The following is a 72,089-nucleotide window of genomic DNA, read 5'->3' on the forward strand; positions in this document are numbered from 1 at the left end:
TTGGCAGATTACTGAAATAGCTGTCGGACGCACAAAAGGACCATATCGGACGGCCGACAACCATTGAGTATCTTCGGAAGCATGAAGAACTCACACTCGGCGTCCGAAGATAATAAAGCCATCACTGACCTCGATCGGACATACAATACCTTAGTACCGGACGTCCGAAAAACGTTGCAATACTTCGGACACAAAACACTGGAGCATCGGACGTCCGAAAGAAATGAAGAAGGATTTACGAGTTCACTTTCGGACGTTTACTGTGGAAGGACCGGACGTCCTACGAATCTCAAGAAATTGTCTTGAACTCACTGTCTTCGTTCGGACGCAGAAAATCAAAGTACCGGACGTCCGACACTACCAACGGCTAGTTGACTCTCCAACTGCCTTCTATCCGTTGACAGCATTTATTGAAGAATTTTTTGGTCTCCTATAAATAGAGATTAGTCAACTCTTCGAAAAATACTTTTACACAATAAGGCTACATCAGATCTTGAGTGTTTCGAGTGTAAGAATACTCCAAAAAGAAAATTTGTACTCATAGTTGTGTAGTCGTCTTTTAGCTTCTCAAGTGTGACTCAATTTCTTCAATAGTGTAGGTTTGTGAGGGTTATCCCAGTGATTGTAAAACTTCCTTGCTTGATCGAGTGAGACTTGAGGTAAGGAGGAAGTAATCCTTTCTTTGTACACAAGAGATTGGTTGAAAGTTGATCAACTTGAAGAAGTTTGATATATAAAGTGATATTCAAACTTAGTCAAGTTTGAAACTCAGTCTGCCATTCCATCCCTTTATTTATTGTCTTGCTATACATATATTGCTTGCTTCTTTTACTCACAAATTACTTGTGCTAGTCCATCAATTGTTTCTCTGTGAGGTCCTTTAGAAAAAGAAAGTAAGTTGAATAAGGTGACTCATATTTTGGCTAGTTTTTAAATTACCTAATTCACCCCCCCTCTTAGGTTGTTTTCGATCCTAACACATGACTTGTACATCAAGCTCCAAAACTTGTCATAAGGGACTAAAAACGTTGAGGACTACTACAAAGAAATGGAGGTAGCAATGCTCAAGGCTGATATTATGGAGGACCGTGAGGCTACTATGGCTTGGTTTCTAAGTGGCCTAAGACAAGAAGTAGATGATCAAGTCGAGATGCACCACTATGTGGAGCTCAATGTCATGCTTGAGAAAACTATCAAGGTTGAGATAAGACTTAAGAGGAGGGGTCAACCCCAGGCAACCTCTACTTACTCTTCTTCTTTTCCATGAACCAACATGCCTAGGAGAGAGGAAGGGACCACGGCCAACTCCATACCAAATAGACCGAATTCCAACATCCCAAAGCAAGGAGACCCGAAGCAACATATGGCTAAGGGAACTGAAAAGCCAAGTCAATCATCTTCAAGTGTCGCCATTAGACCTCGCAACAGGGACTATAGGTGTTTCCGGTGTCATGGAGAAGGGCACATTGCTAGCTAGTGTTCTAACCAAAGGGCAATGATCCTTTTATCCAATGGCAATGTAGTCACTGATAACGAGGACAAGTATAAGGATATGCCACCTTTGGTTGAAAAAGAAGGAGAAGCCGGGGAGGATGACGAGGTTCCAACCAGTGATCAAGTTGGCTTGGGACTTGTAGCAAGACGAGCATTGGCTGCGCATGTGAAGGAGGATGACATTCAACGGGAAAACATCTTCTATACTAGATGTCACATCAAGGATAAGGTGTGTAGCATGGTGACTGACCCAGGGAGTTGTGCCAATCTTGCTAGTTCATTGATGGTGGAGACTCTTGACTTGCCAACTCGAGATCACCCAAGGCCATACAAACTTCAATGGCTAAACAATAGTGGTGGAATTCGGGTATCACACCAAGTACTTGTGCCATTCAAAGTTGGTAAGTACGAGGATGAAGTACTGTGTGACATAGTATGTGACGCCCCCACTTCTCTCTAGGGCGAACCCTAGGGTATCCGCGGAACGCCTGCCCGACTCTCGCCGGAGCTCACTACAATCCATAATTCAAAAATTAGAAATACTTCAAATATTTTTAATATACATTTAAAGTACTCCAAAACATTTCATACTTACAATTAGTTAACTTTCAAGCTTAAATACAATCCAAAAGAATATGTACTACAGCCATCAGCTATAATACAACTTAAAGTCTCCAAAGAAAACAATTTAGTACTATTCGCGAGCACTTTCGGTCTTGAACCTTGTTAAAGAAAACAAAAGCGTGCAATGAGCTAAACTGCCCAGTGAGGTTCCAAAACACATAAGCAGTTCTAATAAATTAAGTAAATTAAGCATAACACATATATGGTTCAAGATTTCACATTGGCACATTAAAATGAGACATTTATCATTTTACAGAAATAAACACACATTAAAAGGATACGGTGTTCACGAGAAACTGTTTCGGTCAGTTTCACCTTATAACTCCAATACTTCCCTGGTTTGTCTGGTCATCGCCTTATTCCTCCAGTGGTAATACTCGAGTATACTGAAACGGTAGTCCATGGTTCCTGTGACGGCCCCACCTCCCCCTAAGGCGAACCAAAGGGTTTAGCGGACCGCCTGCCCAACTCTCGCCGGGACTCACTCACTACTACATTCCTCAAGTAAATTACAAGGTACAACTCGAATAATACATCCAATTCTCCAAAAATTACATATCATAAGCGAAGCGGAAACTAGGTCTAAGCGTCGAATGTAGATATACATCTGATCCAATTCCAAATATTTATACAGGTCCAAAAGTACCTAAACCAAAACCAAATCTAAACTATACAAGATGTACGCCATCCAGCCACACAAAGATCCAAATACAAGTTCTTCCTTTACTTCGATCCCTGTGGGGAGAAGAAGATAATAGGGGGTGAGCTAGAAGCTCAGTGAGAGACCAGTAAAATCGACAGCCAAGTATATTTCACAATAAAGCATTGATATGATGTCATGATGCAGTAATCAAATGTTCATTAATTGCTCATGTGAGCCAGTGAAGTTCTTGTGCTTAAATATCCAACGCTCGTTTAGATCAGGTAACCGGGAAGCAGAAGTAAGGAGCCATCGTGCTCCAAAGAATGTGTAAACAGTAGTGGAGACATTGGTTCTAAGCACAAGACTTTTCAGGATCTCATTGGAGCCAAATTATGTCATGGCACACACCCAAACCCGAATGATATGCAATGGAGTAATAAATGCAAGAATTAGTTCAAAAGTAACTTTGGAAATAGTCGAGGGATCACTCACCAACCACGACTCACGAACCTCATCCATCATTTATTATTGTCTTGCTCAAGTCCAAGCCCTGGATCACAAATGGAAATAAAGACTAAAATGATCAAAGCGGAAAAACAGTAAAGGAATGCATCGGGCGTGCGCGGAAATGAAAATGGTACAAAACTGTTTACACGATTTTGCCCATAACTGGAGCTGTGATTATCAGATCAAAATGTACTAGGCAATATCTCGAAGCTTAGACAAAGAGTTACAACTTTCATGAAGACACCTCAACCAAGTTTTCAGTATATCCAAGTCAAATTTGCCAAATATAGAACTAGAACTCCAAAGGCTAGTTTATCTTTTTCGTGAAAATTTGGCAGCATGCCCCTTGTGTTTATCTAATTTTCCAGCCATTTATGGCCTCATTATTTTTCCTCAGCCAATCCCAAAGTCATACATATCATAGATTCAAGTAAATAGCCGTTCCATAGGCTCATAACAACATAAGAACAAAATTCAAAGTGATAACAAGTGTGGAAATGTAACCTAGCAAAAGACAGATTTGACGTGTGGTTGCGGAAAGAACACATCCGAGGCTACGCTTATCGGATTGAGGTGTAACTTGTACCGTTTCGAAGCTAAGACACAGGGCTAAAATTTTCATGAAGATCACTTAGTCCAGTTTCCAATGCAACCTAGTCAAATTCCCAATTTACAGAACCAAAATCCAACTAGTCGGCTAATTAACCGCACTGTACTGGAATGGACATATCTCAGGTTACCAAGGTCTGATTAAGGTGTTCTTGGAGGCGTTTAAAAGCTAAGATAGAATACTAAAACTTTCATGTTTTGTAAAAAGGCTAAACTCTAACGGATTATAGTGAAGAAACACAACCAAATAGACTAAACTGTCCACGCGGAACTCTGGAATGTACCCTAGAACAGCGAGGGTATTTTCATATTTTCACAAGCTACATAGCTCCGATTGAGCTGAAATTTTGTAGGCACCAATAAAATACCATTCTCTACAACTTTCATGTTTTATGCCAAGCCTAATTTGGCATCTAAATATGAGTACCAAAACCGGGCAGAACTGAATTAGGAAATTTCCAGAAATCTGGAATTTTTGAAATCTCAAGTCAATCCTTCCATTTTCTTCCTTCCAACACTACCAAAGCCCTTTATATAATCTTATATACAATATATACTAACTATACAACAAGTTTAGGCAGAAATTTATTAAACTCTAACTTGCATATATCATCCAAAATCATCACCCCAACTTGCATATCTTGTAATCAAGCCAAAACATGAACTAGATAACATCTTAAACCAAAATTTAAAAGAACAAGAACCATGATCAGATCTTATACCTCAAAGACAAAGCTTGGAAGAGTGATACTTCACCCCCTTGGAAATTTCTTAGTTCCTCAAGCTTCCCAACTCACAACCCACACTTTAATCGGTTTAGAATTGGATTTTCTCACTTGGTTGAAGCAAATCAAGAAGGAAATTTGTTTCTCTTGCTCTTCTTTTCTCTCTCTCTTGTCTCGGCCCTAAGCAAGAAAAAATGAGGGAGAAAGAGCTTAGTTTGTCTTATAAGAAGGTAAGAGGATTAGGACTAATTGTAACCACAAGTTGGGCCAACACTTGGCTTAATTACAACCACAAAAATTTCTCTTTCTTCTCCTTGCATTTTGGCCACATATTTTGGTCAAGAGATAACCATGAGAGGGAAGATATTTTGCTCAATTAGTAATGAGCTTGTATGGTAAGAAAGTAGTGGTCAAGTGGTGCGTTCAATCGCTAGTGCGCGGTACCCGCCGGTTCGCGCCGTTTTTCTTAAAAACACACGTACTAGGGTTTTCACTTCTTATTCACTAATCTTGTATCATTGCTTCTAATCACATATTATTTCTCACTTAAAAGTCCTTTTTTTTTTAATCACCAAATTTGATCTTTGCTTCGTACCGAAAATTCATCCGGCGAAAATCGCGAAAAGCCTAATTTTGCTCCAATCTTGAAACCAAAAGTGAAACCCTACTTTCTAAGTTCATTAGCACTTATTGTGGGGTGATTGAGTAGTAGGGCCATTATAAAGTGATATTTGTCAAAGAAAAGGGAATTTTTAAGAAAAATATAAGGAATTTGCACGGCTTCTGGCCGGATTCTCCACAAAACTCTATTCACCAGAAATGTTTCCCTTTTCTTCTGCCGCGGGGCGTCACAGTTCCAACCTACCCGACCGAGCCCAATCCTGGCTCGAGTAGGTTAGCAATCAAGAGCAGGGCCCAGTTCAGCTAAGATCTTACAATATGCGCAAATTATTAGTAGTTTGAGTATTTTGTATATGTTCATGTGCGTGTAGTGTCTACGTATAGATTATACAAAAGTTTGACTCTATTGGTACACATAATTGCGTAATTATCTCTGAGTTTGGCTTAGGTCAGTATCTGTATATATACTTGAACAAAAACATGATGGATTTGAATAGAGACGACAGCGGGTTGGATATTTTCAAAAATTGCTCTTATCAAATCCTAATCCACGTATCTAAATTTTTTGTCAAATCCTATCAGGTATTCCAGCGGATTTTAAGTCTCATTACTAAACTCTCTCGTTTGGATTATAACTCTCATTACCAAACTCTCTCGTTTCAAGTTTGGATTACCCATCAAATACCCTTTACTCGCTAATATGAATAATTCAATAAATCAAACTAAAATCAATATACATCATGTTAAATTAACACACTATGTTGAATTTTAAACTTGCAAAGAGCCATACAAAAATTCAACATTTTATGAAAGATAAATTTAACTGTCATTCAAAAGAAGATTCAAAATAATGAGGAGTCATATACAAAGCATAATAAATAACAGTCTACAAGACAAACATGTATGCCCACTGAATACAAACTAAAAAAAAAATAATCATGTTTTATGGAGGTCCTAATTCCTTCACACACACACACACACACACACACTTTTGTCTTTGTGTGTGTTATATCTGTGTATGTGTGTGTCACGTATTGAATATCGAATGTTAAGGATTGGTTTATCAAATCTTATTGGGTTATCCATCAGTAACCTCTCGTCAATGTCAAATCCTAACAAATTAGTCATTGATCATCTAATCGAATTAACTATCGGGTCGAGTATCCTTGGGAATCGGGTGATGCAAACATGAAGAACTGCTTCCTTTCCAAATCCATAAAAGATTTCATTTACTTAATCTTCAAAACTGGTCATGCTCAACAAGCTTTAAATCATGTCCAATCTGTCCAATTCACATTGGTGAAAATATGCGGACCATTGATGGCTTTCAACTTGAAGAACTTCCATGTGTTACTTTGCTCCAGCTTCTTGTCTCAAATAAAGAGTAGTTTAGTAATTTTCTTAGCTATTGAAGTCGTTTGTTTATGGTTATTAAGCATGGGTTTATTTGTCATTTACCTTGCTGTTTTAGTTGTTAATTTTCAGTGCAATAATTCGGCCAACATTGTCTTTGTGTTAACTGAATTCTAGTCATTAGTTATAGGTCAATAAGTGAGTCCAAATCATATTAGGGTTTTAAGTCATTGTAAGACTATAAATAGCCTATCTTTCCAATGTTTTAGGATTATTTAGAATTTCCAGCAAATAACGTGAGTTTTATCACTTTCTCTTGTTCAAGAGAACCTATCTTGAATACTTGAAAGTTTCTTGAGGGTATTCAATCGAACTTATCAATCAAGTATACACTTTAGTTGTGGCATTCTTCTACAAATAACTTTGGTACGCTAAATTATTAAGTTGTGGGTTGAGAAACTTTCTTAGTTCATAACTTCGTGGTTTAGAAAGATCAAGAGTTTCGCAAATCAACTTGATTTTTCGTCTAGGTTCAGGACTTCGTAAGATATGAGTTCATACCTTCGGGCAGGTTCCTATCATCGGATTTTACCCTACCTGCTATGTTTGAGTTGAATTTTGACAAATCTTGTCCTATTGACTTGCAACACTTTGTTGTCTTCCAATCTCTAAGTTTCAGTTGGGTCTAGATTCTAAAATTAGAGTCACGAAATTATGACTGGTCTGAGTTAATTTCGGCAAGTCTCGTGCTACTGAGTATTGACATGCACAAATATAGACATAAACATAGATCTTCAAAAATGCCTGTAGACAATTATATAGGTTTTCAAAAGATTTGCACGTCTTTATAAAAGTGATCATAAATCAAACCAATTATCTGTTCTAGCAATGCAAAACCGTAAAAAAGAAAAAAACCAATTGAATGATATCATTTTAAGTCATTGTTTTTCAAACCTAGACCAAAAGGTTAAATAGAAGAGAGCTCCAAATTCACAGTTCAATTGGTTCAATCGGTTCAACTCCGGTTTAAAAGTTTAATCATTTTTTAGTTATTTGAGTATTAAAAATTTGAATACAATTCAAATATTCTTTTATAAAAATAAAAATTTAGCGAACTCCAGTTGAACCTCTTGGTTTTTACTAGTTCAACTAATTCTTGATCAAGTTTGACTGATTAGATTAAATTTTCGGGCCAACTATTAAACCAAATTGTAAACATGACCAGTTCATGATTCGACCGACCAATCCAGTTTAATTTTTAAAACACCGTCTCAAGTACGAGAGCAAAATTGTGGCTTTCAAATAAAATTTGCGTACAAAATCTGCTAGGAAGTCCGGTGTCTGCGTCAAACTACACGACCACTATACAGGAATACAATGTCAACCCGTTGTTAGACGCTTAAAAATGGCCTACGAATTCCCAATCAATGAACTTTTAAAGGTTCCAGATATCTGTAGTCAGAAGAAAGGCCAAGAAAGTTCACATTCCATGCCCCATCTTATTGAGCTCCAAAATCCCATAGGTGAATTGTGGTATCCCTGGAACAAGCAGCCACATGCCTTTCATCAGCAACTAGGGCATTCGCGTCGCCTATTCTTTCTCTAAGACTGTACAAATATTCTCCATTCTCTATGTTCCATACCCTAATAACACCTGCGGTGCATAGCATTGCATATCCACCATTCATGCACCCCAAAACATCCCTCTGCGAGGCTCCCCTCATGGTGAATCTACACACTTCCTCCAATGTGCCAACTAGCCGAACGCTTGCCGAACCACGGTTATCCACTACCATGAATGATTGACCACTAGCATCGACACAACCTACTACAATTTCCCTCTGAAACACTTCCTCTCCCAATATGATATCCGGGTTTCTTAAATCAAAAACCACGACTCTAAGGTTTGTGCATCCCACTGCAGCTTCATGGCTTGTGACTCTGATTCGGCCCACAAATTCTGTCAATTGATCAGTAAGTAAATGCCACCCCATTACAGCTTCTGGATCAGTCAGCGAACCGCCAACAAAAACTAGCTCTTCAGTCTCGCTATTCCACACGTGAAAAGCACGCCCAGGAACACCTGCAGAACAAGAAAGAAGGTTCATATATACCATGATTACTTATTACATGAATTAGAAAAAATAATTACAAGTACATTGAAATGTTGCTACACTATTATATCTTTATATACTAATGATAGAATTCAGGCACCTGCATAAAGGCCAACCCACCACCGATTACATCCTGTGAAGTCCACCAAAGCACCGTCATTGACAACTTCCCCTGGATGAGCTCGGCGTGGGGGGTTGGGATAGTTAATCATTGCAACATGAATGTCACCATCGAGTGAGGCAAACACGACCTGAGTATCAGATAGGATGATTCCGGACACAGAGCTGGAGAAGCGTCCTAGGCGATCACGGTGATGAGGATGGAATGTTGAGACATGAAGCCTATTGGGAACATGGAAAAGGCACACAGAACCATTGGATAAACCTGCTGCTAGGTAGTGGTCAGACAGCGCAAGACGGGTACAGGAGATACCCTCATTGTTATTGTTGTAATCTGCTGGGAGCAATTGCAGGGTTGCGTAAGCATATCCGTGCAAGCGGAAGTTATTAGCAGTACGATGCCAATAAATAAATTCTTCTGCCCAAGTGTTGTGGGTGAGAAGCAGCTGCTCACGGTTCCAAATACGCCTTGTTAGGTTCTGCCATAGGAGGTCAGAGCGTGATACAGCCCGCCATGTGGAACATACCTGCGTTGATTCACCGAAAAGTCAGCGCAGCCACAATCTGAATTTCGGACATTTTTCCTCTCAATCTGTCTAGAAGGAAAGGGAGCGACACAAGTTTGAGCTGCGGATTACCAGACGGCTTATGGATGGGTATCAATGGCAAAAATATTGTTTAATTTCCTGATCATGTAAACGGTGGGGTAACTATGTCTCTCATGCCATAAAAGGAGATTAATATATGCTTGGATAGAGGTAGATGACTTCCTAAAACAAAAAGTTATACTATTCCAAATTTGTTTGGCTTGCAGTTAATCCTCTATTTACATGTGTTCTTATGTTCTCAATAATTAGGATAAAAAAGTATAAAAAAAGCAATTAAGATGGCTATACCTTTTTGAGCATGACTGCGCAAGTTTTAATCTGCTACATTTGACTTGACCAAACTATACTTGAGAAGATGGGATTACATGTTTAGATGTTAAGATCATTAAGAAAATGAAAAATTCACTATGATGTCAACTCGCTTTAGTAGTGCCCTTTAGATGTTGTTCTCCCATTTTAATTCTTATTCTGGCAATAGATAAGTACTAAAATACCACAAAATTATGTATTTGGGCCGTTTTAAGAAATCAGTAATATATGTTTCCGCGACCACTAAACATTCGATTATCACCCATGAGACTATCGCATGCTAAAAAATTCTTAGTACCAAGTTCAAAATTAACCCGAACATGTAATCTGGTCAACTCGTAATTGCATTAACATTCCAATTAGGAACGAGCAATAGAGATAATATTTCTGAAAATTTCACTGAAAGCAACATTTTACATTTTATAAGTATATTTTAGCAGCTGCTCAAATAGCCAAGCCAGGCTTTACTAAGTTGACCAACACGTTCTACTTAACTTCTATTCAGGAATTTTTTGTTAGGTTACTAATACAATATGTTTGAAAATGTCGAAAGAAGCAACAGCAAGCAAATAAAGTATAGCAACTTGTACATTTTGATTTGCATATTCCATTCAAGATTAAGATCTCAAAATGAAACTAAAACAAAAAGTTAACATGTTTTTGAATGGAAATTATTAAGCGGTTTTACATAAAGTACAGAAAAAGAGAACAAGAAGATAAGCCAAACGTTGGTTACAATCTGTTAAACTTACTGACAACCCAACACGAGATTTTATTGGCTTTGCTTGATTTCTTGGTCTATTTTGACGTTGCAAGAATTTAACCGAGACAAATGAAATAAATCCTTGTCCACTTTTAACTGGTTTAAAATTCATTCTGCAGCTAAATTTGATTGGACCAACGAAGTCCTATCAATAGAAGACAAAAATTAATCTTGTCAACGGTGGCTAAAACCAAGAATGTATGAAGAACATGGAGTCCGGGCGAAGCAAGCTGTGTTGAGCCCCTTGACTTTGCAAGATTTTGAACATGCATGAAACTTAGCAAATTAACACCTTTCAGTTTTGAAGAATACTTGTTTCCCTTACCATTGCCCACTGTACTATGCGAAATCTTAATCCCCTCATATTACCTCTCTAAACAACTATTTTCTTAGTTCTGCTAAAACACAAAACTAATTACTCTTTAAATAAAATAATAAATTTAAAGATTTTACAACAAAAAAGAAACTTATGACACCATTTTAGATGTACGCTGTAGCCACTGATTGTTAGTCTTGACTCCACCACTAGAAGATCATCATTTAAAATTTTTTAGGGCTATCAATCGCGTTCTCTTAGCCAGACTTTTGCAAGTCTAAACTCAGTTCACAAATTAAATAGAGCTTTTGGAATTTCGAACTCGTGTCTAGATTAGATGGCTCAAACTTGACTTATAATTTTATGAGTTTCGGCCTGAAATCGGACTTAGGCCAAGCTCATAATTGTATTTAATATACGTTTAATAATTATAATTATTATAAATTTATATATATTACTAATATTTTATGTTATAATATGTATAATTACAAATTATAGATATAATTATATTATTTTATGTATATAATTATACTTATACACAGGCTAGGCTTTAATTGGGTGTAAGCCTAGCAAAGCCAAAGCTCGACATACATTCAATTCAAATTTAATATTTAACCTCAATCTCTATCCGCTCCAACTAAACAATTGGTTCAGCAGGCTTTTTTTGAGCTGGGCTTTGACTGACCCAACTCATTAATAGTCCTAAAATTTTGTTATACTGTGCATGAGTGCATTACACGATTAATCTACTTTGATCTCTAGACATTTCTGGGATATTTGCTTCACGTTCTTTTTCTTTCCGGTCCTGATATTAAAAGCAAAGTATTTGGCTAAAATCCCAGCTCATCCCGCTATCCTTCCTAGTGGCCAAACACCTTTCCCATTCGGATGCAGGTATATCATCAATTGTCCTATACTCCTTCCCGTCTATTTGTTAAGAACTGCAGACACATTAGGTGACCAACATCGTTGGGGCTACAAAGAAAATACAATAGGTTTAGCCCCTATTAAAAGAAAATACATCGTTGGGGCTAATAAAAGGCTTGCGCCCTTTATTAGTTGATGAAGAGGATGGATTAAAGACTTTCATTTTTAGCCCCTAGAATGTTTGTCGTAGGATTTATCCCCCACAGGCCCGGAGGACCAAGAAACATCCAAAATTTGTAGTGTTGATCAAAATGTATTGTTTGTAAAATCCAAAAACTAAATCCTTCATTTCAAATATGAAAAAAAGGTACGAGGAATAAAATGTACAAACAAATTCATCGTTTTCCCAATATTTTCAGACTCGAATCATTTGGTCCAATATTTTAATCACTAAAAATATAAAATAGACCCACATGGATATAATAAGACAAATATAATCAATAAAATTGTCGTCCGATTATCAGCTGAAAGGTCAATCTAATTCAGTCTTCGAACAAAGCAGCCGATGGCCGATCTTTTACTCCTTTTATTTTAATAGCGATCCAAATGATCCCACTACAACTTTTCCCATATCTCTTATCTCTAAAACTTAGAACTAATCGTATTTCCAATATGGCAACGATTTAAAAAGGGTCAATTCCACTTTGAACCCTTAAACTATTTACCTGATCCCACTTGAATTGTTCAATGTTGATTTTGAATACTTTAACCCCCAACGTATGAAATCTATCCCTTTAATTCTTGAACTTCAATTTTCTACATTTGACCCCTTAAAGTATGTAATACCCAACACATTTTAGTCCTTAAATTTTGAGCACCACTTACCAACTATTCCATTTGTTTTGGTTGTGAGACGAATTTCATACTTTAGGAGGTTAAGTGCCTTAATTTAAAATTTAAGGACTAAATTAGGATGAATTTCCTACTTTAGGGATAAAGTGCCCAAAATTGAAGTTTAAAAACTGAAGTGGAAGTGCATTTATAGATTGAGAGTAAAAAGTGGAATTAAGCCATTTAAAAATAGCATAAAGGCATGATAGTTTGGTTTCCCAGCTTACGGATTATATCTTTTTTATTAGTTGTCAATTCTGGACTATAGAGGACAGTAGTAAACTGATTCATTCATCTGCAGCAAGTGTTGGCAAACATTCGATCAAACATACAATGGTATAATTTCATAAACCTCCCTTCAGGTTTCTAACTATTGCAAGTAGCTCCCTTTTAGTTTAAAAAAATTACACCTACCACCTCTATTATTAACATTTTAATAACAATATAAATCCAATATGCTAAATTTGTCCTCAAAAATTCTAAAATACCTCTTTGTTAGAAGAGGGAAAAACTCACTCATCAATTTCTTCCACACTACAACTATCGCAAGCAGCATAACCATTAGTCTAACGAACTAAACAAGCCACTTCAATTTAATCTCTACATTCTCACAATTTTGACAGCTTACTTCCCTTCCCAAAACTTCCTGTGCAAATTAACTATAACAATTAAAGTTTGCCTCCAACCTAATCTTTGGCCTCAAATTTTTTTTCCCTAAATTCATTATTTCAATTGATCAATGTCACTATCCAAATGACTGCAACCTTTTTTATGCTAAAATAATCTAACCCACCAAGAATACCAACACAGAGCAACCAAAAGCAATACTAGAAAACACATCCCATATCTCTAGGAAAATTCGATTGCAATTTTTATATCCCAAAAATCTTTTTGGCACAATCGACATAATAACGTAACCTTCCTCAATCCATGTTCCATTTTAGCCATCACTTTTTATTTTCTTGTCTGTACTCTATATCACCGCCATCCTTTTCATCTTCATTTAGTTTGACAACAAATCTGCCCCCACAAATTGTCATTTGGAAATTTTAATTCAATAATACTTATAAAAAAATGGAAAACAACAAAAAAAGAGAGAGGATTTGTTTCTATAATTATGAGGATTCGAGATGTATCAAATGAGATGGCTGCTGTGGAACAAAAAGTGGATTATGAGATGCAAGAGAGAGAGTCAGAGAGAGAAAAATATTTTTTCTATACGGCAAGCGTTGCTTTAGAATGAAAAACTAATTATACTTGTAGATTTTTTTAAGAATTATTTATAAGTGAAAAATATTATAGTCATTTTACTGCATGAAAAGGATTAATATAATTATTCAAACCTGAAGAGAGGTAAGTGAAACTGTCAGAAACCTCTCCTGAGGTTTCCGAAATTATCCCAAATAAAATAGTATATGTAAATTTATGAGACAATTCTGACGGCTGTACTTGCCATTTGTAATAAGAAAAGCTTAACACATAATTTCTGGAATTTGCAGTTGAATTATTTCATGCTTAAACCAATTTTACTTTCACCCAAATGAATTGTTAACGTATTCAAATGCAAAATTATTCTTCAAGGAATCTGCCTAAGCAAGGACGGGGCTACAGATAGTGACTCCTTGCCATTTTTCTGGATAATTGGTTGCAAAGCCTAAATGGTGCTAAAAGAAAGGACCTAAAGTCAAAATGTTTCGTCAATTTCACAATATGCAATACAATTATTTAACTTATGCTAGAGTTACAAACTTTGTACAAACTAAGGAATATGAGTATTGTTCTTGTTGAAGAATTCAGATACTTTCATTTTTCTGACCATTCTTATCAATTAGATTTCTTTAGTTGGGCTCATACATAAACTTTTTGTTTACTGTTTCCATCTATTGTCGTATTCATCGAATTTGTTTGGCTTCCAGCATAGCAATAATTTAAGGCAATAATCATATATATTTTTACAGTTCGTATTAAAGATATAATCATAATTTGGGAACGGATGAATTGGATGGTACGAGAAAAATGAATGTAAGTGAGAGTCCCGGATTCAGGATCTTCCACTTACATTTTGAAAAAAAATGTAGCCATAATTTCAATAATAACTTGATTAAAAACCTTCTTATCAAACCGTTACACACTTATAAGTGTTGTACTTTAACATAGTAGATTGCTGGAGGGCTTTACTTCTTTTGTAATTCTTGGTAGTCAATGAAGGAAAATACACATCAAGACTATATTTTCAACTTTTTAGAGCGTGAAACGTTTCCCACCACGTGTTTTGAGGTCTACAATTTCCGGATTTTTCATATCAACTAAGAAGAGATGTGATTATTAGAAAAATCTATAAAGGAACCAAATATATAAATCTAGGCTTTGTACGTGATTTCACTTCCCTAAAGAAAATTATACCCTCACTATGTTGCTACTAGGTGTATAGCGATTTCCTCCAAGATTTACAATACCAAACTAGAATTGTCCTTCAGCAAAATAAAAGAAAAAATTCTTCCAGCAACGATTTCAGAGAATTTTAAATTTTATTAGTAAAGAAGAAGCATGAAAAGGGAGTTAATCAAATGTCTAATACGTCATTGATAAAGTATTCAGACACCCATTGATGAACTAACATTTCTTTAAGAGATAAATGTGGTTTTAATCCACAATATTGGCACTTGCAATTTCAGTCCCCAAAGTTTCGATTTGGTCCCTAATGTTTGGCACCTAGTGCGATTTTAGTCTCTAAAATTGTGATAAAAACAAATCAGGCCCCAATGTTTCCAATGTGAAGCAAATATAGGACAATTAATGAATTTTCCAAATTATTAGCGGAATCAATTAAGTGCAGTCACATGTTCGTTAAATTAAATTGTTTAAAAAAGAAGCAAAACAGCAGTTAATTTTGAACAATAAGAATAATTGCCATTATGGTACTTGAGTAACTAATTAACTAGGAAGCAAGAAAAAAATTGTTAAACTATATGCAAAAGTTGAGTTAGGATTTTTCTGTTTAGGGGTAATGGAGATAGAGAATGAAAATGAGTTCTAGATCAATGAATTACATGTTCGAGCCTTCAATTTTGTAGTTTAACCAATTTTTTTTAGTGGTTCATTAGTTTACACCTGAGTTATTAATTCTTAATCTTGTTTAAAGTTAACCACTATTTTATTTTTTTATTCTTACATTCAATATGTTGGACATGTGACTAAATTTTGTTGGTAATTGGGAAAAAAATTTCAAATATCCTAAATTTTCTCTAAATTGGACAAATTGGGGATGAAATTTGTTCTTATCAAATTTTAGGGACTAAAAGTGCAAAAGTATTAAATATTAGGGACTAGATTTATTTTTGTCAAATATTTAAGGACTAAAACTGTATAGGAACTAATCATTGAAGACAAAATCTACATTTTTTTGTGGCTTTAAAATAAATAACGTCCTTATGAAAATTTACCTCTATATAAAAATGAAATTCAATGAATAAACACATCCCTTAGGCCTTAGTAGGGCTATGAGCAACTAACTAAAACTGCTCGATTTTAATTGCTAATAACAAATATAACCATTAAATATAAAACATTCATCTATAATTTTGGAATTTGTTCCAACTTTTTAAATTTAATTCAATTAGTATAAAATATATGGCGTTTGATAATCTACTAACTTTTTAATGTGGGATTTTCAAATAATACATCATTCACTATTAGTTTACATCTCACAATGATAAGTTTGATTAGATCGCGTTAGAAATTTGCTCTTAGTATACATCCTACAATGATACATTTGATTATACAGTGTTTAGAAATTTACCCCATGATGCCCAATACAAAGTTACGAATTCAACCTTGATCCAAAAGATTAAATCGACAAAGTTTAGACTCTTAATCTATATATTAAGCACTCTCTCTTACTCTTAACCTAATGGAGGACAAATAACCCCTATTCATGAACACAACACTGCTTACCTTAGTCTATGGTAGTTTTGCTTTTCGGGTTTAAGACCATAGATTCAAGAAATGAAATTCGGAAGAAAAGCTAACAAAAATGAAACCTACACAAGTAGAAGATAGAAAAGCTGTAGAAGAAGAGAGAAGGATATTAGCCGAATGAAGTGAAAAAATTTCAATCATGTAACAAGAAGGAAGATTTCCATATAAATGTCTCCGTGGACCTCTTCAAAATCATTCAGAGCATATGACATCTAATACACATGGAGATTTGAAATTAGCACATTTAGAAGTACAATAGAGCTTACAAATGCAGATAAAAGCACTCTATTCAAAGTTTTAGGCAAATAGTGCTACATTTTGGTTTCACTAACGTTCATAAAGTTCATACCAAATTTAGAATTCAAAATAGACAATGTTAACATTTAATTGCATCTTTTTTCACCCTTATCACTGACTCAAATTTCATTTCTTCGACTTCTATAAATAACACCACAAAAGCTAACACATTATTGAGAAGGTTCCATGATTCTGGAGAGTGGTTACACTTACATCATGTATGCCGAAACAATTGGACAGTCACCTACAAGTACGTTATTTATAATTTACATATAATCACCGTTCAAATTTGAGATCTTTCACCTTTCTTTAATATTTGTACTATTTTGTTATACTCTATTACAATTATTACCACAAGTCTAGCTATTTGCTTGATAAAAGAGACTATACATGGTAGAAATTTTCTCAAGGGTGGTTCTATAGTCACACTCCTTCATCTTAAATCTACTGATTTGATACAATGATGACTTGTACTACTAATATTGATGATTTACATTATTAATATTGGAATTTGTCCAATGTGCAGATTTAGAATGAAGGAATGTGTATTTAGCACTTCCTCTCACTCGACAGAATCGAACATGACAAAATATGTGTAATTTTGACCCTAACTTCTAGGAAGTTAGGTACGTGTGGTACGCATCCCATCCAATCTTGGATTCTATGATCTCAGCCCTTCTCGATGACCCTAATCGGAGTTCAGAGGCTTATTTATGTCGAAATGGCATGTTCCACCCCGCCCCCACTTTTCTTTCTTCTACACTTAATTTAAAACGCATTGAATTTCAGGTAGGTTCTACTCTTTTTTCTTATTTTATTTTCTGTTATAAAGGTTGATTCTAACCCAAGACAATTCTCTCAAGCATTCTTTCAGTGCTAGTGGAGGCAGCAAAGTGGCACTCTCAATGCCAAAGTTAGGGACTGTAGAAAAGGAGAATAAACAAAAAGATCAGGGAGAATAAGAGGAATTAGGGGTGGTTTGCGGTGAATTTTTGGGATTGAGGTGGCTGGGATTTGTTCGTTAAGGTTTTGGTTTTGGATGTCGGTGTGGTGGTCTTTAAGGTGGTTCATGATTGTAATAGATAGGGTGGTGGCGTCAGCCTTGCGAGAGTGGAGATGTAAACGTTTAGTCAAAGGGGAGAAAATTAGCATATTTTTCTAACATGAAAAATGTATCCCCGGATGGCAGTGTAAAAGATGTAAAATATGGTGGAAATATTATTCCAATGTAGAAATCCTACAGTGGAACTGAAAAATAGTTCGAGAATTGAATTGATTAAAAAAAATTATAAAGGACAAAATTGATATTAGTATAAAACTGTAGAGACCAAATTGGCAAATTTTCCAAGTTTAAAACCACCTTAAATGAAACTAACTTTTACAAATAATTATGATTTTGATTATGTATACAGACACAGAGTATGCCTTATTTCCAGCATAAATAAAGTCTTGCGTCATATTTGGACAGAGATTGTTTGGAAAAATTTTTTAGAATATAACATAATTTGTGATATGATATATGTGAGATATAAAGGTAATTTGAAAATTTTGTTTTTAAAAAAAGTATCTAAATGAACACCATTTGCATGGTCCACCTTTTAACCAAGTAATAAGTCACTCCTCAACTTCTAAAATGATATTTTTTGTCACCCCACCTAATTTCAAGATTAATTGACAAATATGACGTAATTTAACCAGTAATCTAATTGTGAAAGCTAGCCCTGAAATTACACGAATTGTGGATGTGTTTGGATAGAAGATTATTTGAAATAATTACTGTAGTGTTTTTTGTGATATGATATATGTAAGATAAAAAAGTTATTCGAAAGATAAAAGAACATGTTGAAAAATGAGTTTATAATACAAGTAAATAATTTTTCGCAAGCAATTCTATCCAATCCTTTTATAAGTTGAGATGTTAAGTGGAAAGTCAAAATAGAAATAAGTTACTTGGTAACACTGAACCTTGTTAATTATTTAAAGATTTCTTTCAGTAGTTTCCACTAAATAAAAAAAAAGGAGATTTTATTCACACGCCCTTTCAAAAGTCTTTAAAAACTTTCACATGAACATTTCATGTAATTAAGTAAGAAAAGTGTGCAAGTTCTCAAAAAATATAAATGTGAGGAGATATTTTTTTTTTTTAAATGTAATGCGAGGAGATATATACAGTTAAAACTGAACTCATTATTCATCATTCTCGTATCCAGCAATGGTGAAAGTCTTGTCGGGTGTTGCCCAATTCCCTTACACAAATTATTTGATCCATGTAACTATATAGATTTGGGTCAACATTGGGTCCCATTAGAAAAGGAAAAAGAAGAAGAAAAAGGCACAGAAATAAAAGTAAAGAAGGGCACTTACTCAATACCACCGTCTAACAAGCAATTGGCAAATTTTTCGTTTGTTTTATGTCTTTTTTGGCCACATGCAAACATGACAAGCATTTAAATAAACCCTCATTTGAGAAGCCTAGAAGCCCAAATATTCAATTGATGCTAGTGTATTGACCAAGAAAAGCAATAGGGTGGGAACGATAAAATCATGCTTGCTTTTAATTTTTTTTTTTTCTTTTTAGGAATGCTTGCTTTTAGTTTCAAATCAAAATATTGGGTGGGCAAATCCCAGACTGATAATGAAGTTGAGAGACCATCAGCCACACATGCAGTCTGGGAGTAGTATTTATTATGGGACTTTTTTTGTTTTTTATTTTTTCCTTGAAGCTGGAGTCACGGAGTCATGCTTGTCTAGGCATGCTATTGCAAGTAATAGCAGCAGCAGCAGCAGCAGAAGCAGCCCGGCTGGAGAGATTAGAGGCACAGAAAGCTCAGGGAAAAAGTGCAAAGGGCAGTGTGCAAGTGTGTGTTGTGTGTGTAAGAGAGGAGAGATGATGAGAAAGAGAGAGAGAGAGAGATCAGTGGGATCAGGAAGTCTAGTAGGCAAAGTAGGGCGTAGGGTTTATGCTAAGGCAAGACTAAGACAAGCCAGGGTTGCCTGATAAATAAATTCGACCTGTCATGTACTACTATACAATAGCCTATACGGCTATGTGGACTTCTTGTACAGGTCTCTCTCTCTCTCTCCGCAGAAGACTAGCTCATCATATTACATCCTACTGTCAAGAAATAAAAAGAGTGAGAAACTGACTTCTTTCTGTTAAAGTTTACAAACCAGGTGAGAAGATAAGGTACAATAAGTACAATCGCAGAACCAAATGCAAACAAAATCCCGATATTGTACTTATTCTAATGCTTCGTCATATTCTCACGTCCGCGATCATATTCCAATCCCATTTCTAGAAGAGCAATCCAATAGTTTGTGCGATATTTTCAAGTGGTGAAGACTACTGGAACTTCTTTTTTTTTTTGGACAAGAAAAAAGAAAGGAAAAATATCAAGAGTAACTTCTCTCTTTTTTTCAGAAAATGAGAAACTCAAAATTAAGATTGGACAATAAAAGTGGTTGTCTGAACCATGTTATTTCGCAGTTTTTATAAAAAAAATTACATGTGTAATACTTTTTTTAAGATTTTAATATATGTGAAATAAATGAGAATAAAGAAAATATGTTAAAAAATATTCATTCAAAGATCTTTTAAAATTATTCTAAAAAATTGCAATTCAAAGCATAGTTTCTCTTTCTATTTTTTCTTCAATTGATGCAACCAATATTAAAATACGGTACGTAGATAGACATCTATGATCTATTCGCAGGAAAGTACAAGCAAATATATAGACGTGTAGCAGGATTATCTAGGACCCATATAAGACAAAGATGGGTGATATCCATCTATGTGGTCCAAAAAGCTCATATAAACATCGGATTACATGCATGCCTGCTTTTTATACTGTGCATGACCTCTTTCTGTACTCTCTCTCTTTCATTTCCAAGAAAAGGTAACCCAAGGCCTGTCTCATTGAAGGCAACGAATCTTCTTCACTTGCTCAGCGACTCGCTAGTGTTTCTTTGACTCTCCTAATGCAACAACAACTACGTCTCAAGCAAATGAGAGAGACCCTCAGTCTATTGACCCAGATAGCACCTTGATGGTAACACTTGCAAATTGATGGCACAAGACTTGATTACAGCCTAATAAATTACCTAGGATCAAACGTTTTGATCTAAATGAATGCATCGTAAGCCACTTGTGATAGTAAGTCTGAAGTAATATAAGAGGACACATTTTTTCGAAGGCAATATAAGAGGACACATATATGCCAAGAACCAATTTTCATCACCGCATGCAGTCCACTCAACCAATTGCGATGACCAGTTTTGCCACTAATGTTTGGATAGAAAATTATTTGAATTAATTATTATAATATTTTTTATTATATAATTTTTGTGAAATGAAAAAATATATTAAAAATATATTTATAATGCAAGTCAATAATTCTTTGACATCAAATTATCATCCAAATACACCTGATTCGTTCTTTGGCTTATTGAAGTAATTATTCAGTCATACCACAAGCAAACTAGAGACGGTTAAACCACAGTCATACCACAAGCAAACTAGAGACGGTTAAACGAATTTGTTGTACATGCATAAACACTCAAATCTCATATTTTCTTTTTTTTTTCTTTGTGTAGGTCACAAATCACAAATCTCAGTTCTGATAAAAGGAATTGAATCACAAAATCCACCACATCTCAAGATCTGGTATACCGTTTATTAGAGGAATTAAAAATGTACACTTGTGTCTCCCAGAAAGAAACACTATTAAAATCCCACTTGCATATAGATATATTGCACCCAATGCGCCCTAATGTTTCCTAAAAAAAGTAAAAGTCCATTTTCACATTAAAATAGGTTATCAGTCTAAATCTTGATTACTGCGTAACATATGGGCGGTGCAATCCTTTCCACAATCGAGCATTACAAACTTACAATAAGAAAACGAAAAAGTGTTATCCGACAAACTTGGCAAAACAGCCCGAAGACAATTGATTATGCAATCATCTATGTCTTAAAGTCCAAAAGAAGCTTGATAGGTATATATATATATATATATATATTATATTTGCTGCCTTGAAATCTACATGAGGAATAATTATAATCAGCATGCGAGAAACTCTGAAGAAAATAAAGTGCACCTACAATAGATCTGCAATTGATTTAGTACAGAATAACATATTATCATCAGAATTTCAGGGGAAATTTTTTTTTTTTTGAGAGTAAATTCAGGGGAAGTTTAACCAAAAACAAAAAAGTTGTCCTTGGTCAAACTAAGCAAACACAAAAATCCCAGTAGCACCAGAGACACGTCTGAGAAAGCCTGAATACTCCGTTTTTATTGAGAGCTTCCGTTAATAAGAATCTCAATTCACTACACAACTGTCAATTTGGTGGGTACGTAAAAAAAAAAACCAAAAAAAAAAGTCCCAACTGTCTCCATCATCATCTCTAGGAGGGAGAGAGAAAGAGGGGCGAAAGGCTTGGAAAGTTCATTCAAAAAAGAATGGGTATTTCTAGAGATCAAAAGGGATGATGCAACGAAATGGAAAGGAGCTTATTAACTAAAAAAGACCCTTTATTTTTTCCTCTCGACATATGTACACTACCAACTGTAGAAGTACGAAGGTCATCCTAAAACTAAAAAACTCTTGCAACATTTGGCTAGGGCAAAGACGCAAAGTAGAAAGTTTTATACTCCTGCATAGCATTTTCAACTCCAAAACTGATCATCCTATTTGTTCTAAACTACATATCCGCACAGCAGAAGATGTTCATGTAAGATATTAGAGGTTGTTTCGAGGTGTTAAAACTGCATAGTCTTCTATTTGTTGAAGAACAATTCTGCAATGTTGTTGCTTCCTGCTATATAACAGTCCGAAACTGATTGGTTACATTAGGATTGTGGTGGGTATATTATCTAAAAGGGTGTCCATGAGTTTCATTCCCATGCACCTTTTTATTCCCAAGCATTATCTAACGCCAAGGTACATAAAACACACATTGGAATATTAAGATGAATTAGTATTATACCACCAGCGTTATTAATACAGGAAGCAGAGAGCACCTGAAAGAGGCTGCAGAGAGCCGGAGCAGCAGAAAGGCGCCCAGTGGAGCGAGAGGCATCAATGGAGACTTGGGCAGCCAGAGCCTCAAGAAAAGGGGCCGGCCAGACTCGGTTTCCAAATCGTCTGCGACTGCGAGAGATTGATGGTCCTTCAAGTTCACCGCCACCGTCTCCGCCACGACCACCATCTCTGCCTCCAACTTCTTCTGACGAAGAAGGTGAAGTTGACATATATCTATATATATATATATATATGTTTGCGTGTGTGTGTTTTGGTGCTTTTGTTTTGATTCGGTGTTATATACAAAGTACTGTGCTACTGCATTTGAGAAGAATCCGTTTATGGTATGGAGTCCTATTTATACTGAAGATGTCGGAAAGGCTTGTGGGACCCGCAGGGGCCAGTAAGTATAATGCAGCCAAATTTTTTGATACTTGAAAGCGGTTAAAAAGGTTAAGTCTGGGTCCACTGCACCAAATAAGCATCGCACCATATAGGCAAATTTTTTGAAATATCGTTAAAATTGAAAATTGTGTTTAAAACTAATAAAATAAATTACTATCATAAGAATTGAAATATTAGAGAAAGAAGTAGAGGAATGGAGAGTGATTATTCTTATGATTCCAACTAATCCAAAAGTCCTCACAAAAGGTGTCAATGTACCTCTATATATAGGTACTACAAGATTAAAGGTATATCAATTCTATTAAACACCCACTACTAAAAGAATATGAAGAAACCTATGAAACGATTTCTCCACTACATGAATAGATTTATGGATTATAACTTCTACACATAATGTAACCATAAATCAAGAATTAATTCTCTTGGGAATACAAATGGACATCCACACTTTAAATTGTTTCATAACACTCCCCCTTGGATGTCCATTACACAAAGAATATGCCTCGTTAAAACCTTACTAGAGAAAAATCCCTCGGGACAAAAACCCTAGTGAATGAAAAAGAGTACACTATTCTTGTGTATTAATTTCTCCCTCTGATGTAAACATCATTTGAGATCTTTTAATCGTCGCATTTCAATATTCTTCACCAATTGCACTGAGATATGGTACTTCAGGACCAAGTATCTCTTCATTTTCCTCTCGCGGTTTAAAAGGATCCTTATTATGATCTAATGATCTGACAACCATTGGAGTACTTAATGTATATGTTTTATCCATATAAAATCGCTTTAATACCTTCTGGGTATATGTAGTTTGGTGGACAAAAAATTCACTCTTCAAATGTTCAATTTGTAAACCAAGGAATTTTATTTTTCCAAAATCTTTGATATCAAATTCCTTCTTCAAATATTCAACATTATTTTGAATCTCTTCAGGAGTTCCAATCAAATTTAGATCATCAACATATACAACAATTATCATAAATTTTGATCTATTTTTCTTGATAAAAACACATGGACATATTAGATCATTGGTATAACCTTCTTTAGTTAGAAATTCATTGAGGCGGTTATACCACATACGTCCTGATTGTTTGAGGCCATACAAAGACCTTTGTAATTTAATAGAATAAATATCTTTAGGATTTGATTTGCATGCTTCAGGCATGTTGAATCCTTCGGGGATTCTCATATAAATATCATTTTCAAGATTTTCATATAAATATGCATTAACGACGTCCATTAGATGCATATCTAATGTTTCATGTACTGCAAAACTTATAAGATATCTAAATATGATAGCATCCACTACAGGTGAATACGTTTCATCATAATCAAATTCAGACCTTTGTGAAAATCCTTAAGCTACTAGCTTTACACCTTTAGGTGTTTGGACTACAAGTCCAAAAACTTTTCTTTTAACCAGTGAGTCTAAGGGGGCGTTTGGTAAGAGGGTATCGGATTCGGGGAATGGAATGAACCCCATAAATGGTGTTTGGTTCACTGGAATGGGAATTGAAATCTTGGAATGATTTCTAAAAATTTGGTGTTTCTCTATTCCCAAGTATTTTGGTGGGTTTTGTCCGATTCCCAAGTTTGATTCCAAGAAACAAATCCAATTACATATTATAATTATAATATTAGTACATTATATAAATATATATTATAATTATTTAGTTAAATATAATTATATTCATATAATATATATTATAAATTTATTAATATTATATAATAATATATTTATAATATATATGTATATTTATAAGTGCATATGATTATAATATACACATGTATATAATATTAATAAATTATATAATTTTATTTATATTTATATTTATTATTATAAATTTATTAATATTATATAATAATATATTTATAATATATATGTATATTTATAAGTGCATATTATATGTGCATATGATTATAATATACACATGTATATAATATTAATAAATTATATAATTATATTTATTATTATATTTATTATTTTAAATACAATAATATATAATAATTACTATATCTAATATTAATATGCATTATACTTATATAAAATATGAGTACAATTAATATTTATATATTATATAATTATAATTATGTATTTATTTTATAGCGTTTGTATAATTATAATTAATTATATATATAATATTTAATTTAATTAGTTACAAACTTATAATAATGATGTTATTGTATTATATAATTATATATTATAATTATTTAGTTAAATATAATTATACTTATATAATATATATTATAAATTTATTAATATTATATAATATTATATTTATAATATATATGTATATTTATAAATATATATTATATGTGCATATAATTATAATATATACATGTATGTAATATTAATAAGTTATATAATTATAATAATTATTATTTTAAATATAATAATATATAATAATAACTATATTTACTATGTAATATATATTATATTTATATAAAATATTATTATAATTAATATTTGTATATATTATATAATTATATGATTATATATTTATATTATAACATTTGTATATTTATATTTAATTATATATATAATATTTAATTTAATTAGTTACAAACTTATAATAATAATATTATTATTTATATGTATTATATAATGTGTATTAATTTATGTAATATAATTAATATTATCAATTATACTAATAATTATACATGTTTACTAATAGAAATTATTAATTAGTTAGATTAAATTTACTAATACATTTATACTAATATATTTAATTAGTGAAGATTTCTTATATCCCATTTACAAAGAGCCAATAACTATCATTTACGATGGGGTTTATAATATATTTATTATATTCCATTCCGAAAGAGTTGACAAACCAAACATCAACTATAGTAACGATACACATTCCAGGTACTTGAACCAAACAAATGTATTGGAATGAATGACCTCATTCCAAACCCAAGATATCCGAATCCGAATCCGAATCCGATACCGATGTGCGAACCAAACGCCACCTAATTCAGATTGGATCACATCTTTTCATTTTGGCCAATCATTTCTATACCGACATTCATCAACCGATTTAGATTCATGATCCTCATCAACTTCTATAATATCAAGTGCTATATTTCATTAGACTCCAATTAAATTTTCTATGATTTCATTTTCTTCAAGAGTTGGCTCTTCAGGAGGGACCTCTTCAAGAGATTGAATTTTGTTATGACATTCATTCAAGAGATTGAATTTTGTCATGATATTCATTTAATCTCCGGAGCTATTTGAAATCAATTTACACCTTATTTAGATAAGCCGGCCTTAAATTTATTTGTAGCACATGTGTATGTCCTTCGGGGACATCAATTTTAACCAGAGTATTTTCTGCAAGAATAGTTGATTTAATGACTCTTCTGGAGTCGATAAATATAACTGATAATTGGTTTGCAACTTTCTGCAAATGAATAATCTCTTGAACTTCCAGTTCACGTTATTTTGTATGAGGATCGAGGAAATCCAATTTTTTTAGATGATTTCCTTTCGGTTGATTTCTTCCTCCCCCTAATGTCGGGAATTGTAACTCATCAGAATAAATAAATCATTCAATAGATCACCCATCAATATTTTACGATATTTAATCGTAAAAGGTGATTCATACCCGACATAAATTTTAAATTTCTTTTGGAGCAATATATAATATAAAGGGGGTATGTATAAATACTTGTCGACTCTCAAATATTCTCACTTTTGTCAAATCATATATCCATTGGGATCAATAAACTTCTGGTTTACTGCAGGTGATAATTATAAATCAAATGAGAATGAAGACAACTATATCGATAACCATTTCTCTCTCGAATGGTTATTATGATATAATCAACCTTTATCTCATTTGATTTCTAAACATGATCTTTATCATTGTCTCATTTAGTGTCTCAATTTGATATCCATTTCAACGGATATTCAAATTCAATAAATTTTTCGAGACATGATAAAAAATAGTGCTTTATTTATCATAAACTTTTCTTCTACAGGAGAAATATAGTAGTGGCTCTTCTGGAGCTTTCAATCAGTTAAACACTACCACTGATTGTGTTTATCTCTCTTATTGGAATATAGTGTATATAGTAACACTTATTAATGAGACACATATCATTGTCACCATAATTCTTATGGGACAAATATCATTACCATAATCCTTTGATCCCAAATGTTTAACATCCATTTCTTCTTCAGGAAGAAAAGCTAATTAAATCAATCATTATACACCTTCAGGGCGTTTAAAGAAATTTGCCATATGAAAATGCTATTATATTTTGATTTCTCATATGTATTTCGAGACATTTATCTTCAGGATCCTTTCTTTCTTATCCTCATCATTATTATCCCACTTCAAGTGATAATTTTTTCTCTTGTCATGGTAAAATACATATTTACCAAAATCATAGTCATGGCATCAACCATAACTAATAAATTGAAATTTAGTCACATTCACTTTTGGGAATGGACTAGAACTAGTATATAATAAGTACATAATACTTCTCAAATTTTCTCTCAATATTGCTACTATAGGAGCATATTCGAGAAATCAATTGTAGAGAATATCATTTTCAATATATCTTATGAGTAAAATTTTTTCGACACAATTTCAACTGAGAAGTAATTCTGAAAATTGCAGAATTATGTTCTTGTAGCCATAGGCAAATTTATCATACCAGGCTTTTGAAATAATGACAATCTTCTAGTGGCCAAATATTTTCGTTAAAGAACGACCATCTTCAGGTGGTCGAATCTTTTTCTTTAAATATTTCAAAGGACAAATAGATCCTCAAATATAATTGATTTTCTATAATAGCATCTCCAAAATTCATTGCATCAGAATATAAGTATTTATAACAAATAATTATAAAGATAAATAAGTAGAATTAAAAGGAGAAATATTATCTCAAAGATGTCAAACAATATATGTTTGTGTTTAGTGGTTGCTCAACAGTAGGTACTTGTATTTTGCGATAATTCAAATATTAGCCATAAGAAATTGAAATAAGTTTGTGGGTCAGAAATTTACCTCAGAAGTTACTTGAAGAAATGCAGGCAGAATTTTGGCAAAATCTCCTGTTTCACTTTTGTTCAAGGTAGAGCCTCCGTTTTTACCTTTTGCTCAAAAGTGGAGACTCGTGCTGATAACGTGTTGTAAAACTAATAAAATAAACTACTATCATAAGAATTGAAATATTAGAGAAAGAAGTAGAGGAATGGAGAGTGATTATTCTTATGATTCCAACTAATCCAAAAGTCCTCACAAAAGGTGTCAATGTACCTCTATATATAGGTACTACAAGATTAAAGGTACATCAATTCTATTAAACACCCACTACTATAAGAATATGAAGAAACCTATGAAACGATTTCTCCACTACATGAATAGATTTATGGATTATAACTTCTATACATAATGTAACCATAAATCAAGAATTAATCCTCTTGGGAATACAAATGGACATCCACACTTTAAATTGTTTCATAACAAATTGTTCAATAATTGGTGTTGTTTGAGGTGGATTGGTGAGTAAGGGGTCGCCACATCTGCTAGCTGAGACTTCTAATAAAAATTCTTTTAATTTTCATTTAGTTTGGCGTCGCTTTAATTTTGTTTTTTTTTTTTCAATTTTTGTAAAGATTTTGCCGCTCTTTTTCATGAGCGGCGAAGGAATAGGACCCATTTTGTCCTATACCCACCCATGAGGTTTTATTTTTTTTTATCGTGAGCAGCCATACACTTTCTTTTTTTTTTTTTTTAATAAAATATAACTTTTAACTGCGACAATTTTTTTTCATAAAACGAATTATGTGTTATTTGACTCAATTAGGATTTAGGGTTTAACGTTTTACATGAAACCCTAATTTCCAAACCATCACAGTATAAACCTTTAACCCTAATTTTAAAATCAAAATTCTTAAATCGTGTTACTAAAACTCTATTACTAAAATCCTATTATCAACTAGAATTATAAAAAATTTAATATATGATATTAGAATAATGTTAATTTTATAAATTTAGATGATAATCAAGAATAATGTTAATTTTATAAATTTAGACGATAATCAAGAATAATGTTAATTTTATAAATTTTTAAATTTTAATATCATAATTGCGGCGACCCTAATATCAGAAATAACTCTCAATGAACACCAATTTTGTGATAGATTTTTGTTTTAGCAATATTCTTGGAAATTCGCCATTATTGTGAAGACCCTAATATCAGAAATAACTCTCAAAGAACACCAATTTTATGATAGATTTTTATTTTTACAATATTCTTATAAATTCTCCAAGGAAAAGGCGAATTTCTAAATTATCATCTAAAATTATAAAATTAACATTAATTTAATATCATATATTAAATTTTTTGATGATTCTGGTTTATAATAGGATTTTAGTAATAGAGTTTTAGTAATATGATTTAAGAATTTTGATTTTAAAATTAGAGTTAAAGAGTTATACTGTGATGGTTTGGAAATTAGGATTTCATGTAAAACGTTAAACCCTAAACCCTAATTGAGCCAAATAACACATAATTCATTTTACGAAAAAAAAATCCTCACGATTAAAAGTTACATTTTATTAAAAAGAAAAAAAAGAAAAAGAAAATGTGTCGCCGCTCTCATGAGCGGTGATGCTTAAAAACCACTACAAAATGGAATGGGCCCTACTCATGAGCGGCTACAGAACAATGGAACAAAATGGGATGGGCCCTGCTCATGAGCGGCTATAGAACAATGGAACAAAATGGGTCCTATTCCTTCGCCGCTCATGAAACCTTTTCAAAAATTAAAAAAAAAACTAAAGCGACCACAAAATAAATGAAAATTAAAAGAATTTTTATTAGAAGCCTCACGTCGCAGATGCGGCGACCCTTTATTTAGCAACCCACCTCAAACAACACAAATTTTTGGACAATTTTCAATTTTAACGATATTCCAAGAAATTCGCCCACCACATAAGCAAGCAAGTCGGCGAGAAACATGTGACGTGGCCGAGGAAAATAAAATACACCGAGAGTTGTAAGTTTTATTTGTTCATTTTTTTCAAATCTTAAAATTTTAAACCTTTCTCTAAATGATATTTTTTATATTTTAAGATTCCGTATATATACTAGGTACGGAGTGCCCACCTCAAATCAATGTCATTATTCACTGTGTTTGGATTGAGATTATTTGAGAAAAATTATTTGAGATAATCCTATAGTACTTTTTTGTGATGTAATATATATATGAAAAAATATATAATTAGAAATTTTGTTTATGACGCAAACAAGATAATATTTACAAATTTTTTTCTGAAATTAAATTATCCATACAGACCTATTATTGATATTAGTGATACTCAAATATATTAAATTGATAGAATCTCCAAATTTACATATTCAAATGCTGAGGTTCACATATTTAAATATTTAAAAGAAAAGTCATAAAATAAAATATTTTGTGTTCTCTATTTATATACAAAAAAGGACAATTGTAATAATTTGATGAGTAGTTATTTGTAATCACTGTTCAGTGATTGTTAGGCTACCAAAGGAACACTAAAGCATATACGAAATCCAAAAGATAATTAAAAACATAAAACAAAGTGAAGGAGACAACAAATATACATAGTTGCAAGCCCAAATTTGGTAATAAGTCTTCGGGCCAAAATATTCAGCTTAGCCAAGTTTTTTTTTTTTTTTTTTTTTGCAATTATCAAAAAAATGTTATAAAAGCAAACTAGCCCGAGATCCTAAGACATATTTACGCAGTAGGAAAATGTTAAATATCACCAAATGACTAAACAACCCATATTGGTCTTAATAATAGCCTCTAATATATAAATTTACAGGATTTGATGGTTGGTCATAGAGACACAGACAATTTTCTTTGTCTTCCACTCCTTAGATGGTACCGACGGCATTCATAGTAATTGCTCCACTGAAGGCTTAGGTCATCATGTTAACTGAATAGGTACAAATAATTTGTACTAAGCAACGGAAATTTAAATGATTTACCTCTAGCCATTGTTGTTGAACTCCTTGTCTTCTTGCCTTGTTCTTGTCTGTGTAGACAAACAAACTATGTAGATGTGTAGAAGAAGAGAAAAGTAGAAGGAGAATTTAGAGTAAGAATCTTCTAGCCTATGCCTGACCAAAAAGTGTACAATTGATGGAATACCACAGGCTATTTATAGGGTAGGTTAGGGACCCTTACTGGCAAATACAAAAATCACTAGGGTTTCCTTCCATCAAGGAAATCTTGCCAAAATTCATAACTAAAATTAATATTTTTTGACTAATTGATTGATTTGATTGATTAACTGATTAAATAAGACATTAATTAACAATAGATATCAATCAATCACTAACAAATGGAAGATACTAATTAATTATTAACAAAATTGTAGACACCAAATTTTTTATTTTTAACTTTATTCGTTTAATTAATTTAATTCTAGCTTTATTTGTTTCAATTTTAGGGTTATCATTTTTTTTATTTTTATTTTATTATTGTTATTTATTTATTTATTTATTTTATTTTATTTTGTTCTAGTTTATTTTTGTCTTCATATTAAATTTCAGAAAAAAAAGGAAAAAAATGTGAAAAGAAAGAAAAAGGCAAGCTCACGGACCCTGAGAAGGACATGATCCAAACCTTTCCTCTTCATTTTCATTTGCAAAAATACAAATACAAGAAATTTCCAGCTCCTTTTCCACGGGGTTTCAGTTTTTGGGCTCCGTTAGATCATCACAGTACTGTTACACCTGGTTTTCATCTACAACCAAGAGCAATCCAGAAATGGAAGCTAATCCGATGGCTGAGAGGGGAACGGGGACTTGAAGCTGCTTCTGAACCATTAAGATGAGGTTAAGTCTGGGAATCTGATATAAAAGGATAGAGAGGCGGCTGGAGTTTGGGAAAAAAAAAAAGAGGGAAAGAGAGCACCGGAGTGACGGGAAAAATCTGAAAAAAGAGAGGAGTTGTTGACGGCTAGGAAAAAGAAGCCAGAGAGGAGAAAGGTACATTGGCTGGGGTCTTGGAAATAGGAGGAGTGATGGCTAGGGTTTGAAGTTGGGGGGAAAGGAGCAAAAGAAACGGATGCTAAAAAAGAAGGGGTCGGCGGCTAGGGTTGATGGAAAAGAAAGAACGCAGCTTTGAGGAGAAAAAGAAAAAAGGAAACCAGAAACAAAGGAAAAAGGGAAGGGCGGATGAAATAGGTGACGGCAGAAAAGGAAAACAGCGGAGAACTAAAAGAGAATGGGCATGACGGCTGAGAAAAAGGGCTAGGTTTTAGAAAGGAGAGCTGGGGGGAGAGGAGAAAAAAAAACAGAAGAGGACGGCCGGACAGAAAAGAATGAGTGACGACTGGGAAGGGTTTTGAGAGAGGAGAAGGAGAACAGCGTGAGAGAGTTAGGGAGGAGAGCTGAAAGAAAGGAAAAGAAAAAGAAAAAGAGAGGAAAGAAAAAGTCAGGGGTCTTCATGAGAGAAAAGAAGGAGGCTTTCGGGAAGACGACTGAGAGAAGGAGCAAGAAAACCAGAAAAAGCGACGAAGAAGAAGAAAGACTGAGAGGGTGAACGGAAGAGCAAGGGGGGAAGACGAGATCTGATGCTGTTTCCTCGGCAAACCAAGAAGTTATTGAAGCCGCTGACTCTCATAAGAAGCTGTCGTCATTCCACCATGCCATCTTCAGTAGCAAATCTTCATCGAAAGGGAGAGCAAGAGCTGTAAGGTTTCCATTTTCTTTTTCTGTTAAGTTTTCTCTGATGATTGAGTTTTCATGCTGGGAAGTGTTTTCCGTCTCTTGGTGAAGAAGCTTGCTGTAGTTTCCTTACGCTTTTCTTTGCATTTTACAGTCTAAAGTAGCCTCTTTTTGCTGGTTATTTGCTTCCATGCTATCTGATGGTTATTTGCTGATGGGTTTTGATCCTAGAACCTGTTTTCTTTCCCTAAAAGAGAGAAACTTGCTTGATGATGGGTGTTTATGCGTGGGTTGGACCCGGGATAGAAGTTTTGCAGTTTATGTGAGTTTGTTTTGATGGGTTTATTTGAATTTTGGTATGGTAGTTGTCTGTATGGTTTGAGCTGCAAATTTGCAGCAGAAAGTTGTAGCAAGAAGTCTTGACGAACTTAACCCGGAATAAATCTTGAATGGGCTTTTAGTTTGTTAATTTTACAGCTCCTTTTTGTTTGCATGATTGAAGTTCTGTCTCAAACTTTTCCGAGCTATGTGGGTTGTTAAATGGGTTCAGTTATGCATGTTTACCCTAAGTTTTTTTGCTTTCCATCTCTGCTGCATTTTTTCCATTCAATTGCATCATGGAGCTGTTGATGGTTGTAATGTTTTCCTGATGCATATAAAAGCTTGCGTCCCTTGCTACATTTTTTTTATTTATTTTGCTGTTGAGCAACTCAGATTTCCAGCTTTGATTTTGCGACAAAAATGTAATGCTCGGTTGAATGAATGATTGAGACTTGTAGTGTATGCTTCTTTTGATTAAAAATTTGGATATTCATCAGACTTGTCTTCAATGATGAATTAGAAGAAAGCCACGGTTGGGAATAAATTATTGCAGGGAATATTTGTTGTTCAAAAGAAAAGTTCCTCATGGCTTTGTATGTTCTTTTTCAAAGGATTCTACACTTGGCATGTGAATAATTTGATCCATATCAGTTCTCCTTTAGAAGAATATGTTTTCAGCTTTGCCGTTGTCGTTTCATTGATGCCATTTTTGAATGAAAGCTATCGGTTTCCTCCATCCGATGACCTGGAGAGCTGTCTTGCTGTGAATGCTGAAGTTTTTTATTTGCAAGATTATGAACAAAAACTTTTGCGTCCTCTTTGCTGTTTTCTTTTCTGCAACCGCTCACCAATCTTCGGCCATCCAACTTGCTGATTGGTCTTATATTGGAAAGATGAATTAAATAAGTGGCGTTGGATTTGCATGTCTGGGATCTAAAATACTTGAGCTATGATCAAATACTTGCTGCAAAAATGAACAAATCAGGTTATCGAACCCTTTTGCATAAAATTCTCCAGCATTTGCATGATTTTCCTTCTATGCTTCAGTTTGTTTTGGGATGTTGAGAATTGTGTGTCATGTTGCTTAGATTAAGTTTTCGGGATCTTGGTTGGAAAGAAATGCTTTTGTTGTGTTTGAAAGTTGCAGCTGCATTTTTCTTTGGATGGCAGACGGTCTTCATTAGATGCTTCAATCTTCCAATTGCTGAAATATTTCACGGACCTTTTGCATGAAGTTTGCATGAGATCTTCATAAAATTGCACTTTGGCCCCCAAGTCTCCCTTTGTTTCACTATGGCCCAAACAATTGGAAAATCAATCAAATTAATCCCTTAAATTTCTTTAATTTTTGCAATCAAGTTTCTACTTGTTCTAATTTTCTTAAGCATGGGTTGTTTGCCTCCTTTTAAGTGCCTTCGATTAAATCAATTTCCTGCTTATCCCCATTGCTTGTGATTACTTGTTAATTAAAGCGATGCCTTGACATTTTCTTTGTTTTTTGGAGGTAAATAAGTAATTTCACCCCTTTAGAGCTCAAACTCAAGGGAGGTACACCATATCCCTTATTTTCACTTTATTTGACCCTATGTGTCTATGTGATTTATGTGCTTAATTGCATGCCTTTTGAATGTTTTCATTTTATTTATTTATTTATTTATCCACTTTATTTGTTTTAGTTTTGTATAGTTATTTTTAATTTCGATCATTTGAAAGGCACTTGAATGCCAAAGTTGTAATAGCTAGGTTATTATTTTATTTATTTTATTCCGTTTCCCCTCTTAGATTGTAGTAGGCTTCCCCCCCGAATGTAATAGTTAGGGCTTTATTTGCTTTATTTGCCTTACGTGTGTTTTGCATGTCTATGTGCTAGGTGTTACCGCTTTCTTAGGGGCTTGCATCTAGATATCATGCTTATGTGTTATGTGCCTTATGTGATTTATGTGTTTACATGCTTTTATTAAGTTTTACATGATCTATTTGATTGTAACCAATGCGTGACGTCACCACACTAGTCCAATACTAGTTGTGGTCAATTTCTCGAATCCACACTAGTCCAACGCTAGTTGTGGCCCTTTGTTCCGACTTTTCTCACTAGTCCAATGCTAGTGGGAAATTGTAGACATGCGCTAGTCCAACGCTAGACCCTTAGGAGCCCTTCGCGCGTTAGGTCATGATTGTATGATAAAATCACCTCATCTCATGCATATTTTTCACTTTCTAGGGTCTTTTATCATTTTTGTATGATATTCCCCTTATACGTATAGCCCTTATCCCCAATTTCCCTTATATGTATATTCCTTCCCCCCTATGTGTGATACATAACATTAGATTTGCATTTCATTTAAGAATTAGAATTAGGATAATACATTTGCTTGATTAGATTAGGGATAACCCCTTGAATATGGGATATGGACGAGTTTGGCTTTCTAGCCTTAGCACGCTCGTATTCCCTCTATTAAAGGGAACATTGGGTCACGAACATTAGTCCCCCGTATCCGACATGATGCACTCCTTTAAGACATGTATATTTGTATAATTATTTTACTCCTTTTTTTCCTCAGAGTCTCATATTTTTGCATTATTCGTGACATCTTCGAAGAATCCTTATTGGGCGTCACAATTAATGAGATTGGTACCAATTAACTTCGAAGGGATATTTTGACCCCCCGATGCCCTCCTAGGTTTAGGGTTTGCATTCATATAGTACATCCAAATGTGATAAATTCTTTGGTTAAAAGAAGAAAATCTTTGACTAAATCACGCAACTAACCTTGGCTAGGTCGAAGGGGTGCCTCGGATTTCTATCCTTGCCTTCCTCTTCGTCAAATGTGACTCCCGTACACTTTCTTTGATTTTCGTAGACTTAGGAGTCGTTTGAAAAGGGTTTTCCATAATTTGATCTAAAAAATCATTTTAGGTGACTTGGTACACCTTAACTCTATACCAAGTGACGACTCCGATTTTTATTTCAAAAACCCTTTTTCGAACTATAATTTGGGCCCAAATCGTCGCATTACAAGTCCCATTTAGGCCCTTTTCCTTTATTCATTTTCTAAAAAAAAAACAAAAACTCATTTTTTCCAAAAAAGTCAAAAAGTCCATTTTTCTAAACTCGTTATTTTTTTAAAAAAATGGGGCGCGAAAAAAATGTCAATCAATTAATCAGGATATCAATCACCAATCATTGTCTAATGGGAGATACTAATTAATTATTAACAAAATGTCAATCAATTAATTAGACTATCAATCACTTTAGAATCAATCATGTGGGTCATAATTTGCCTCTAAAGGAGGCAAGTCTTACATTCTCCTACTTGACCCACATGTCATAGTCAGATAACCTTTGAGTGACTAGATGCTTAAGTGGCCATAAGTCTTTATTGTCACTCAATAGACTCGACTGTTATGAACAGTTGCTTAATTAGAAAATGATAAGACTCGAATCATGGCGGTTATATTCTTATTATGACCACTTCCTTCCATGTATTACAATATATTATGCTTCCCAATCAAGTGCTTTAAAAGAACTTTATGAATAACTTCATATAAGTTACTCAGGATCCAACTTTATGGATCAAAAGATCACTTCTTTATACATGTATCAATTTTAATGTGCGTAAACATTAATAACAAATGTCTAGACACAAATTGTCAAGAAAATAGAAACAATCTAGCATGAGCTACTAAGTCCCATATGAGTTGCATGATCCTGAAAGACTTTTGCCAGCAATCCTTTAGTCATAGGATCAGCAATCATTAATTCAGTATTAATGAGCTCAATGATTACTTCTTACTTTTTAACATGATCTCCGACCATTAAGAACTTGATGTCGATATGTTTACTTCAACTTCCACTCTTGTTGTTCTTAGCAAATAACACAGCAGTAGAGTTGTCACAAAAGATCTTCAATGGCCTACTTATTGAATCTACCATTTTTAGGCCAAATATGAAGTTCTTCAACCATAAAGCTTGTGATGTAGTCTCATAGCAAGCAATGAATTCTGCTTCCATTGTGGATGATGCAACAATTGTTTGTTTTATACTTCTCCAAGATGCTGCTCCTCCAGCAAGAAGGAAAATGTAACCCGAAGTAGATTTGCTTGAGTCCACACATCCAGCAAAATCCGAATCAAAATATCCAACTACCTCTAAATAGTCAGACTGTTTGTATGTAAGTCTGTAGTCCTTGGTCCCTTGAAGATATCTCAAAACTCTTTTGGCAGATTTCCAGTGATCCTTTTCAGGATTACTTTGATACCTACCTAGCATTCCAACTATGAAAGCAATATCAGGTCTGGTGCAGACCTGAGCATACATAAGGCTTCCAACAAGCGAAGCATACAGAATTCTATCCATCTCTTTTCGTTCCAACTCATTCTTAGGACATTGATCCAAACTGAATTTTTCTCCTTTGACAATGGGAGCTGCAATGGAAGAGCAGTGCTTCATTCCAAATCTTTCCAAAACCTTTTCAATATAGGCCTTTTGAGACAGACTAAGAATTTTTCTTGTTCTATCTCTATGAATCTCTATGCCAATGACATAAAAGGTTTCACCCATATCCTTCATTTCAAAGTTTTGTGCAAGAAACATTTTAGTTTCATGCAGCAAACCCATGTCATTACTTGCAAGAAAAATATCATCTACATATAAGGCTAAAAAGATATATTACTCCCATTTATCTTAAGGTATATGTATTGGTCAACGATATTCTCTACAAAACCAAATGAAGAGACAACGTTGTGAAACTTAATATACCATTAACGGGAAGCCTGTTTTAGTCCATATATAGATTTCTTTAACTTATAAACAAGTTGGTCGTTGTCATTATTGACAAAACCCTCAGGTTGACACATGTATACCTCTTCTTCAAGATCCCCATTAAGGAATGCCATTTTCACATCCATTTGATGTAGCTCCAAATCAAAGTGGGCTACTATTGCCATGATAACACGCAATGAATCCTTCTTTGAAACAGGAGAGAAGGTTTCATGGTAGTCAAGGCCTTTCTTTTGAGTAAAACCTTTGGCTACAAGTCTAGCTTTATATCGTTCGATATTACCCATTAATGTGTGCACGGATCTTAGCCCACGTAATGACTCAGTCCGAGTTCCATTGGGCCCAGTCACACGTGCACGGGTCAAGCTTTTCAAAGAATCCCTCCAAGCCCTTGTTCGAATTGTCCAAGACCAACATGGAGTCCATGGAGATATTGAAGGTTTGGAAGGAGGCAACCAAGTAATCTACACCTTGATCCAAGCCCATGAAGAATCAAGTGGGCCTCCACGTGAGTCGGCCGAGTAGGGCCTTAGCCTTTAATGCTTATCAGATTGGGTTAGTTGCTTAGTAGAAGCATGGGCCGACCCATCCTGGAGTCAAGATGGCCGACTGCTCCATTAGGGTTTTTCGTAGGGTTTTTCTTGTTACCTTTAGCCTATAAAAGGGCTAGCTTTGTAAGGTTTAAGGAACAAGTTGGATGAATAAAGTTCTTAGTAATTTCAATTTCTTCTTAAGAGGGAATTCGAGCCTTTAACTTGCTTTGGCAAGGGTTATTGAGTAATCTTGCGTCTTGTCCATGATTGTTCGTCCGACCTATCCCTTGGGGTAATCACCTTCATTGGAGTCATCGTTCTACCGCTTTAAACCAACTCGTGTCGTCCGTGTTGATTTAAGGTCCCGCAAACCAAGCGTAGGACAACCTCGCTAGATCCTTGGGCAAACGTGCTACGTGTCTTGAAACAAGTTGATCGAGGAACGTATCAGTTGGCTTCAGAGCTTTGGTTGAGATATCTTCCATTATATCCGTCGTTTTGTCTTATTTTGTTTTAGTTATCCTTGTTTCCGCTGCCTCATCTTACAAAAAAAATAATAATAATAAAATTCTGTCCGTGTGTTTCCTTGTGTTGCAAATCTGTCAAATGTTTGATACTTCGTTGTTGTGTCCAATTTCTGGTCATAAGTTGTGCCCAATCTGACCTTGATTTGTGCCATAGCTTGGTGACAAAATTCTGTCCAAGTGGTGCTACAAATCTGGCCGAAACTTACCTAGTGTTGTTGAGTCGTGAATTTGTTCGTCATACAACTCCAATTCTGTCCAAGTCGCGCACTATTGTTATTGGCTCGAGTCTGATCGAGTTTTGTACCCGTTGTTGCACCAATTCTGCCAAGCCGAAGCCACAAGAGAAGAAAAAAAATGAGAGAGAGGCAATGGCTAGGGTTTACCAAAGTGCGGCTAGGGTTTCTCCTTGTTGTCAAATCTGTCCAAATCTATATGGTGTTATCCAAGTTGTTTTTTAAATTTTCTAAACTGATTTGGGTTTTAAACTTGTTGGTGTTGCGAACCTTGAAGGAAATCTACAAGAATTTTAGGGTTCTTGAGGTTCTTGAAACTAATCTTGGAACCCTTGAAACTCTTGAAAGTTTCTTGGAGAATTCTTACAAGAACTTGCGGGGTTGAACGTTTCTTGTGTGGGAAAAAAAAAAGAAAGAAGGGGCTGACCGAATCTGGTTTGGCCAATTGGCCAAGTGCTTGGATTGTCCTTAAGTCAAAAAAAAAAAAGAGAGGAACAAAACAGAAACGCAAGTTGGAGTTCTTGAAACTTGCGTGGGGAATCTTGGAAGCTTGTACGAGTGCATTGAGGACCGTGTTAATTCTGGAATTTAACTTCCAGTTCGGCCAAGTTGTTGTGTTAGTCGTTTGATAAGCCAAATACAGAAAAAAGAAAAAAGAGAGAGAAAAAAAAGGAGGAGTCGGGTAGAGCAACAATAGAAGGAAGGTCGAAGTTTTATTGCTAGCCGGATTCTTTCTTGAATTGTTATCCCCAAAAAAATAGAAAATTACAACTAGAAGAAGCACTCAAAAATTCTGACCAACCTCTTCTTGAAATTCTTGATCACCTTGAGCCTTGATCACTTGTACCACCCTTTGCGATTCTTGAGGTTCTTGATCATCTTGAGCCTTGAAAACTTGCGCCTCTCTTCGAATAAAGAGTTTCTTGTACGCTCTTGCATCCATACGAGGCTTTCTTGGCTTAGGAATAAACTTCTTGGAGGAATCTTGAGCAACCCGTGGAGATGTAGTTTGTGTGAGGTCGCTTGAATCTTCTTGCAATGAAGCCATAATCAAAATCTGTCTTGGTTGCCTTGGTTGTTGCGCAAGAAATGAGGCCGAATCTGGTTTGTGTTGGGGGTAGAGTGTACGGCTGTGAGATGAGGGTTTTGTAGGGAATTAGCCGACTTTGGGGAAGGGTTTAAGAAGAAAGATTCTGGAAATTTTCGGTCAACAAGAGGAGAGGGCCGAATCTATTTGGAGAAGGGTTTGGAAGTTGCTCAAGAGAGGTCTTCAAGGGGTTTCCAACTCTAACTTGTTTTCCAAATTAATTTAGGGAACTAAGTAAAATACTTGGATAACTTTTGGACACTTCCCTATTTTCTCTCCTTACTTTAAGGAACCACTTCTACTTTCACTCCTATGTTTTAGGAACCACTCCTACATATTAGGAAACCTAGGGTATTCTTTCTTAACATTATTTCCTAGTCTGTCCACCACCAATAACCTTCCAAATTTCATCCTTTCCATCTCAAAATCTCAACCAATTGTGTCCGGCATTCTTGAATACTCTTGAGGGTAAGTTGGAGACAAATCGTTGGACTTGAGCGATATTTCTCAATTACCTACCCCAACAGGTAAAGGCGTTGGTAAGCCCATTAAGAGTGCTAACAAGTGACACACACGAGAGTGCGTGATACACTAAGGGAGTGCAGTGAGGATATACTTGCATTTTTTTTGTCTTGTTACTAACCTTTGTAGGGCATCAAGAGAGACATGGAGCAACATCAAGCAACCACCAACTACTCATTGATGTTCACCGCAATGAAGAATGAGTTTAGGCGAATCAGTGAGCAACAAATGGAGGAGTTGCACACCCGTTTTGACGAGTTATCCAAGAGTCTCACACGAGCCTCTCGTTCAAGATCCCACAACCGGAGTAACCATGGCACCAAAGAGGCGAACAGTGAAGACTACTCCACTAGTGAGGATGAGGACCGAACCGAGAAGCCTAGAAGGGGCACGTCAAAGAACGAGCTAAAGGGGCTTAAAATCCAAGTGCCCGCGTTCAAGGGCAAGAGTGACCCTGAGGCTTACTTGGAGTGGGAAGGCCGCATCGAAATGATCTTCGACTGCTACAATTATAGCGAGGAACAAAAGGTCAAAGTTGCCACCGTTGAGTTCACCGACTACGCCCTAGTTTGGTGGGACCAAGTGAGGACCCATAGGAGGAGAATGGGAGAACCGCGAGTCCGAACTTGGCGAGAGCTTAAGGCATTGATGCGTAAGAGATTCGTTCCAAGCTACTACAACCGAGATCTCCACTCCAAACTGCAAACCCTCACTCAAGGCAACATGAGTGTGGAGGACTATTACAAGGAGATCGAGATGGCCATGATGAGAGCGAATCTTCAAGAAGATAGTGAAGATGGGCAATGATGGCTAGGTTTCTTCGGGGTCTCAACCCAGACCTCCAAGAAGCCTTGGAGCTCCAACACTTTGTGGACATGCAAGACCTTCTTGAACTCGCTATCAAGGCCGAGAGGGGAAAGAAACTAAGGCGAGGAGCCCGTACCTTCCAGTCTTCCAGCTCGACCTCATGGAAGGGCAACCAACCACGGAGGGCGACCCACGAAGCTGGGTATTCAGCCACACCAACTTCTTCGAGCCAAACTCAAGGTAATGCTCCTAACCGAAATCCCTCTTCCACCCCTAATAAAGTTGCTGATACATCCAGGTCTACTTCTAAGGCACCACATAAGACTCCTAAGATTAGGAGTAGGGACATCAAATGCTTTAAGTATCAAGGGTTTGGACATATTCAGTCTCAATGTCCAAACCAATGGGTCATGCTAATCACTCATAGTGGCGAGATCGTGTCCGATGATGACGACTGTGAGAAGACACCCGAATTAACCAAAGGCGACTGCCTGGATAAAGACTCAGCTGAGAAAGATTGCTCGCCTACACAAGGAGAAATAGGGTGCTTGGTGGCACGACGAGTGCTAACCGCCCGAGTTAAGGAGGACGAGCAACTACAACGGGAGAACCTGTTTTACACCCGTTGTAAAGTAGGTGACAAGGTGTGTAGCCTCATCATCGACAGTGGGAGTTGCACGAATGTGGTGAACTTACTCATGGTTGAGAGTTTAGGGCTCCCAACTACTAAACATCCACACCCTTATCGCCTCCAATGGCTAAGCGAGGATGGAGAGGTACGTGTCTTCAAGCAGGTACGCGTTCCCTTTTCCATTGGAACTTACACTGATGAAGTTGTTTGTGACGTCGTGCCTATGCATGCTACCCATGTCATCCTAGGGAGACCTTGGCAATTTGACAAACATGTCACATTCGACGGAAGGGCAAACAAGTACACACTCTTGCATGATGGCAAACGCAAGGTCCTCACACCACTCACACCTGCACAAGTGTATGAGGACCAACTTAAGTTGCAAAGAGAGTGTGAACAAGACCGTCAACGAAGGAAACAAAAGGCGATCGACCCGGGCAAAGGCTCCACTTCTGCAAGTGAGCCATTGACCAAGGGTCAAGTGAGCACACCTAGTATCACACATGACAAATCACCTCCTACACCTACCACTAGGAAGCAAAACATGATCATTAAGGCTAAGGACGTTAGAAAAGTTGTCAATTCTGATCAGCCTGTACTTCTCATGATTTGCAAGCATGTGCTTTTAGATGTTGCTGAATTCGATAAGGCATTGCCTGCGAGTATGGTTGCTCTCTTGCATGAATTTGAGGATGTTTTCCCTGACGAGGTCCCTGATGGCTTACCACCCATTCGAGGGATTGAGCACCAAATCAACCTCATTCCTGGAGCACCACTACCCAACAAACCTGCTTACCGTATGGGTCCTGAGGAGACAAAGGAACTTCAACGGCAAGTTGATGGCCTGTTAGGTAAGGGTTGGGTAAAAGAGAGTCTCAGTCCTTGTGCTGTGCCTGTGGTACTTGTCCCCAAAAAAGATGATACTTGGCGCATGTGCACTGACTGTAGGGCCGTCAATGCTATCACTGTCAAATATCGTCATCCCATTCCTAGATTAGATGATATGCTTGATGAGCTCGATGGTGCTATAATATTCACCAAAATCGATTTAAGGAGTGGCTATCATCAAATTAGGATGAAAGAAGGCAATGAATGAAAAACGGCCTTCAAAACCAAGCATGGTCTCTATGAGTGGCTAGTCATGCCTTTTGGGTTGGCTAACGCCCCGAGCACCTTCATGTGACTAATGAACCATGTCTTGAGGCAGTTTATTGGCAAATTTGTCATCGTTTACTTTGATGATATTCTGATATATAGTCGCAGTGAACATGAGCACTTGGAGCATGTGAGACTAGTTCTTGAGACACTTCGAAAGGCGCGTTTGTACGCTAACCTTAAGAAGTGCACATTTTGTACTAATGAACTTGTGTTTCTGGGCTATGTAGTAAGTTCGCAGGGTATCAAAGTAGACGAGTCCAAGATTGAGGCTATCAAGCAATGGCCAACTCCTACATCCGTCCCTAAGGTGCGCAGCTTTCTTGGACTGGTGGGTTTCTATCGGCGTTTTGTCCAGGACATTAGCACCATTGCCGCCCCAATGACTGCCGTGATAAAAAAGAATGACAAGTTCCATTGGGGGGAAGCCCAAGAACAAGCATTTCTTACCCTCAAAACCAAACTCACACACGCACATGTTTTAGCATTACCAAACTTTAACAAGACTTTTGAAATCGAATGTGATGCTTCTGGTGTAGGTATCGGGGCTATCCTCATGCAAGACAAAAGGCCTTGTGCCTTTTTTAGCGAAAAACTGGGAGAAGCTGCCTTAAACTACCCCACGTATGACAAGGAGTTGTACGCACTGGTGAGGGCCTTGGAGACCTGGCAATATTATCTTCGTCCTCGGGAATTCATGATACACACTGATCACGAGTCACTAAAGTTTCTTAAGGGACAACCTAAGTTGAGCAAGAGACATGCCAAATGGGTAAGTTTCATTGACACTTTCTCCTATGTGATTAAGTACAAGACTGCCAAAACAAATGTGGTGGCTGATGCCTTATCACGTAGACATTCCTTACTTGTCTTCCTTGATGCTAAGTTATTAGGATTCGAGATGATTAAGGAGCTCAACACACATGATCATGACTTTGGTGACATATATGCTATGTGTGTTAAGAACCCACATGGAAAATACTTCTTGCATGATGGATTTTTATTTCATGTGGATAAACTGCGTGTGCCTATTTCTTCCGTCCGTGATCTTTTGGTTAGGGAGGCACATAGTGGTGGTCTCATGGGACACTTTGGCATGGTTAAGACTTTAGCCATGTTACAAGAGCATTTCTACTGGCCTTACATGCTTCGAGATATTGAGCGCATGGTTGGTAGATGTGTCACTTGTCATAAGGCGAAGTCTAAAACCCATCCGTATGGCTTGTATACCCCATTGCCTATTCCCCACTATCCTTGGGTAGACTTGTCCATTGACTTTGTCTTAGGACTCCCTAGGTCACCTAGGGGTAATGACTCCATCTTTGTAGTGGTTGACAGATTCTCTAAGATGGCTCATTTTATCCCCTGTCACAAAACTGACGATGCATCTCATATTGCTACTTTGTTCTTCAAAGAAATTGTCCGTCTGCATGGCATGCCTCGGACCATTGTTAGTGATAGAGATGTAAAATTTCTGAGTTACTTTTGGAAGACTTTGTGGTCTAAACTTGGCACTAGGTTATTATTTTCCACCACCAGTCATCCACAAAGCGATGAACAAACTGAAGTTGTCAATTGCACACTTGGGACTCTACTTCGGGCCTTGATTAAAAAGAATCTTAAATCTTGGGAAGAGTATTTGCCTCATGTTGAATTTGCCTACAATCGAACTGTTCACAGTGCCACACACTAATCACCTTTTGAGATTATTTATGGCTTTAACCCGCTGACCCCCCTCGATCTAGTACCCTTACCTTCCTCTGAGCACACAAGCTTAGATGGGAAAAAAGGCTGAATTTGTGCGCAGGTTACATGAAACCGTTCGGGCAAACATTAAGAGGCGTACTCAACAATACATCCAGTAAGCCAACAAACACCGCCGTAAGATGGTTTTTGAGCCTGGAGATTGGGTTTGGTTACACTTGCGAAAGGAGAGATTCCCCAAGTAGCGACAAAACAAGTTGTCTCTAAGAGGTGATGGACCCTTTCGAGTGCTCCAATGAGTTAATGACAACGCTTACAAATTGGAGTTACCCGGGGAATACAATGTGAGTGCGACCTTCAATGTCGCGGACCTGAGCCCATTTCTTGATGGGGAGGATCCAGATTTGAGGGCAAATCCTTCTCAAGAGAAGGGGACTTATGTGTGCACGGATCTTAGCCCACGTAATGACCCAGTCCGAGTTCCATTGGGCCTAGTCACACGTGCACGGGCCAACCTCTTCAAAGAATCCCTCCAAGCCCTTGTTCGAATTGTCCAAGACCAACATGGAGTCCATAGATATATTGAAGGCTTGGAAGGAGGCAACCAAGTAATCTACACCTTGATCCAAACCCATGAAGAATCAAGTGGGCCTCCACGTGAGTCGGCCAAGTAGGGCCTTAGCCTTTAATGCTTATCAGATTGGGTTAGTTGCTTAGTAGAAGCATGGGCCGGCCCATCCTGGAGTCAAGATGGCCAACTGCTCCATTAGGGTTTTTCATAGGGTTTTTCTTGATACCTTTAGCCTATAAAAGGGCTAACTTTGTAAGGTTTAAGGAACAAGTTGGATGAATAAAGTTCTTAGTAATTTCGATTTCTTCTTAAGAGGGAATTCGAGCCTTTAACTTGCTTTGGCAAGGGTTATTGAGCAATCTTGCGTCTTGTCCGTGATTGTTCGTCCGACCTATCTCTTGGAGTAATCACCTTCATTGTAGTCGTCATTCTACCGCTTTAAACCAACTCGTGTCGTCCGTGTTGATTTAAGGTCTCGCAAACCAAGCGTAGGACAACCTCGCTAGATCCTTGGGCAAACGTGCTACGTGTCTCGAAACAAGTTGATCGAGGAACGTATCACCCATTGAATCTCTTTTGGTTTGAAAACCCATTTGCAACCCATAATAGAGATCTTTTCGGGTAATTCAACGAGATCCCAGACTTTATTTTTAGCCATTGATTCCATTTCTTCTTTCATGGCATTATACTAAGATGTGGAGTTTTCTCCATTCATGGCTTGTGAAAATGAATTAGGGTTATCCTTAAGTCCAACATCATAGTCAGACTCTTGGAGATATACTTCATAATCACTAGAAATTACTGACCTTCTAATTCTTGTGGATCTTCTAACTCCCACTGTTTCATGGGGAGTTTGATTGGTGGGATCAACTATTGTTGATTGTTCTTGTTGTGGTGTCTCAAGTGGAGATTGCTGAACTGGTTGTTATTCAATATTTTGAATAACAACTAGATCATGTAAAGGTGGCACGGGTGTATCCTTTACTTCTTCAAATTCCACTTTTTGATAACCACTCCCACTGATTTCATGCTCCTTAAGAAATTTAGCATTTCTAGCTTCAATAATATTTGGAGTGAGTGAAGGACAGTAAAATCTAAACCCTTTGGAGTTAACAGCATAGCCTAGCCTATGAATTTTGCTATGGACATCTAAAGAAATGATTTAGTCGTTGTGTAAAGCTGCAGGTTCACTCACGACTCAATTATTGTTGCCTGTTTCTGTTGATGTTATCATCCTATAAGTTTTTAATACTGATTTTTAAGTTTAGGGACTTAACAACCAAGAAACTCTTACTTTCATTGAGGGTTTGCATGGATCTAGGGTTTTCGTGGGTTTAGGGTTTTAGCTAAGGTAGCCTGGGTTTCGGCCTCCATGCCCGACTAGCCCTCCTCTCCAGGGGAGGGGGTACCGCCGCCGGACGGCCGGCAAGCCGCGCGTCGTCCTTCTTTTGCGGACGTGGTTTCTTCCAATCAGCCGCTAGGTTTTCAAGCTCAATCCTTCACGTCGCTGCTTCAATGGCTCAAGCTTCAATGGCTCAACAATAGTGGAGAGGTACGTGTACTTAAACAAGTACTAGTTCCTTTTCGCATTGGTAGATTTGTAGATGAAGTTTTATGTGATGTAGTGCCAATGCAAGCTGCACATATTATCCTTGGGCGTCCTTGGCAGTTTGATAGGAGGGTTAGTTGGGATGGTGTTACCAATCGTTATTCCTTCTTCCATTGTAACAAAAAGGTGATACTTGTACCTCTTACACCCCAACAAGTGCATGAGGATCAAGCTAGCCTTCAAAGGGAGTTTGAACTAGAAAATGAGAAAAAGAAAAAACAAAAGAGCAGTGATTTGAATACCCCCCGAGAGGTAAAAAGAAAGTGTAACACCGAATCAAACTCTCTGAAAGGGGCTGAAGGTAATTCGTTCAAGAAAGGGAACAACAGAGTGTTACTTGCTAAGGCTAAGCATGTGCGCAAAGCCTTATTGTCTAATCAACCAATTTTCCTTCTTATGTGTAAGGTTGTGCTTACTTCTACTAACCAACTCGATGTTTCCTTGCCTAGTGTCTTCACTAAACTTTTGCAGGACTATCGGGATGTGTTTCCTGAGGATATTCCTAGTGGTCTACCACCGGTGAGGGGAATTGAGCACCAAATAGATCTCATTTCTGGGGCTTCCTTGCCCAATAAACCACCATATAGGACTAATCCTGAGGAGACTAAGGAATTGGAGCGACAAGTAGCTGCTTTGTTAGAGAAAGGCTGGGTGAAGGAGTCACTTAGTCCATGTGCGGTACCCGTATTACTTGTCCCCAAGAAGGATGGAACGTGGAGGATGTGCACCGATTATCGTGCCATTAACGCCATCACGGTAAAGTATCGTCATCCTATACCACGTTTAGATGACATGCTTGATGAACTTCATAGTGCCATTATTTTCACTAAAATTGATCTTAAAAGTGGTTATCATCAAATTAGGATGAAAGAAGGAGATGAATGGAAAACTGTATTTAAGACTAAACATGATTTGTATGAGTGGTTAGTCATGCCATTTGGCCTGACTAATGCCCTAAGTACCTTCATGCGTTTAATGAACCATGTCTTACGTGCTTTCTTGGGCAAATTTGTGGTAGTCTACTTTGATGATATCCTCATTTATAGTAAAAGTTTAGATGAGCATGTTGAGCATGTTAAAGCTGTTTTAGAGGTTCTTCGAAGGGAACACTTGTATGCTAATCTTCAAAAGTGTACCTTTTGCACTAATGAGGTTGTGTTCCTAGGATATGTTGTAAGTGCGCAGGGTATACATGTTGACCAAAGCAAAGTGAAGGCCATCATGGAGTGGCCGACCCCTACAAGTGTTAGTGAGGTGAGGAGCTTCCACGGGTTGGCAAGCCTCTATAGACGTTTTGTCAGGGACTTTTCAACCATTGCCACGCCTCTTACATCCATTATGAAGAAGAACCAACCATTTCATTGGGGAGATGAACAAGCTAAGTCTTTCCAATTACTTAAACACAAACTCACACATGCGCCTGTACTTAGTTTACCAAACTTTGAAAGAACCTTTGAAGTTGAGTGTGATGCTTCTGGTATAGGTGTTGGGGCTGTGTTACTTCAAGAAGGGAAGCCAATTGCCTACTTTAGTGAAAAGCTCAATGGTGCTTTGTTGAACTACTCAACATATGATAAGGAGCTATATGCACTTGTTCGAGCATTGCAAACTTGGCAGCACTACTTGAGGCCTAAGGAGTTTGTTCTACACACTGATCATGAGTCGCTTAAACATCTCAAGTCTCAAAACAAGCTGAGTAAGCGACATGCACGTTGGATCGCTTTCATTGACACTTTTCCATTTGTGATCAGGTACAAACCCGGCAAGAGCAATATAGTGGCTGATGCATTGTCAAGGAGGTATACTCTAATCACTACTCTTGATGCAAAATTGCTTGGTTTTGAGTTGATTAAAGAGGCATACCCTGATGATTCGGATTTTGGTAAGGAATATTCAAATTTTCCTAAGTGTAGCCGAGAGGGCTATTCTATGTCCCCCGGGTTTTTGTACTTTAAAGATAAACTGTGCATCCCTAGTTGTTCTTTGCGTGAATTACTTGTTAGGGAAGCACATGGTGGCGGATTAATGGGCCACTTTGGAGTGCCTAAATCACTTTCTATACTCCACGAGCACTTCTATTGGCCAAAGATGAGGCGAGACGTGGAACGTGTTATCCAAAGGTGTGTCACTTGTCATCTTGCCAAATCCAAGGTACACCCGTATGGACTCTATACTCCATTACCTATTCCTGCCGTTCCTTGGGTTGATTTGTCTATGGATTTTGTACTTGGTTTGCCTAGGACTCGGTATGGTCATGATTCCATTTATGTGGTTGTTGACCGTTTTTAAAAAATGGCACACTTAATTCCTTGTTACAAAACTGATGATGCTAGGCATGTTTCTCACTTATTCTTTAGAGAGATTGTCCGTTTACATGGTATGCCACGTACAATTGTTTCTGATAGAGACGTTAAGTTCCTTAGTTACTTTTGGAAATCTTTGTGGGGAAGGTTAGGAACTAAACTCTTGTTTTCTACTTCTAGTCATCCTCAAACGGATGGGCAAACTGAGGTAGTTAATAGGACACTCTCTACTTTGTTACGTTCACTTATAAAGAACAATTTAAAGACTTGGGAAGATTGTTTGCCACATGTAGAGTTTGCATACAACTGCACCGTTCATAGTGCTACACACTACTCACCCTTTGAAATTGTGTATGGGTTTAATCCACTCACACCACTAGATTTATCTCCATTGTCTACTTCTCAACATACTAACATGGATGGTTTGAAACGGGCTGAGTATGTTCGAGATTTGCATGCAAAGGTAAGAGCTAATATTGAAAAGAGGACCCTACAATATGTTCAAGGAGCTAATAAAGGTCATCAAAAGGTTGTATTTCAACCAGGTGATTGGGTATGGCTGCATTTGCGCAAGGAAAGATTTCCCATGCATATTCGCAACAAGCTCATGCCTAGGGGAGATGGGCCTTTCCAAGTTGTGGAGCGTATTAATGACAATGCATACAAGTTGAACTTGCCAGGTGAGTACGGGGTATATGCCACTTTTAATGTGTCTAACTTGCAACCTTATCTTTGTGACGCCCCGCGGCAGAAGAAAAGGGAAAAATTTCTGGTGAATAGAGTTTTGTGGAGAATCCGGCTAGAAGCCGTGCAAATTCCTTATATTTTTCTTAAAAATTCCCTTTTCTTTGACAAATATCACTTTATAATGGCCCTACTACTCAATCACCCCACAATAAGTGCCAATGAACTTAGAAAGTAGGGTTTCACTTTTGGTTTCAAGATTGGAGCAAAATTAGGGTTTTCGCGATTTTCGCCGGATGAATTTTCGGTACGAAGCAAGGATCAAATTTGGTGATTAAAAAAAAAGGACTTTTAAGTGAGAAATAATATGTGATTAGAAGCAATGATACAAGATTAGTGAATAAGAAGTGAAAACCCTAGTACGTGTATTTTTAAGAAAAACGGCGCGAACCGGCGGGTACCGCGCACTAGCGATTGAACGCACCACTTGACCACTACTTTCTTACCATACAAGCTCATTACTAATTGAGCAAAATATCTTCCCTCTCATGGTTATCTCTTGACCAAAATATGTGGCCAAATTGCAAGGAGAAGAAAGAGAAATTTTTGTGGTTGTAATTAAGCCAAGTGTTGGCCCAACTTGTGGTTACAATTAGTCCTAATCCTCTTACCTTCTTATAAGACAAACTAAGCTCTTTCTCCCTCATTTTTTCTTGCTTAGGGCCGAGACAAGAGAGAGAGAAAAGAAGAGCAAGAGAAACAAATTTCCTTCTTGATTTGCTTCAACCAAGTGAGAAAATCCAATTCTAAATCGATTAAAGTGTGGGTTGTGAGTTGGGAAGCTTGAGGAACTAAGAAATTTCCAAGGGGGTGAAGTATCACTCTTCCAAGCTTTGTCTTTGAGGTATAAGATCTGATCATGGTTCTTGTTCTTTTAAATTTTGGTTTAAGATGTTATCTAGTTCATGTTTTGGCTTGATTACAAGATATGCAAGTTGGGGTGATGATTTTGGATGATATATGCAAGTTAGAGTTTAATAAATTTCTGCCTAAACTTGTTGTATAGTTAGTATATATTGTATATAAGATTATATAAAGGGCTTTGGTAGTGTTGGAAGCAAGAAAATGGAAGGATTGACTTGAGATTTAAAAAATTCCAGATTTCTGGAAATTTCCTAATTCAGTTCTGCCCGGTTTTAGTACTCATATTTCGAGGCCAAATTAGGCTTGGAATAAAACATGAAAGTTGTATAGAATGGTATTTTATAGGTTCTTACAAAATTTAAGATCAATCGGAGCTATGTAGCTTGTGAAAAGATGAAAATACCCTCGCTGTTCTAGGGTACATTCCAGAGTTCCGCGTGGACAGTTTAGTCTATTTGGTTGTGTTTATTCACTATAATCCGTTGGGATTTAGACTTTAGAAAAAACATTAAAGTTTTATTATTCTATCTTAGCTTTTAAACGCCTCTAAGAACACCTTAATCAGACCTTGGTAACCTGAGATATGACCATTCCAGTACAGTGCGGTTAATTAGCCGACTAGTTGGATTTTGGTTCTGTAAATTGGAAATTTGACTAGGTTTCATTGGAAACTGGACTAAGTGATCTTCATGAAAATTGTAGCCCTGTGTCTTAACTTCGAAACGGTATAAGTTACACCACAATCCGATAAGCGTAGCCTCGGATGTATTCTTTCCGCAACCACACGTCAAATCTGTCTTTTGCTAGGTTACATTTCCACACTTGTTATCACTTTCAATTTTGTTCTTATGTTGTTATGGGCCTATGGAACGGCTATTTACTTGAATCTATGATATGTATGACTTTGGGATTGGCTGAGGAAAAATAATGAGGCCATAAATGGCTGAAAAATTAGGTAAACACAAGGGGCATGCTGCCAAATTTTCACGAAAAAGATAAACTAGCCTTTGGAGTTCTAGTTCTATATTTGGCAAATTTGACTTGGATATACGGAAAACTAGGTTGAGGTGTCTTCATAAAAGTTGTAACTCTTTGTCTAAGCTTCGAGACACTGCCTAGTACATTTTGATCTGATAATCACAGCTCCAGTTATGGGCAAAATCGTGTAAACCGTTTTGTACCATTTTCATTTCCGCGCACGCCCGATGCATTCCTTTACTGTTTTTCCGTTTTGATCGTTTTAGTCTTTATTTCCATTTGTGATCTAGGGCTTGGACTTGAGCAAGACAATAATAAATGATGGATGGGGTTCGTGAGTCGTGGTTGGTGAGTGATCCCTCGACTATTTCCAAAGTTACTTTTGAACTAATTCTTGCATTTATTACTCCATTGCATATCATTCGGGTTTGGGTGTGTGCCATGACATAATTTGGCTCCAATGAGATCCTGGAAAGTCTTGTGCTTAGAACCAATGTCTCCACTACTGTTTACACATTCTTTGGAGCACGATGGCTCCTTACTTCTGCTTCCCGGTTACCTGATCTAAACGAGCGTTGGATATTTAAGCACAAGAACTTCACTGGCTCACATGAGCAATTAATGAACATTTGATTACTGCATCATGACATCATATCAATGCTTTATTGTGAAATATACTTGGCTGTTGATTTTACTGGTCACTCACTGAGCTTCTAGCTCACCCCCTATTATCTTCTTCTCCCCACAGGGATCGAAGTAAAGGAAGAACTTGTATTTGGATCTTTGTGTGACTGGATGGCGTACATCTTGTATAGTTTAGATTTGGTTTTGGTTTAGGTACTTTCGGACCTGTATAAATATTTGGAATTGGATCAGATGTATATCTACATTCGACGCTTAGACCTAGTTTCCGCTTCGCTTATGATATGTAATTTTTGGAGAATTGGATGTATTATTCGAGTTGTACCTTGTAATTTACTTGAGGAATGTAGTAGTGAGTGAGTCCCGGCGAGAGCTGGGCAGGCGGTCCGCTAAACCCTTTGGTTCGCCTTAGGGGGAGGTGGGGCCGTCACAGGTGGTATCAGAGCTTAGGCTTCCGATCTTTGTAGTGTATCCTAGGCTTAAAGTTTAGGATGCCGGACTGTGGGATTGGTTTGTACGTTAAGTGCTCTTTTGGAGCGTCAGTTGTGAATCTTGAAAGTGGTACGCATAAGATATGATTTGGTTGAATTACGCTTGAGAGCGTACGGCCTGAGCTGTACAGTTTCTTACTTTTGGATTCTTGGCTAGGGTTTTGATAGATTATGGTGGTGGCCGGAATTGTTGAGAAAAGTTTTGGTTTGCATTTTTCTTCTAATTTTCCTGTTTGATTAAGGTTATACCACCCGAGTGGTAAATGTTAAGATTTGAGATATTTGAACTGTCTAAGACCGACTAGACTGAGCTCATGTGAGACTTGAATTGGTATCGGCTAGTGTACCCTTACGTACACTTGATAGACCTGACCGGACTGAAAATAGGGTATCTCTTTTACTCTTGAGCAAGTATCTTGATTCATATATGATCTGTATGTGGATTTGAGTTTGATGACTGCTTGAGAGTGTGAATTACTGGGCATAAGCTAGGCGAGTGAGTTCCTACTCGTACTCATGTTCTTTGAACCTGAAATAATTGACCCCGCTTTTGAACCGATACACTTGAACCCTGCTTTTGACTCTGTTTCTGAACATTTTCGTACTTGTTTGGTTATAGACCGGCTACTACTCTTCTGTAGCGGTTGAACAGAACCTCTCTGGTGAGGCATTGCCTGTTGTGTTTCCAAGCACCGCCATTCTTCTGGCGAGGCATGCCTGTTGTGTTTTCAAGCACCATCAGGGATTGAAATTCTTGAACAGAACCTCTCTGATGAGGTATGGCCTGTTGTGTTTTCAAGCACCGCCATTCTTCTGGCGAGGGATGCCTGTTGTGTTTCCAAGCACCATCAGGGATGAAACTTTGACTTGAGGCTCTCTGGTGAAGCTTAGCCGTAGTGCTAGCTTGTTGTGTTTCCAAGCACCACCAGGGCCAATTTCTTGAGCTAAGATCCTCTGGTGAAGTTTAGCCGTTGTGCTAACTTGTTGTGTTATCAAGCACTACCAAGGATGAAATTTTGAACTGAGGTTCTTTGGCGACGTATAGCCGTTGTGCTAACCTGTTGTGTTGTCCAGCACCGCCATGGACAAAATCTTGCATCTGGGGCTCTGGTGAAGTATAGCTGAGTGCTAGCTTGTTGTGTTTTCAAGCACCACCGGGGACAAATTCCTGAGACTTTCTGGTGAAGTATAGCTGAGTGCTAGCTTGTTGTATTTTCAAGCACCACCGGGGACAAATTCCTGAGACTTTCTGGTGAAGTATAGCTGAGTGCTAGCTTGTTGTGTTTTCAAGCACCACCAGGGGTAATTTCTGATCTGAGACATCGTTATGTCCTGGATTGTTTTTCCAAATATCAGGGACTTTAAGTCCGATTTCGAGCCCTTTTTTGTATATGTATCCAGTTACTCGTCTGACTATCTATTGGATCAAGATTATTTGATAAGTTGGATTGGAGTACTTTTAGTACTTGATTGTGATGAGTGATTCTTAGTATGTGATTAACCATTGAGATATTTGATCTGATTAGTATTTGATTATGATAAGCGAGATTGACATGATTCTTAATACGTGATCGACTTTCGAGAACTATTTGATCTGATTAGTACAAGTTGGAATGTCGAGGACGACATTCTTTTAAGGAGGGGAGTTTGTGACGCCCAGCGGCAGAAGAAAAGGGAAAAATTTCTGGTGAATAGAGTTTTGTGGAGAATCCGGCCAGAAGCCGTGCAAATTCCTTATATTTTTCTTAAAAATTCCCTTTTCTTTGACAAATATCACTTTATAATGGCCCTACTACTCAATCACCCCACAATAAGTGCCAATGAACTTAGAAAGTAGGGTTTCACTTTTGGTTTCAAGATTGGAGCAAAATTAGGGTTTTCGCGATTTTCGCCGGATGAATTTTCGGTACGAAGAATGGATCAAATTTGGTGATTAAAAAAAAAGGACTTTTAAGTGAGAAATAATATGTGATTAGAAGCAATGATACAAGATTAGTGAATAAGAAGTGAAAACCCTAGTACGTGTATTTTTAAGAAAAACGGCGCGAACCGGCGGGTACCGCGCACTAGCGATTGAACGCACCACTTGACCACTACTTTCTTACCATACAAGCTCATTACTAATTGAGCAAAATATCTTCCCTCTCATGGTTATCTCTTGACCAAAATATGTGGCCAAAATGCAAGGAGAAGAAAGAGAAATTTTTGTGGTTGTAATTAAGCCAAGTGTTGGCCCAACTTGTGGTTACAATTAGTCCTAATCCTCTTACCTTCTTATAGGACAAACTAAGCTCTTTCTCCCTCATTTTTTCTTGCTTAGGGCCGAGACAAGAGAGAGAGAAAAGAAGAGCAAGAGAAACAAATTTCCTTCTTGATTTGCTTCAACCAAGTGAGAAAATCCAATTCTAAACCGATTAAAGTGTGGGTTGTGAGTTGGGAAGCTTGAGGAACTAAGAAATTTCCAAGGGGGTGAAGTATCACTCTTCCAAGCTTTGTCTTTGAGGTATAAGATCTGATCATGGTTCTTGTTCTTTTAAATTTTGGTTTAAGATGTTATCTAGTTCATGTTTTGGCTTGATTACAAGATATGCAAGTTGGGGTGATGATTTTGGATGATATATGCAAGTTAGAGTTTAATAAATTTCTGCCTAAACTTGTTGTATAGTTAGTATATATTGTATATAAGATTATATAAAGGGCTTTGGTAGTGTTGGAAGCAAGAAAATGGAAGGATTGACTTGAGATTTAAAAAATTCCAGATTTCTGGAAATTTCCTAATTCAGTTCTGCCCGATTTTGGTACTCATATTTAGAGGAAAATTAGGCTTGGAATAAAACATGAAAGTTGTAGAGAATGGTATTTTATAGGTTCCTACAAAATTTCAGCTCAATCGGAGCTATGTAGCTTGTGAAAAGATGAAAATACCCTCGCTGTTCTAGGGTACATTCCAGAGTTTCGCGTGGACAGTTTAGTCTATTTGGTTGTGTTTATTCACTATAATCCGTTGGGATTTAGACTTTAGACAAAACATTAAAGTTTTATTATTCTGTCTTAGCTTTTAAACGCCTCCAAGAACACCTTAATCAGACCTTGGTAACCTGAGATATGACCATTCCAGTACAGTGCGGTTAATTAGCCGACTAGTTGGATTTTGGTTCTGTAAATTGGGAATTTGACTAGGTTGCATTGGAAAATGGACTAAGTGATCTTCATGAAAATTGTAGCCCTGTGTCTTAGCTTCGAAACGGTATAAGTTATGCCTCAATCCGATAAGCGTAGCCTCGGATGTGTTCTTTCCGTAACCACACGTCAAATCTGTCTTTTGCTAGGTTACATTTCCACACTTGTTATCACTTTGAATTTTGTTCTTATGTTGTTATGAGCCTATGGAACGGCTATTTACTTGAATCTATGATATGTATGACTTTGGGATTGGCTGAGGAAAAATAATGAGGCCATAAATGGCTGGAAAATTAGGTAAACACAAGGCGCATGCTGCCAAATTTTCACGAAAAAGATAAACTAGCCTTTGGAGTTCTAGTTCTATATTTGGCAATTTTGACTTGGATATACTGAAAACTAGGTTGAGGTGTCTTCATGAAAGTTGTAACTCTTTGCCTAAGCTTCGAGACACTGCCCAGTACATTTTGATCTGATAATCACAGCTCCAGTTATGGGCAAAATCGTGTAAACCGTTTTGTACCATTTTCATTTCCGCGCACGCCCGATGCATTCCTTTACTGTTTTTCCGCTTTGATCGTTTTAGTCTTTATTTCCATTTGTGATCTAGGGCTTGGACTTGAGCAAGACAATAATAAATGATGGATGAGGTTCGTGAGTCGTGGTTGGTGAGTTATCCCTCAACTATTTCCAAAGTTACTTTTGAACTAATTCTTGCATTTATTACTCCATTGCATATCATTCGGGTTTGGGTGTGTGCCACGACATAATTTGGCTCCAATGAGATCCTGGAAACTCTTGTGCTTAGAACCAATGTCTCCACTACTGTTTACACATTCTTTGGAGCACGATGGCTCCTTACTTCTGCTTCCCGGTTACCTGATCTAAACGAGCGTTAGATATTTAAGCACAAGAACTTCACTGGCTCACATGAGCAATTAATGAACATTTGATTACTGCATCATGACATCATATCAATGCTTTATTGTGAAATATACTTGGTTGTTGATTTTACTGGTCACTCACTGAGCTTCTAGCTCACCCCCTATTATCTTCTTCTCCCCACAGGGATCGAAGTAAAGGAAGAACTTGTATTTGGATCTTTGTGTGGCTGGATGGCGTACATCTTGTATAGTTTAGATTTGGTTTTGGTTTAGGTACTTTTGGACCTGTATAAATATTTGGAATTGGATCAGATGTATATCTACATTCGACGCTTAGACCTAGTTTCCGCTTCGCTTATGATATGTAATTTTTGGAGAATTGGATGTATTATTCGAGTTGTACCTTGTAATTTACTTGAGCAATGTAGTAGTGAGTGAGTCCCGGCGAGAGCTGGGCAGGCGGTCCGCTAAACCCTTTGGTTCGCCTTAGGGGGAGGTGGGGCCGTCACAGGTGGTATCAGAGCTTAGGCTCCCGATCTTTGTAGTGTATCCTAGGCTTAAAGTTTAGGATGCCGGACTGTGGGATTGGTTTGTACGTTCAGTGCTCTTTTGGAGCGTCAGTTGTGAATCTTGAAAGTGGTACGCATAAGATATGATTTGGTTGAATTACGCTTGAGAGCGTACGGCCTGAGCTGTACAGTTTCTTACTTTTGGATTCTTGGCTAGGGTTTTGATAGATTATGGTGGTGGCCGGAATTGTTGAGAAAAGTTTTGGTTTGCATTTTTCTTCTAATTTTCCTGTTTGATTAAGGTTATACCACCCGAGTGGTAAATGTTAAGATTTGAGATATTTGAACTGTCTAAGACCGACTAGACTGAGCTCATGTGAGACTTGAATTTGTATCGGCTAGTGTACCCTTACGTACACTTGATAGACCTGACCTGACTGAAAATAGGGTATCTCTTTTACTATTGAGCAAGTATCTTGATTCATATATGATCTGTATGTGGATTTGAGTTTGATGACTGCTTGAGAGTGTGAATTACTGGGCATAAGCTAGGCGAGTGAGTTCCTACTCGTACTCATGTTCTTTGAACCTGAAATAATTGACCCCGCTTTTGAACCGATACACTTGAACCCTGCTTTTGACTCTGTTTCTGAACATTTTCGTACTTGTTTGGTTATAGACCGGCTACTACTCTTCTGTAGCGGTTGAACAGAACCTCTCTGGTGAGGCATTGCCTGTTGTGTTTCCAAGCACCGCCATTCTTCTGGCGAGGCATGCCTGTTGTGTTTTCAAGCACCATCAGGGATTGAAATTCTTGAACAGAACCTCTCTGATGAGGTATGGCCTGTTGTGTTTTCAAGCACCGCCATTCTTCTGGCGAGGCATGCCTGTTGTGTTTCCAAGCACCATCAGGGATGAAACTTTGACTTGAGGCTCTCTGGTGAAGCTTAGCCGTAGTGCTAGCTTGTTGTGTTTCCAAGCACCACCAGGGCCAATTTCTTGAGCTAAGATCCTCTGGTGAAGTTTAGCCGTTGTGCTAACTTGTTGTGTTATCAAGCACCACCAAGGATGAAATTTTGAACTGAGGTTCTTTGGCGAGGTATAGCCGTTGTGCTAACCTGTTGTGTTGTCCAGCACCGCCATGGACAAAATCTTGCATCTGGGGCTCTGGTGAAGTATAGCTGAGTGCTAGCTTGTTGTGTTTTCAAGCACCACCGGGGACAAATTCCTGAGACTTTCTGGTGAAGTATAGCTGAGTGCTAGCTTGTTGTGTTTTCAAGCACCACCAGGGGTAATTTCTGATCTGAGACATCGTTATGTCCTGGATTGTTTTTCCAAATATCAGGGACTTTAAGTCCGATTTCGAGCCCCTTTTTGTATATGTATCCAGTTACTCGTCTGACTATCTATTGGATCAAGATTATTTGATAAGTTGGATTGGAGTACTTTTAGTACTTGATTGTGATGAGTGATTCTTAGTATGTGATTAACCATTGAGATATTTGATCTGATTAGTATTTGATTATGATAAGCGAGATTGACATGATTCTTAATACGTGATCGACTTTCGAGAACTATTTGATCTGATTAGTACAAGTTGGAATGTCGAGGACGACATTCTTTTAAGGAGGGGAGTTTGTGACGCCCCGCGACAGAAGAAAAGGGAAAAATTTCTGGTGAATAGAGTTTTGTGGAGAATCCGGCCAGAAGCCGTGCAAATTCCTTATATTTTTCTTAAAAATTCCCTTTTCTTTGACAAATATCACTTTATAATGGCCCTACTACTCAATCACCCCACAATAAGTGCCAATGAACTTAGAAAGTAGGGTTTCACTTTTGGTTTCAAGATTGGAGCAAAATTAGGGTTTTCGCAATTTTCGCCGGATGAATTTTCGGTACGAAGCAAGGATCAAATTTGGTGATTAAAAAAAAAAGGACTTTTTAGTGAGAAATAATATGTGATTAGAAGCAATGATACAAGATTAGTGAATAAGAAGTGAAAACCCTAGTACGTGTGTTTTTAAGAAAAACGGCGCGAACCGGCGGGTACCGCGCACTAGCGATTGAACGCACCACCTGACCACTACTTTCTTACCATACAAGCTCATTACTAATTGAACAAAATATCTTCCCTCTCATGGTTATCTCTTGACCAAAATATGTGGCCAAAATGCAAGGAGAAGAAAGAGAAATTTTTGTGGTTGTAATTAAGCCAAGTGTTGGCCCAACTTGTGGTTACAATTAGTCCTAATCCTCTTACCTTCTTATAAGACAAACTAAGCTCTTTCTCCCTCATTTTTTCTTGCTTAGGGCCGAGACAAGAGAGAGAGAAAAGAAGAGCAAGAGAAACAAATTTCCTTCTTGATTTGCTTCAACCAAGTGAGAAAATCCAATTCTAAACCGATTAAAGTGTGGGTTGTGAGTTGGGAAGCTTGAGGAACTAAGAAATTTCCAAGGGGGGTGAAGTATCACTCTTCCAAGCTTTGTCTTTGAGGTATAAGATCTGATCATGGTTCTTGTTCTTTTAAATTTTGGTTTAAGATGTTATCTAGTTCATGTTTTGGCTTGATTACAAGATATGCAAGTTGGGGTGATGATTTTGGATGATATATGCAAGTTAGAGTTTAATAAATTTCTGCCTAAACTTGTTGTATAGTTAGTATATATTGTATATAAGATTATATAAAGCGCTTTGGTAGTGTTGGAAGCAAGAAAATGGAAGGATTGACTTGAGATTTAAAAAATTCCAGATTTCTGGAAATTTCCTAATTCAGTTCTGCCCGGTTTTGGTACTCATATTTAGAGGCCAAATTAGGCTTGGAATAAAACATGAAAGTTGTATAGAATGGTATTTTATAGGTGCCTACAAAATTTCAGCTCAATCAGAGCTATGTATCTTGTGAAAAGACGAAAATACGCTCGCTGTTCTAGGGTACATTCCAGAGTTCCGCGTGGACAGTTTAGTCTATTTGGTTGTGTTTATTCACTATAATCCGTTGAGATTTAGCCTTTGGACAAAACATGAATGTTTTAGTATTCTGTCTTAGCTTTTAAACGCCTCCAAGAACACCTTAATCAGACCTTGGTAACCCGAGATATGACCATTCCAGTACAGTGCGGTTAATTAGCCGACTAGTTGGATTTTGGTTCTGTAAATTGGGAATTTGACTAGGTTGCATTGGAAAATGGACTAAGTGATCTTCATCAAAATTGTATCCCTGTGTCTTAGCTTCGAAACGGTATAAGTTACGCCTCAATCCGATAAGCGTAGCCTCGGATGTGTTCTTTCCGCAACCACACGTCAAATCTGTCTTTTGCTAGGTTACATTTCCACACTTGTTATCACTTTGAATTTTGTTCTTATGTTGTTATGAGCCTATGGAACGGCTATTTACTTGAATCTATGATATGTATGACTTTGGGATTGGCTGAGGAAAAATAATGAGGCCATAAATGGCTGAAAAATTAGGTAAACACAAGGCGCATGCTGCCAAATTTTCACGAAAAAGATAAACTAGCCTTTGGAGTTCTAGTTCTATATTTGGCAAATTTGACTTGGATATACTTAAAACTAGGTTGAGGTGTCTTCATGAAAGTTGTAACTCTTTGCCTAAGCTTCGAGACACTGCCCAGTACATTTTGATCTGATAATCACAGCTCCAGTTATGGGCAAAATCGTGTAAACCGTTTTGTACCATTTTCATTTCCGCGCACGCCCGATGCATTCCTTTACTGTTTTTCCGCTTTGATCGTTTTAGTCTTTATTTCCATTGGTGATCTAGGGCTTGGACTTGAGCAAGACAATAATAAATGATGGATGAGGTTCGTGAGTCGTGGTTGGTGAGTTATCCCTCAACTATTTCCAAAGTTACTTTTGAACTAATTCTTGCATTTATTACTCCATTGCATATCATTCGGGTTTGGGTGTGTGCCACGACATAATTTGGCTCCAATGAGATCCTGGAAACTCTTGTGCTTAGAACCAATGTCTCCACTACTGTTTACACATTCTTTGGAGCACGATGGCTCCTTACTTCTGCTTCCCGGTTACCTGATCTAAACGAGCGTTAGATATTTAAGCACAAGAACTTCACTGGCTCACATGAGCAATTAATGAACATTTGATTACTGCATCATGACATCATATCAATGCTTTATTGTGAAATATACTTGGTTGTTGATTTTACTGGTCACTCACTGAGCTTCTAGCTCACCCCTTATTATCTTCTTCTCCCCACAGGGATCGAAGTAAAGGAAGAACTTGTATTTGGATCTTTGTGTGGCTGGATGGCGTACATCTTGTATAGTTTAGATTAGGATGCCGGACTGTGGGATTGGTTTGTACGTTCAGTGCTCTTTTGGAGCGTCAGTTGTGAATCTTGAAAGTGGTACGCATAAGATATGATTTGGTTGAATTACGCTTGAGAGCGTATGGCCGGAGCTGTACAGTTTCTTACTTTTGGATTCTTGGCTAGGGTTTTGATAGATTATGGTGGTGGCCGGAATTGTTGAGAAAAGTTTTGGTTTGCATTTTTCTTCTAATTTTCCTGTTTGATTAAGGTTATACCACCCGAGTGGTAAATGTTAAGATTTGAGATATTTGAACTGTCTAAGACCGACTAGACTGAGCTCATGTGAGACTTGAATTTGTATCGGCTAGTGTACCCTTACGTACACTTGATAGACCTGACCTGACTGAAAATAGGGTATCTCTTTTACTCTTGAGCAAGTATCTTGATTCATATATGATCTGTATGTGGATTTGAGTTTGATGACTGCTTGAGAGTGTGAATTACTGGGCATAAGCTAGGCGAGTGAGTTCCTACTCGTACTCATGTTCTTTGAACCTGAAATAATTGACCCCGCTTTTGAACCGATACACTTGAACCCTGCTTTTGACTCTGTTTCTGAACATTTTCGTACTTGTTTGGTTATAGACCGGCTACTACTCTTCTGTAGCGGTTGAACAGAACCTCTCTGGTGAGGCATTGCCTGTTGTGTTTCCAAGCACCGCCATTCTTCTGGCGAGGCATGCCTGTTGTGTTTTCAAGCACCATCAGGGATTGAAATTCTTGAACAGAACCTCTCTGATGAGGTATGGCCTGTTGTGTTTTCAAGCACCGCCATTCTTCTGGCGAGGCATGCCTGTTGTGTTTCCAAGCACCATCAGGGATGAAACTTTGACTTGAGGCTCTCTGGTGAAGCTTAGCCGTAGTGCTAGCTTGTTGTGTTTCCAAGCACCACCAGGGCCAATTTCTTGAGCTAAGATCCTCTGGTGAACTGACTCTCGTATTTCGCTACAGACTGGGCCCCTTGGCGAAGTCGGATAAATTCATCTTCCTTCCGTTCCTAGACTAGAGGAGGGAAGAATTTAACGTTTAACTCCCGCATGAAGTTCACCCAGGTCCGGGGCGTTTGCTCTCGTTCCCATTTCTGCCATATGAACGGACCGCCCCTTCTAGCTGAAAGACGGCAAAGGTCACCAGCCTTTCTTCGATGTAGTGCAAGGCAGCAAAAATATCCACCATTTTCTCTAGCCACCTTTCGACTATATCTAGATCGGGCCCCCCAATGAATTTTGGTGGAGAAAACTTTTGGAATCTCTCGAGAGCTCTGTCTTCGCTCTCCACGTGGTTGCCAGGGTTTCCAGGGTTAGAATTAGGGTTTTGACCCTGTTGCTGCACCACTTGGGCCAATAAATTAGTCATTTGCTGCATGGCAGCAGCTATTTGAACGTTAGGTACAGCCCTAGATTCAGGGTTGGGTCCAGACGAAGTGTCCCCAACGCCCCTGTCTGACGTGGGTTGCCTACTCCCGTGCCCACGTCCCCGGTCACTACGGGTGCCCTCCATAGAATCTATTCAATCTAGACAAATGTAACTAGAACAATAAAATAACAATACATGTACGTAAGAAACCAAAAGCTTTTACAATAAAGCATATACACATTCTAAAGCAAAGTCACCAAAACAAAGTCAAACAAGGCACATATTAACAGTCAGTCAAGTACAACAAAGACAATCCACAAGGGAACGACATCATCAACAGTAGTATATACATCACTAGTCCAAACGTACAAAAATGGCTAGCTAAAGTTCTTTCCCAGGTCTACCATTCCCTATCCATCCTATACACAATAGTCAAAACCATCCAACCTTAAGAATAACGGCTCAGTCTGCCGCCGGCTAGTGGACCCACCTGACGGGGTGGATTCACCTCCATCCTCACCCCCCGCACACGAAACCTCATCGCTCTCCTCCTCGAGCACATCGTCGCAAAGGTTCAAGATCGACTCGACTCGAACCCTAACTTTCCTAGCTCTCTTAGTCATACGCTCACGTGCCTCTCCAAGTTGGGCGCAAAGGTCGTCCACCCTATCTTGACCTTCGATCACGTCGTACTTTAGCTCCTTGATTTGCTCGGCTTGTTTCTCGTTAGCTGCCCTTAGTTGGTTCACTTCGGCCTCAAGCCTAGCGTTATCCTTCGCCAACTCCTTTTGTTCCTCTACCACAGCCAACACTACGGTGTTAGGGTAGGCGTAAGTGTGACGGCACTCACAACGTCGGAGGCGGTTAGCCGGACTCCAACGTACGACGGCCCCTCTTGGCCGAATCTGGTACTTAATCGTCGGGAGCACTCCACGAGGTCGCTCACCAGTAGGGCTACCACTAGGCCCACTATGCCCGTCCATCCTACACCAAAAGAGTAAATATTCATAAATAATCTTAAGGGACACAATCAAAGTAATCCTCAAGTCGAGCATTTCTAACACGCCCAGGCCAATTCTAACCTAGGCTTTGATACCACCTGTGACAGCCCCACCTTCCCTTAAGGTAAACCAAAGAGGTTAGCGGACTGCCTGCCCAACTCTCGCCAGGACTAACGGTGCAGTTAAACATGATCTAAAACATTCCAGGAAAATAAAAGCGCGCTCAAACAAGTCAAAATCACAAAATAAAAGAAACAAAAATCGGAACCGATATGAACAGTGCCGGACACATCATAATAGCATACAAAAGTTATCCAACAAGTTTGTACAAGTCCGGTTTGCAAATTACAACTCAAACGAAAAGGTTGGATCAAATTGCACTTAAGGTTTTGCCCAATAAGGAGCTATTCAAAATGTATTTACTCAAGCTCAACTCGGCAACCAAAGGTCCTAGTCTCTCAAAAGTTTCAAACCCCTGTAAGGAAAACAAAAGTAATAGGGTGAGCTTACGCCCAGTGAGATACTTTCACTCAAGCAAGGAAGTTCAATTATGCATGGAGTCGATCAATCCCAAATCATTCAATAAGGAAGCTAAATAAAGTCACATATCAATAACAATGGTAAAAGGATACGGACGGCTCTCAAGAGCCCCTTTCCTCGCTCGCCATACTTGATCGTATCTCATTGACCCCCCGTCAATGTACAAAGTATAATCAAACGTAGACTCCACTTTACTTCCATTCCTTCCGCCCAACATACCCCTACCGGGCCCGAACTCCAAACAGTGGAAAATTGGTAATACTCGAGTATACCGGAATCGAGAGTCTCATACTACAAGATTCCATAAAACAGTCCCCATGGCTCGTCAATTTTCACGGCCAAGCCCTTGCCGGCTCGATTCAATTGACCACCAATGGGGTTGAGCTCAGTGATAACAGTAATGGCCGTTGGATACTCGTCCAAACGACACCAATTCCAATATATTCATATACCATTCAAGTAACACAGTAAACAGTCATATGTAAGACATAAAGGGTGAGAGTGATCAAGTACACCCTCCCTTGAACCAAATTCAACGGTGCAAATAAGCATTCAAGGCATCAATTTCAAGTGTAACAAAGCCACATAGTAATAAGCAAGTGAGTGGTACACTCACCAAGCAAGCAAATGAAATTTCATATACTTCCACCCAAAGAGCGTCTTGAATCACCGTCACGCCCTAAAACATTCAAACAAGCTCAATGAGACTCAAATACGAGTCATAAATCGAATTCACATACTACTAGAATAAAATCAAGTAGAACGTATAAGTACAAAATCAAACTAGGACATGTGCGGAAATGAAGTTTAGGTTGGAAAACAAAAGGCAGATTTGCTGTTGCTTAGCGGAACTAACACAACTGAAGCTACACTTGTCGGATCGAGGTGCAATATACACCGTTTCGAAGCTAAAAGAAAGGGCTAAAATGTTGAAGAAGGCCACTCAGTCCAGTTTGTAGTGAAACTAGGTCAAAATTTCAATGTACCAAACCAGAACCGCATAAACAGGTTAGCAAACCGCATTCTGGTTAAATGACCATAACTCAGGTTACCGAAGTCCAATTCAAGTGATTCGAAAGCCATATGAAAGATAAGATACCAGGATATATTTCTTAAGAAGACATTGACAACCAAATCATTAGTATTCCCGGTCAAACTAACCAATTACAGAAGCGGATTATCAGTTTCGGACAGAAACAGGGCAGCAGGGGTATTTCGGTCTTTTCATAGGATACGTTGCTCCGATTGGGCTGAAATTTTTCAGGCTACTATAAAACATCATTCTATACAACTTTTATGTTTTATACTAAGGCCAATTCGGCCTCTAACTAGGAGAAACAGTATCGGGCAGAATGGAAATACTTGAAACCCTAATCTGGAATTTTCCGCACAAAGTGAAAATTTTCCGCAATTAGCTGAAAATTTTCCGCAATTAGCTACAATTTACGCACTATAGCTTCATTCTAGACTATCCCAAGCCATCATCCATGGCCACACAATACTAAACATATAAAAACAGAAAAATCATGAATAAATAGAAAAATTCCCAAATCTCAACCAAGAGTCATGAAATAACACCTAAAACCATCTCTTTAACTCACATAAGCCACTACTTACACATTATAGAGAAGAAAAGAGAGGTTCTTTAGCTACTCACCTTACCAACTCAAGAAAGGAAGCACTTAGCACCTTGGTCTTCCAAACCACTTCACAACCAACCTTACTACCACTAAACTAAAGGTTTTTATGGAGGAAATCCAAGTTTAATCGGTTGAACTAGAAGATTGAACAAGATTGGAGGCAAGAAAGTTGGGAGTTTTCTCTTCTTTTCTCTTGAAGATGGCCGGCCAAGGAAGCTTGCAAATGAAGATGTTTTTGGTCAATTTTTGTATTAATTGGTAAAGTGGTGAATAGTGGTCAAAGTCCAAGAGTTAACCACCAAGTGACACTTGGCACTCTAATTAATGCATGGCTATCCTTTTGTCTCTCCAACTCTCATCCATTGGGTAACCTCCAATTATCTCTTAACACCTGCTAAAATAATCCCGGTATACAAAACTTAACCTAACTGGCCGAATTTTATCGAACTTTCCGCACTAGCGGGTCCCACGTCCGGTATACGCTCTTAATTTCTCAAAAACTAACCGATACTAGAAAAATCATTTAAAAACTATATTTACTCATAAAAATTATCTAAAAAATTTTCCTAATAAAGAAAATACAGAAAAGCATGCAATTAAATAGAATAAAATCTAGAAAATAAGAAAATTTACGGGGTCTCACACCAGTACCATGCATTGTTAAAAGGGTATATTCGTATGTGGGGTCTAACTCAAGTTTAAATAACATTCCATCCAAATTGGCCAAACCAATAACTTTATTATTTTTTTAAAAGATTCATAGTTGAAAGATGAGAATTGGAATCATATCCAATAATAGATAGTCTAGAAAAATAAATCAAATTTCAAGAAAAGGATGGAACATAAAAGGTATTTTCAAGATCTAATTGAAAACCGGTCTTTAAAATGAGTCTATAGGTCTCCACACCTTCAACAGTTGAACACATCCAATTTCCAGAATAGATGCTTTGTTCACTTCCCAATGGCTTCCTTAGGTTCAGAAAGCCCTGCATGGTTGTGACCGCCCCACCTTCCCCTAAGGCGAACCAAAGGGTTCGGCAGACCGCCTGCCCAACTCTCGCTGGGACTCAGTCGTACCTCAAGCAAAACTGGAAGAAAACCACAAGAACAAGTATAAAACTTATATACATATCTATCTCAAAAGAAAGTACAAACTCAAATATACAAAGGTTCTTCAATTCTTCAAACATCCAACCCGTGCCAAATGCTAGGGCGAGAACCAATACAAAATTCAAAGAACTAGACTAGGCTAGTCTATACAGAGCTCTCGTCCTTGCTCGCCTTCCCCTACTAAGGAAAACAAAACTAAAGGAATGAGCTAAAAGTTCAGTGAGGCTCCGAACACATAAGTAAACAAGAAGTCCAATGCATTAACCATAGATAACCAATAATTCAATAAACATTTACAATATAAAGTAGTAATAACACATTCATTAAAAGGATACGTGCTCACATGGAGCCATTCATTCATTAATTCTCCTTTCATTTCCTTATTCCTCCGATCATTGAAAATACATTTTTGTAAGGAAAACCCCTCATTTATAATACCACTCGTTCATTCATTTCATTTCACCCCCTTCCGGACGTTGGCCGGACTCCACCAGACAACAAGGTAATACTCAAGTATACCAAACATTCACCCAGGGTCACCAAATCGCCCGACCGAGTCCGCTTCTGGCTCGAGTCGATCGGTAACGAAGGGCAGGGCCCAGTTCAGCCAAAAGGCTTACATTCATGCACATATAATCATTCAATCATTGTCAATTTCACATTCATTTAGGTCGAGTACGATAAAGTACACACTCGCCTAGAAAACTCATTTTAGCAATCATTGAAGGTATTTAACATGTTATCAAACATCCATAACAAGCCACATAGTCAAGAGAAATATAACAAACAAGGAATACTCACCTATTTACGCAAAATAACGTTCAAAATATCCTTCCGAATAATGCCCTCAGTCACCGATGAAACCTAAGATTAAGCGAGAGATAATATTACAGTTCATCTAGCAGAAACAATTAGGTGAAATCAAAGACAATCCGACTAACGACGCGAAGAACGTATAAAGATGACTTTAAAAGTGAAAAGAGGGCATTTGGACCTGAGGATGGAAATACCTAAGGGTTTCACAATTCAAACACAAAACTAAACAAAAGGGTTATAGAAAATTCCAACGGAAAACACTTGGACTGCAGACAAATTAGAATCCAGCTCGATAGGTTAAAGAAATATTTTTCTGAATCGTTTATGTGGCTCAAAATCAATATATAGTCAAGTAGATATTATATAACAAATGTATTGATGAAAATCATGTGAAAAGGAGGACAAAATACCTTACTTCTACACTTAAAACCTCACTTGAAAGTAGTTTTCTCGTGGCCGAGAAAACCCTAATTCATACCTCTTTATTTTGGTAAGGAGTAAGTAAATATTTGAAGTTTCAAACTGAAGAGGTATCATGTGTTAAAATGGTAAAACGGTCACGATATTCACCAAGCGAAAATATATAAGTTCGAATAGAAATGTAGCTCCTCGAACACCCTTCGAGAGAACCGACGTAGTTTTAAATGAGGTACGTCCAACTTGACACAAAATCACTTTTCCAAATCCACTTTAACTCACTCACATGACAAGAAAATAAACGGGCAGCATTTTCCCCCCTAAATTCTTCACTTTCACCCTACAATCAAATACCCATTCTCATAGCAATTAACCATGATCACACATACGGTTCATAAGTAATAAAATACATCCAATTAGGACCACAATACCCTTCAATCAAAGCCAATTAGGAGCTTAAGAACCAACCATAAGAAAGCCCCAAATTAAACCCTAAAATCGGAATTTCCGCACAAACCAGAAATTTTCCGCAATTAACAACAATTCATATGCACAAGCTTCATTTTATACCACATCAAGCTACCATTCCATGACCAACTAACACTAATCTTATAAATCAGAAAATTCCCCAATAAATCAGAAATTGATCCAACTTTACTTAAAATCATGAAATTCTCTACAACATAGCATAACTAACCTCTACCAACCACCAATTTACCATTATCAAAGCAAGAGATACTTTATTATCCCACTTACCTCAAACTCAAGAAAGCTAGCAACTTAGAGCTTCCCTTTCAAAAATAACTCCACCAAGACCTTCAATCCTTCTTAGCTAGCACCTGTACGGAGTAGTTTTTAATTCCACCGGTTAAAACCCAAGATTTAGGCAAACAAGTGAGTGAAGAAAATGGAGTTTTTTTCCTCTCTTATTTTCTCTCCAAGATAGCCGGCCAAGGAAGATGAAAAATGAAGAGCAATTGCAGCCAAAACAAGATAAGTATGGAGAGAAACAACTGGTCAAAGTTGGCTGCCGAAGCTACCACGTCACAATCCGGCCGGATTCTAGGCAGTGGCGGATCAAAGTTTTTTTTTCAAATCCCTCAAGCAATCCGGCCAACAATCCGGCGAAGAACTGGCCTGATTTGCGGCCGGATTTCGTACAAAACATTTTCAGCAGAAATTTTTCTTTCCAAGTTCACATGCCGCGTTCGTCCGTACTTCCAACAAAGATATATATATAATCTCGCACAAATACACGTAATATACACAACCACACGCTCACATTTATAATGAAAACCTTCGTTAGAAAACTTGGTTAGCAAATTTTCATTTTAAAAGGGAAGTGAGAATAAACAAGAAAAATGCGGAGAATATGTGAAAATTTTAGGGTTCTCACAATGGTTTTGAAAATGTGAATTGTAGAACCACAATCAATCCACCAAGCATTATCAAAAACTTCAGTAAAGTTAGATTCATAACACACAAAGGTGAGATTACCTTTATTTTCGATCCACTTCTTGTACTTGAGGTAATCTTTCTTCCAGTGCCCTTTCTTTTTGCAAAAACGACTTTGTGTTTCCTTTACCATGAGTCACAAGATGAAAATCTGGCGTCTCATGTTTCAATCTCTCCTCCTCTTGAACACACATGGTCAATAGTTCATTAATTGACCATTCTTCTTTATGTGTGTTATAAGAGATCTTAAACGGAATATATTCCGACGGAAGAGAGTTGAGAATGAAATGTACAAGAAATGATTCAGAAATCTCAACTTTAAGGGACTTTAGTTTAGCCGCAATATCCCTCATTTCAATAATGTGCTCGCGCACATTCCTACTTTTGTCAAGTGTCATGCTTGCAAGTTTCTTCATAAGGGTGCTAGCCAAAGCCTTGTCAGAGTTTACAAATTGTTCATCAATTGCTTTCATGTAAGCTTTGACTCGGTCACAATCAGGGATTGAACCCCTAATGCTTTGACTGATATGCGACTTAATGAGCATCAAACTTAAGCGATTAGATCGCTGCCACCTCTCATAAGTAGCCTTTTCATTTGACAAACTAGAATCCATGAAAATGGGTGGTTCATTCTCACGAAGCGCCAAATCAAGATCCATACTCCCTAAAGTTAGAAGAATCTTGTCCTTCCATTCGGTGTAGTTTTCACCGAATAGCATTGGAATACGAGATGAATCATTAAAAAGAGTAGTGGTAGAAAAAACTGCAATATCCAAGAATAAACATACATTATTGCTATGAAATTTAAGACATAAGGATTGAATTAACCAATGTTAATTCAAATAATAAATTCAAACCTTCCTATGGGTAGAGGTTGCCAAACACGCATTGAATTTACTTTCTTTATAATAAGACTGGTAAATTAAAACTATTAACAAAAATAGAAATTTTCCATACCTGTGGGTCTAGGAAAATCTCTTAGCACAATGTTAAATTTACCATCTTATTTCAACTAATCTTATTAAAACTATCACTTTCCTGTGAGCCAAGTGATAATTTTAATAAATTAATTGTTTACTTAATTAGATGTTATTCAAGTAATCACTAGACATTTATGTGATTAAAATTCTAACCATCAAGCATATAAGATGCTGTGGCTACTCTTAAATACAAGATGCAAAATCTTTATGATAACATCTAAATAGGTGACATAAATGAAAGGTTGATAAATGTTACAAATTATATTTTAAATAATTAGGCGAAAGTGCGACAAACAAACAAATTGTTGATGCCAATTATTAACCAATAATTTCAAGAGTCATGGAGTTATTTAAATAGAACTCATAAAGTGCCCCAAAAGCAAAGTTCAACA

The 72,089-nt window shown here is 37.2% G+C and overlaps 3 protein-coding genes across 3 annotated transcripts in view; all 3 read right to left on the reverse strand.

Moving 5' to 3' along the window:
• Positions 1-7,916: 7,916 nt before the first annotated feature.
• On the reverse strand, positions 7,917-23,093 carry LOC140006241 (transcriptional regulator STERILE APETALA-like). The gene is made up of 3 exons (XM_072048117.1): positions 22,863-23,093; positions 8,791-9,337; positions 7,917-8,659 (listed from the first exon to the last, which is right to left on the reverse strand). The coding sequence occupies exons 1-3, from the start codon at positions 23,091-23,093 to the stop codon at positions 8,076-8,078; spliced, it is 1,362 nt and encodes a 453-aa protein (XP_071904218.1). The 3' UTR covers positions 7,917-8,075.
• Positions 23,094-37,120: 14,027 nt separating this feature from the next.
• LOC140006938 (secreted RxLR effector protein 161-like) lies at positions 37,121-37,894 on the reverse strand. The gene has a single exon (XM_072049614.1). The coding sequence runs from the start codon at positions 37,892-37,894 to the stop codon at positions 37,121-37,123; it is 774 nt and encodes a 257-aa protein (XP_071905715.1).
• Positions 37,895-70,761: 32,867 nt separating this feature from the next.
• Positions 70,762-72,089, reverse strand: part of LOC113743896 (uncharacterized) — a 1,755-nt gene continuing 427 nt past the window's right edge. The window contains exon 2 of the mRNA XM_027271969.1: positions 70,762-71,480. Within this exon, the coding sequence (XP_027127770.1) occupies positions 70,762-71,480 (719 nt within the window). The remainder of the gene's footprint in view (positions 71,481-72,089) is intronic.

This window comes from Coffea arabica, chromosome 5e (genome assembly GCF_036785885.1).
Source record: "Coffea arabica cultivar ET-39 chromosome 5e, Coffea Arabica ET-39 HiFi, whole genome shotgun sequence".
In the NCBI taxonomy this organism is placed as follows: Eukaryota; Viridiplantae; Streptophyta; class Magnoliopsida; order Gentianales; family Rubiaceae; genus Coffea; species Coffea arabica.

Excerpts from the sequence above, each read along its gene's own strand:
- LOC140006241 (XM_072048117.1), bottom strand. The coding sequence starts at position 23,093 with ATGTCAACTTCACCTTCTTCGTCAGAAGAAGTTGGAGGCAGAGATGGT. Across the intron at positions 9,338-22,862 it reads CTCTCTGCAGCCTCTTTCAG|GTATGTTCCACATGGCGGGC; the intron begins GTGCTCTCTGCT and ends GAATCAACGCAG. Across the intron at positions 8,660-8,790 it reads GTGGGTTGGCCTTTATGCAG|GTGTTCCTGGGCGTGCTTTT; the intron begins GTGCCTGAATTC and ends CTTGTTCTGCAG.
- LOC140006938 (XM_072049614.1), bottom strand. The coding sequence starts at position 37,894 with ATGGGTTTGCTGCATGAAACTAAAATGTTTCTTGCACAAAACTTTGAA.